We start from the raw sequence: 68,935 nt of genomic DNA on the forward strand, positions 1-68,935 counted from the left end.
GGGACTGGGGGGCGGGCATGATTTTGGCTGAAAACCATTAGGGTTGTCCCAGATTAGCTGGGAATCAGCATAGTATGGGCTATTCGGAAAGGCAGGGCGGTTTGGGTGGTCAAACGAGCGAAAAGGCACAAAAGGGCTATTTTTCTGGCCAAATTTGTGTGCTATAGATCATGGTTTTTAAGGTAGGCCCGAGGGCCAGGCTTGATTTTTACAAAAAATTGATTGGGCTACCCCAGGTAGGTTGGAGAATAGCCTAGTATGGCCATTGGGGTTGGCTGGGCAGTTTGGGTGATCAAACATGTGAAACTGGAAGAACGGGCCATTTTTAGACTAAATCGATGTGCTATAGCCCACTATTTTTGGGGTGGCCCTAGTTTCCCGGCGTGATTTTAGTCAAAAATTGATCGAGCTGCCCCTGGCAGGCTGGTGAACGGTCTAGTTTAGGCCATTGGGTGGGTGGGGTGGTTTAGGTAGTCAAACGGGTGAAACAATATGAATGGGTCATTTTCGGGTCAAATCGGTGTGCTATAGCCCACGGTTTTTGGGGTGGGCTTGGGGGACGGGTGTTATTTTGGATGAAAAGTGATAGGGCTGCCCCAGGAAAGCTTATTAAAGGCCTAGTATAGGCCATTGGCATGGGCGGGGAGGTTTGACTGGTCAAACATGAGAAACGATGCTAATGGGGCATTTTTAGGCCAAATCGATGTTTTATAACCTATAGTTTTTAGGTTGGGCTTAGGGCCCGAGCGTGATTTTGGCCAAAAATTGATTGGGATGCCCCAGGAAGGCTGGAGAGAAGCCCAGTATAGGCCATTGGGTATGGCGGGGAGGTTAGGGTGGTCAAACGGGCGAAACCATGTTAATAGTCCATTTTCGGGCCAAATTGGTGTGCTATAACTTGCGGTTTTTGGGGTGGGCCAAGGGGCAGAACATGATTTTGGCTGAAAATCAACCAAGCTGCCCCAGGATAGCTAGAGATCAGCCTAATATAGGCCATTAGGGTGGGCGGGGTAGTTTGGGTGGTCAAACAAGTAAAACAGCACGAACGGGCCATTTTTTGGCTAAAGCGATGTCCTATAGCCCACAGTTTTTGGGGTGGGCCTGGGGGCCATGCGTGATTTTGTCCAAAAATCATCTGTGCTGCCCCGGACATACTGGGGAGAGGCCTAGTGTTGGCCATTATGGTGGACGGGACGATTTGATTGGTCACGGGCGAAACGACACGAACTAGCCATTTTTGAGCCAAATTTGTGTGCTATAACCCATGGTTTTTCGAATGGGCCAGGGTCCGAGCTTATTTTTGATCAAAAATTGATTGGGCTGCCCCTGGCAAGCTAGGGATTGGCCTAGTATAGGCCTTAATGGTATTAGAGGTAATTTGGGTGGCCAAATAGGCGAAATGGCATAAACGAGCCATTTTTGGGCCAAATCAGTGTGCTATAGCCCATGTTTATTGGTTGGGCTTGGGGGACAGGTGTGACCTTATCTAAAAATTGACCAGGCTATCCCAAGCAGGCTGGGGAGCAGCCTAGTGTGGACCTTTATGGTTTTCGGGCCAAATGAATGTGCTATAGCCTACGGTTTTTGGGGCGAGCCTAGGGTTCAGGTATAATTTTGGTTAAAAATCGACTGGGATTCCCCAAGGAGGCTGGGGAGTGGCCTAATATAGGCCTTTATGGTATTCGGGGCAGTTTGGATGGCCAAATAGGCGAAATGGCACGAAAGGGCCATTTTTTAGTCAAATTAGTGTGCTATAGCCCACAGTTTTTAGGGTGGGCCTGGGGGCTGGGCGTGATTTTGGTAGAAAATCAACCGGCATGACCCAAGCAGGTTGGGGAACGGCCTAGTGTATGCCATTGTGGTTTTTGGGGCGGTTTGGGTGGTCAAATGGGAGAAACAATGAGAACAAATTATTTTCAGGACAAATCTGCATGCTATAGCCTCCAATATTTTGGGTAGTCACGGGGGCCGAGCTTTATTTATGCAAAAAATAAATCAGGCTGCCCTCTGACAGGTAAGAGAGCAGCCTAGTATGGGCTGTTGTGGTTTTTGGGGCAGTTTGGGTAGTCAAACGATCTTAACGACATGTATGGTCCATTTTCAGGCAAAATCAGTGTGTTATTACCCACAATTTTGTGGGTGGGCCCGAGGGCCGAGCGTGATTTTTATATAAAATTAACTTAGCTGCCCCTGGCAGACTGGAGAGCGACCTAGTGTAGGAAATTAGGGTGGGCGGGATAGTTTGGGTGGTAAAACGGGTGAAACAGTGCGAACAATCCATTTTCGGGCTAAATCAGTGTGCTATATAACCTACAGTTTTCGTGGTGTGCTAGGGGACCATGCGTAATTATAGTCAAAAATTGACCGAGTTGCCCCAAGACGGTTGAAAAGCAGCCTAATATAGGCCATAGGGGTGGGTGGGGCTGTTGGGTGGTCAAATGGGAGAAACGGCGTGAATGGCTCATTTTCGATCCAAATTAGTTTGTTATAGCCCACGGATTTTGGGGTGGGCGGGCGCGATTATTTCCCAAAATAGACAGAAAAGCCCAAGGTAGGCTGGAGAGCAACCTAGTATGAGCCATTGGGGTGGGCGGGGAAGTTTTGATGGTCAAACTAGCAAAACAATGTGAACAGGCCATTTTCAGGCTAAATTGGCGTGCTAGACCTACGGTTTTCAAGATGGGCCAAGGGGCTTGGCGTTATTTTTGCTAAAAATTGACTAGGCTTCCCCAGGCAGGTTGGGGAGTGGTCTAGTATGGGTCATTGTGGTGGGCAGGGTAATTTTTGTGGTCAAAAGGGTGGAACAGCGTGAATGGGCCATTTTCGGGCTAAATCGGTGTGCTATAGCCCATGGTTTTTGTGGTGGGCCCAAAGTTCGGGCATAATTCTAATCTAAAATCATCTGCGCTGCCACAGGCAGGCTTAGAAGTAGCCTAGTATGGGCCATTATGGTGGGTTGGGCAGTTTGGATGGTCAAACAAGCGAAACGGTGCGAACGATCCATTTTTTGGCTAAATTGGTGTGCTGTTGCCCACAATTTTTATGGTGGTCCTAGGGGCTTTTGTTATTTTGGCTGAAAATCATTCGGGCTGCACTAGGCAGGCTGGGAGCGGCCTAGTGCTGGCCATTAGGGTTGGCGGGGCAGTTTGGGTAGTCAAACGGGAAAAACAGCATGAACGGTCCATTTTTAGGCCAAATCTATGTGCTATAGCCTACGATTTTAAGGGTGGGTTAGGGGTCAGGCGTGATTTTGACAAAAAATCAATCGGGCTACCCCAGGCAGGCTGGGGAGTAACCTAGTGTGTGCTATTGTGGTGGATGGGGTTGTTTAGGTAGATAAACGAGCGAAACGGTGTGAATGGCCATTTTTGTGATAAATTGGTGTGCTATAGCCCACGGTTTTTGGGGTGGGGCCAGGGGCAGGGCGTGATTTTGGCCAAAAATCAACTGGGTTACCCCAGGCAGGTTGGGGAGCAGCCTAGTGTGGGCCATTATGGTAGGCGAGGCAGTTCAGGTGGTCAAACGGGAGAAATGGTGGAAACGTATCATTTTTGAGCTAAATCAGTGTGCTATAGTTCACGATTTTTGGGGTAGGCCCTAGGGCCGAGCATGATTTTGGCCAAAATAGATTGAGCTACCCCAGGTAGGATGGGGTACGTCCTAGTGTAGGCTATTATTATGGGAGGGGGCGGTTTGGGTGGTCAACAAGCGCAATGGCGCGAATAGGCCATTTTAGGGCCAAATCAGTGCGCTATAGCCCACAAAATTAAGGGTGGGCTTGGGGTTCGGGCGTGATTTAGCTGTAAATAAATCGATATTCCCTATGCAGGCTGGAGAGCAGCCTCGTATGGGTCGTTGGAGAGGGCAGGGCAGTTTGGGTGGTCAAACGGGCAAACCGGCACGAATAAGCTATTTTTGGGCCAAATCTGTGTGCTATAGATCAGGGTATTCAGGGTGGGCCTGGGGTTCATGCTTAATTTTTGCCCAAAATTGACCAAGCTGCCCTAGGCAAGCTAGAGAGTGGCCTAGTATGGACCATTAGGATGGGCGAGGCGGTTTGGGTCGTCAAATGAGCGAAATGGTGCAAATGGGCATTTTTTAGCCAAATTGATATACTATAGCCCATAATTTTTGGGGTGGGCCCAAGGTTCGGGCGTAATTTTAGCCAAAAATTAACTGGGTTATCCAAGACAGGCTTGGGAGCAGCCTAGTAGGGGCCATTGGGGTGGGCGGGGCAGTTTGGGTGGTCAAACAGCGTGAACGGACTATTTTTAAGCCAAATCGGTGTGCCATAATCAACAGCTTTTGGGGTGGGCCTGGGGGCCGGTGTGATTTTGGCGAAAAATCAACCAGACTGCCCCACGTAGGCTGAAGAGTGGCCTAGTGTGGGTCATTAGGGTGGGCGGGACAGTTTGTGTGGTTAAATGGGTGAAACGATGTGAACAGGCCATTTTTAAGCCAAATCAGTATACTATAGCCCACGATTTTTGGGGTGGGCTCAGGGACCGAGTGTGATTTTGGCCAAAGAATAGGCTATACCAGGCAGGTTAAGAAGCATTCTAGTGTGTGTTATTAGGCTGGGCGAGGCGGTTTGGGTTATCAAACGGGCAAAATGGCATGAATGGGCCGATTTAGGTAAAATTAGTGTGCAATAGCCCACGGTTTTGGGGGTGGGCCCAGAGGTCGGGCATGATTTTAGCCAAAAATTGATCGAGCTACCTAAGGTAGGCTAAGGAGTGGTCTAGTATGTGCTATTGGGCTGGATGAGGTGGTTTAGGTGGTCAAACGGGCGAAACGACACAAATAAGCCATTTTCGGGCCAAATCAATATGTTATAGCCCACAGTTTTTGGAGTTGGCCCTAGGGTCGGGCGTGATTTTTGCATAAAATTGATCGGTATACCCCAGGCAGTCTAGTAAGCGGCATAGTATGGGATATTAGAGTGGGCAGGGCAGTTTGGGTGGTCAAACGGGCAAAATGGCATGAACGGCCCATTTTTTGGCTAAATCGATTTGCTATAGCTCATGGTTTTTGTGATGGGCCTGGGAATCAGGCGTAATTTTTGCTGAAATTTGGCTGGGCTGCCCAGGTAGGCAGGGGAGCAGCCAAATGTAAGCTATTGGGGTAGGTGGGGTAGTTTTGCTGGTCAAATGGGCAAAACGGCGCAAACGGTCTATTTTCTGGCAAAATCAATTTGCAATAGACCATGATTTTTGGGGTGGGCCAATGGGCCTGGCGCAATTTTGGCCAAAAATTGATCGGGCTTCCCCAGGCAGGCTAGGGAGAGTCCTAGTATGGGCCATTAGGGTGGGTGAGGTGGTTTGGGTGGTCAAACAGGCAGAACGGTGGGAACGAGCTATTTTTGGGCTAAATCGATGTGCTATAGCCTAAGATTTTTGGGGTAGGCCCAGCGGCCAAACATGATTTTAGTCTAAAATCGATCGGGCTTTCCCAAGCATACCGGGGACCAGCCTAATATGGGCCATTGGGGTGGGCGGGGCATTTTCGTTAGTCAAACGGGCAAAACTGCATGAACAAACCATTTTCAGGCTAAATCAGTGTGCTGTAGACCATGGTTTTTAGGGTAGGCTGGAAGGACCGATTATGATTTTGGCCGAAAATTGATTGGGCTGCCCTAGGCAGGTTGGGAATTAGCCTAGTGTAGGCCATTGGGGTGGGTAGAATGGTTTGGGTGGTCAAAAGTACAAAACGACGTAAATGGGATATTTTTATTTCAAATTGGTGTGCTATAGCCCACCGTTTTTGGGGTACGCTAGGGGGACGGGCGTGATTTTTTCACAAAAATCATCGAGCTGCCCCAGATAGGCTAGGGAGTGGCCTAGTATGGGCCATTAGAGTGGGCGACGCAGCTTAGATTGTCAAACGGACAAACCAGTTTGAACGGCCATTTTTGAGCTAAATTGATATGCTATAGCCCACGGTTATTAGGGTTGGCGTGGTGTAGGGCATGATTTTTGCTGAAAATTGATCGGTATGCCCAAGCCAGTCTAGTGAGCGGCCTAGTATGCGCCATTAGGGTAGGCAGGGTTGTTTGGGAGGTCAAAAGGGCAAAATGGTGAGAATGGGTCATTTTCAAGCCAAATCGGTGTGCTATGCCCATGATTTTTATGGTGGGCCCGAGGGTCGAGGGTGATTTTGATCAAAAATCAATCGGTCTATCACATGCAGGGTGGAGAGAGGCCTAGTGTAGGCCATTAGGGTGAGAGGGGTGGTTTGGGTTGTCAAACAGGTAAAACGGCGCGAGCAGGCCCCTTTCGAGCCAAATTGATGTGCTATAGCCTACAGTTTTTGGGGTGGGCTCGGGGGATAAGCCTGATTTTGGTCAAAAATTGACCGCTATGCTTCAGGTAGGCATGGGAGTAGCCAAGTAAGGTCCATTAGGATAGGCAGGGCAATTAAGGTGGTCAAACGGGAGAAATGATGTGAGGGCCATTGGACCAAAATTGGTGTGGTACAGCCCACAGTTTTTGGGGTGAGCCAGGGGCCGAATGTGATTTTAACTGAAAATCGATCGAGCTACTCCAGGCAAGATGAAGAGAGGCCTGGTGTGGGCCATTGGGGTGGGTGGGGTAGTTTGGGTTGTCAAACGGGCGAAACAGTGTGAACTGGTCATTTTTTGGGCCAAATCGATGTGCTATACCCATGATTTTTGGGGTGGGCCCAGGGCCGAGTATGATTTTGGCCGAAAATCAATTGGTATGCCCCAAAGAAGCTGGGGAGCGTCCTAGTGTGGTCCATTGGTGTTGGCGGGGTAGTTTAGGTTGTCAAACGAGCAAAACGGCAGAAACAGGCTATTTTCGAGCCAAATCGGTGTGCTATAGCCCACGATTTTCAGGGTGATCTCGAGGGTCGGGCATGATTTTAGCCAAAAATTGATCGAGATGCCCCAAGAATGCTTGGGAGCAACCTAGTGTGGATTATTGGGGTGGGCGAGGTAGTTTGGGAGGTCGAATGGGCGACACTGCCCGAACGGGACATTTTTTAGCAAAATCAGTGTGCTATAGCCTACGATTTTTGGGGTGGGCCTGGGGGCCGAGTGTGATTTTTGCCAAAAATTTATCGAGCTGCCCCAATCAAGCTAAGGAATGGCCTAGTCTAGGCCATTAGGGTTGGCGGGGCGATTTGGGTGGTCAAACGGGCGAAACAACATGAACAGGCCATTTTCAGGCAAGTTTTATAGCCCATGGTTTTTGGGATGGGCTCGTGGGCTGAGCGTTATTATGCCTAAAAATTGACCGAGCTACTCCAGGCAAGCTTAAAAGTAGCCTAGTATGGGCCATTAAGGTGGGAGGGGTGGTTTGGGTGGTCAAATAAGAGAAACAGCATGAACGGGCCATTTTCGGGCTAAATTATTCTGCTATAGCCCATGGTTTTTAAGGTGGGTCTGGGGTTCGAGCGTGATTTTGGCTAAAAATTGATCGTGTTGCCCTAGGCAGGCTGGGGAGTGGCCTAGTGGAGCCATTATGGTGGGCAGAGAGGTTTAGTTTTTCAAACTGGTGAAACGACGTGAACAAGCTATTTTTAGGTTAAATCAGTGTGCTATAGCCCACGATTTTTGGGGTGTCCCTAGGTGCCGAGTGTGATTTTGGCTGAAAATTGATCGAGATACCCCATCCAAGATGAGGAGAAGCTAGTGTGGGCCATCGGGGTGGGCAACGCGATTTGGGTGGTCAAACATGCAAAATGGCGTAAACAAGCCATTTTTTAGCCAAATAGGTGTGCTATAGCCCACGATTTTTGGGGTGATCCTGGGGGCCGGGCGTGATTTTGGACAAAAATCAATCGGGATGCACCAGGTTGGCTGGGAAGTGGTCTAGTGTAGGCAAATGTGAATGGCCATTTTTGAGACAAATCAGTGTGCTATAGCCCACGATATTTGGGGTAGGGTTGGGGGCCGGGTGTGATTTTGGCCGAAAATTGAATAGGCTACTCCAGGCAGGATAGGGAATGGCCTAGTGTAGGCTATTGGGGTGGGAAGGGTTGTTTGGGTGGTCAAGAGGGAGAAATGATGCAAACAGGCCATTTTTTAGACAAATCAGAATGGGGTGGGAAGGGTTGTTTGGGCCCGAGGGTCGCACATAATTTTGGCCAAAAATAGAATGGGCTAGCCCAGGCAGGCTGAAGAGCTGCCTAGTATGGGCTATTAGGGTGGGCGGGGCAGTTTGGGTGGTCAAACAGGTGAAAGAGCGAGAATGGGCCACTTTCGGGCCAAATCGGTGTGCTATAGCCCATTATTTTTGGGGTGGGCTCGAGTGTTGGGCTTGATTTTTGCTGAAAATTTATTCCTTGGGGTGTGCTAGGTGGTCAAAGTGGTCAAACGGGTAAAACAGCGCGAACGAGCCATTTTCTAGCTAAATTAGTGTGTTATATCCTATGATTTTTGGGGTGGGCCAACGGACCGAGCATGATTTTTGTCAAGAATTGATCGGGCTTCCCCAGGTAGACTTGGGAACGGCCTAGTGTAGGCCATTGGGGTAGGCGAGGTGGTTTGATTGGGCAAACGGGCAAAACGGTACGAATGGTCCATTTTTGGGTTATATCAGTGTGTTATAGTTCATAGTTTTTGGGGTGGGCACAAGGTCCGGACGTGATTTTGGCCAAAAATTGATTGATATGCCCCAAGTAGGCTGGGGAGAAGCCTAGTGTAGGCCATTGGGTTGGGTGAGGCGGTTTGGATGGTCAAACGGGCGAAATGGCGCGAACGATCCATTTTTGGGCTGAATTGGTGTACTATAGCCCATGGTTTTTAGGGTGGGCCCAGGGACCGAGCATAATTTTAGCCAAAAATCTATCAAGTAGCCCAAGGCAAGCTGAGAAGCGGCCTAGTGTGGGACATTCGGGTGGCCGAGAGGTTTGGGTGGTCAAACGGGCAAAACGGCACAAACGGTCCATTTTCGGGCCAAATTGATGAGCTATAAGCCCATGGATTTTGGGGTGGGATCAAGGGTAAGATGTGATTTTGGCTAAAAATCAACTGGGTTGCCCTAGGAAGATGGGGAGCTGACTAGTATGGGACATTGGGGTAGGCTAGACGGTGTCGGTGGTCAAACAGGTAAAACGAAGTAAACGGGCCTTTTTAGGAATAAATTGGTGTGCTATAGCCCACAGTTTTTAGGGTGGGCCAGGGAGTCGGGCATGATTTTAACCGATAATCGATTGGGATGCCCCAAAAGTCTAGAGAGTGGCCTAGTGTGGGTGATTAGGGTACGCAGGGCAGTTTGGGTGGTCAAACAGGGAAAATAGCGCGAACAGGCTATTTTAAGGCTAAATGGTTGTTCTATAGCCCATGTTCTTTTAGGTGGGCCTAGGGGTCGACCGCGATTTTGGTCGAAAATTGATCGGGCTACCTCAGGCAAGCTGGGGAGAGGCCTAGTGAAAGGCATTGAGGTGGACAGGGCAGTTTAGGTCATCAAACGGGTGAAACGACACGAACAGGCCATTTTTGGGGTAAATTAGTGTGCCATAGCCCACAGTTTTTGGGGTGGGCTCAGGGTCCGGGCATAATTTTGGTTGTAAATTGACTAAGATACCCCATCCAGGTTGGGGAACAACTAGTGTGGGCCATTGGGGTGAGCGAGGTAGTTTGGGTGGTCAAATGTATGAAACGGCGCAAATGAGCCATTTTGTAGTCAAATCAGTGTGTTATAGCCTGTGGTTTTTGGGGTGGGTCTGGGGTCCAGGCGTGATTTTGCACGAAAATTAATCGGGATGCACCAAGCAAATTGGTGAACAGCCTAATATGGGCATTTGAGGTTGGGTGGGGATGGTTTGGGTGGTCAAACAGGTGAAATGGCGCGAATAAGCCATTTTCAGGCCAAATTAGTGTACTATAGCCCATGGTTATTGGGGTGAGCCCGGGGTTCGGGTGTGATATTGGCGAAAAATCTATTGAGCTTCCCCAGGCAGGCTGGGGAGCGGCCTAGTATAGGCAATTGTGGTGGGCGGGACGGTTTGGGTAGAAAAATGAGAGAAATAATGCGAATGGCCATTTTTTAGACAAATCAGTATGCTATAGCCTATGGTATTTGGGGTAGGCCCGACAGCTGGGCGTGATGGGGAAAATTGATTGAACTGCTCCAGGCAGGATAAGGAATGGCCTAGTATGGGCCATAGGGGTGGGCAGGGCATTTTGGGTGGTCAAGAGGGCGAAATGACATGAACAGGTCATTTTTAGGATAAATCAGTGTGCTATAGCTAAGGTATTCAGGGTAGGCCCGAGGGCCGAGCGTGATTTTGCCCGAAAATAAATCAGGCTACCCCAGGCAGGCTAGGGAGCCTTCTATTGTAGGCCATTGAGGTGGGCGGCGCAGTTTGGGTGGTCAAACGGGTGAAATGGTGCGAACGAGCCATTTTTTAGCTAAATCAGTGTGCTATAGCTCACGGTTTTTGGGGTGGGCCCAGGGGCCAGCGTGATTTTTGCCAAAAATTGACCAAGTTATCCTAGGCAGGCTGGGGAGTAGCCTAGTTTGGGCGATTGGGGTGCGCGGGGCAGTTTGGGTGGTCAAACAAGTGAAACAGCACGAACAGGCAGTTTTTGGGCTAAATCAGTGTGTTATAGCCCACGGTTTTTAGTGTGGGCCCGGAGGTCGAGCGTGATTTTGGCCAAAAATCGACTGGGCTTCCCCAGGCAGGCTGGGGAGCGATCTAGTATAGGCCATTAGGTAGGCGGGGTAGTTTAGTATGTCAAATGGGCAAAACGGCATGAATGAGTCATTTTCGGGCCAAATCAATGTGCTATATAGCCTACGATTTTTGGGGTGGAATTAGGGGTCGGGCGTAATTTTGGTCAAAAATTGATTGAGATGCCCCAGGCAATCTTGGGAGCAGCCTAGTATGGGCCATTAGGGTGGGCGGAGCAATTTTAGTGGTCAAACAGGCAAAACGGCGCGAACGGGCCATTATCAGGCCAAATCGCTGTGCTATTGCCCACAGATTTTAGGGTGGGCCCGGGGGACGAGAGTGATTTTATCTAAAAATTGATCAGGCCATTTTAGGTAAGCTTGGGAGCAACCTATTATGGGCCATTGGGGTGGATGGGGCTGTTTGAGTGGTCAAACACGTGAAACGATGCAAACAGGCCATTTTAAGGTCAAATTGGTGTGCTATAGCCCATAGTTTTTAGGGTGGGCTCAGAGATCGGGCGTGATTTTGGTCAAAAATCGATCGAGCTACCCCAAGTAGGCTGGAGAGTGACTTAGTGTGGGTTATTAGGGTGGGCGGGGTGGTTTATGTGGTCAAAAAGAAGAAACAACATGAACGGTCCATTTTCAGGCAAAATTGGTGTGTTATAGCCCATAATTTTTAGGGTCGGCCTGGGGCTCAGGCATGACTTTGACCAAAAATAGATTGGACTACCCCAAATAGGCTAGAGAGAATCTTAGTGTAGGCTATTAGGGTAGGTGGGGCGGTTTGGGTAGTCAAACGGGTTAAATGGTGCGAATGAGCCATTGTCGGGCAAATCGGTGTGCTACAGCTATGGTTTTTGGGTGGGGCCCAGTACCGGGCATGATTATAGTTGAAAATTGAATGAGCTACCCCAATCAGGCTGAGGAACGGCCTAGTATGAGCCATTGGGGTAGGTGGGGTGGTTTTTATTGTCAAACAGGAGAAACGGAATAAACGGGCCATTTTAAGGCGAAATCGGTATGCTATTTCCCATAATTTTTGGGCTGGGCCCAGAGATCGGTAGATTTTGGCTGATAGGCAGAGGAGCGACCTAGTATGGGCCATTGGGGTAGGCGGGGCGATTTGGGTGACCAAACAGGCGAAACAACATAAATGGGGTATTTTTAGGCCAAATCGGTGTTCTATAGCCCACGGTTTTCAAGGTGGGTCCAGGGTCCAGGCATAATTTTAGTCAAAAATTGGTCGGGCTACCACAGGCAGGCTGGGGAGTTGCCTAGTGTGGGCCATTAGGGTGGGCTGGGCGGTTTGGGTGGTCAAACGGCTAAAACGGCGCAAATGGGTCATATTTAAGCCAAATTGGTGTGCTATAGCCCATAATTTTGGGTTGGGCCTAGGGGACATGGGTGATTTTTATCAAAAATTGATCGGGCTACCCCAAGCAGGCTGGGGAACGGCCTAATGTGGGCTATTGGGGTGGGCGAGGAGGTCTGATTGTTCAAATAGGCAAAGTGGCATGAATGGGCTATTTTCGAGCCAAATCGGTGTGTGCTATAGCCCACAGTTTTTGGTGTGGGTGTAATTTTAGCTGAAAATCAACTGGGATACCCCAAGCAGGCTGAGGAGCAGCCTAGTATGGGCCATTAGGTTGGGTAGGGCGGTTTGGGTAGTCAAATGGGCAAAATGGCATGAACGAGCCATTTTTGGGCCAAATAGGTGTGCTATAACCCACGATTTTTCGGGTGGGCCCAGGGGTTAAGCATGATTTTGGCCAAAATCTACCGGACAGCCCCATGCAATCTGGAGAGCGGCCTTGTGTGGGCCATTGGGATGGGTGGGCAATTTGGGTGGTCAAACGGGCGAAACAGTATGAACGGTTCATTTTTGAGTTAAATCGATTAGTTATAGCCCATGGTTTTTGGGGTTGGCTCGGGGGTCATTAGTGATTTTGTCAAAAATCGATTGGGTTGCCCTAGGGAGGCTGGGGAGCAGCCTAGTGTGGGCCATTGGGATTGGCCGGGCGGTTAAGGGGGTCAAACAGGTGAAACAGCGCGAATGTGCTATTTTGGGGCTAAATCGGTTTGTTATAACCCATGATATTTTGGGGTGGGCTCGGGGGTCGAGCATGATTTTGGCCGAAAATCAATCAGGATCCCCCAGGCAGGTAGGTGGGGCAGTTTGGATGGTCAAACGAGCGAAAAGACATGAAAGGGCTAATTTTGGGCTAAACCAATGTGCTTTAACCCATGGCTCTTGGGGTGGGCCCGTGGACCAAATGTAATTTTGGCTGAAAATTGACGACTTCCCCAGGCAGGCTAAAAAGTAGCCTAGCATAGGCCACTAGGGTGGGTGGGGTAGTTTGGGTGTCAAACGGGCAAAACAATGCAAACAATCCATTTTTGGACAAAATTGGAGTGTTATAGCCCACAATTTTTGGGGTGGGATCGAGGCCTGCGTGTGATTTTGGCAAAAATTTGACTGGGATGCCCCAGGCAGGCTGGTAAGTGGCCTAGTATAGGTCATTGGGGTGGGTGGGGTGGTTTGGGTGGTCAAACAGGCGAAACAGTATGAACGGGCCATTTTCAGGCTAAATCAATGAGCTATAGCCCAAGGTTTTTGGGGTAGGCCCGGGGGTCAGGCGTGATATTGGCCAAAAATCCATTGGGCTAGCCCAGGAAGGCTAGAGAACATCCTAGTATAGATATTGAGGTGGGCGGAGCAGTTTGTATGGTCAAACGGGTGAAATAGCGCGAACATGAAATTTTTAGGCCAAATCAGTGTGCTATAGCCTACAATTTTTAGGGTGGACCAGGGGGCGGGCGTGATTTTTGCAAAAAATTGATCGAGCTATCCTAGGCTGGCTGGGGAGTGGCCTAGTATAGGTGATTAGGGTGGGAAGGGCATTTTGGGTGGTCAAACAGGTAAAACGGTGCGAACGAGATATTTTCAGGTCAAATCGATATGCTATAGCCCACAATTTTGGGATTGGGCATAGGGGTTGGGTGTGATTTTTGTCGAAAATCGATCGGGCTGCCCCAGGTAAGCTTGGTACCAGTCTAGTGTGGTCCATTAGGGTAGATGGGGCAGTTTGTGGTGTTAAACGAGCGAAACAGTGCGAACGAGCCATTTTTACGCCAAATCAATTTGCTATAGCCCATGGTTTTAAGGGTGGTCTCGAGGACTGGGTATTATTTAGGCCAAAAATTGATCGGGATGCCCAAGGAAACTGGGGAGCATTCTAGTATGGGCCATTGTGGTGGGCGGAGCGGTTTGGGTGGTCAAACAAGTGAAACGGCGCGAACTGCCCATTGTCTGGCCAAATTTATGTCCTATAGCCTACGGTATTCAAGGTGGACCCGAGGGTCGAGCGTGATTTGGGCCAAAAATTTATTGGGATGCCATAGACAAACTGGGGAGCAGCCTAGTATGAGCCATTTGGGTGGGTGAGGCAGTTTGGGTGGTTAAACAGGCAAAACGGCATGAACGGGCTATTTTTTAGCCAAATTAGTGTGCTATAGCCCATGGTTTTTGGGGTGGGCTTGGGGGCCGGGCGTGATTTTGGTTGAAAATCGACCAGGCTACCCCAGGCAGACTGAAGAACGGCCTAGAATAGGCCATTAGGGTGGGCGGGGTGGTTTTGTGTGGTAAAACAGGAGAAACGCCATGAAAGGGCCATTTTTAGGCCAAATTGGTGTGCTATAGCCCACAATTTTTTGGGTGGGCCCAGGATCCGAGTGTGATTTTGGCCAAATATTGATTGGGATGCCCCAAGTAGGCTAGAAAGTGGCTTAGTGTAGGCCATTAGGTTGGGCGGGGCGGTTTAGGCGGCCAAATGGGTGAAACGGCGCGAATGGGCCATTTTCGGGATAAATTGGTGTGCTATATCCCATGGTTTTTAGGCTGAGTCCAGGGGATGGACGTGATTTTGGTTGAAAATCAATCGAATTGCTCCAGGTGGGCTGAGGAGCAGCCTAGTATGGGCCATTGGGGTGGGCGAGATGGTTTGTGTGATCAAACAAGAGAAACAGCATGAACGGGCTATATTCAGGTCAAATCAGTATGTTATAGCCCACGATTTTTGGGGTCGGGCCAGAGGCCGAGCTTGATTTTGGCTAAAAATCGATTACGCAATCTCAGGCAGGATAAGGAGCAGCCTAGTATGGTCCATTGGGGTGGGGGGAGGTTTGGGTGGTCAGATAGGCAAAACAACGTGAACGAGCCATTTTCAGGCCAAATCAGTGTGATATAGCCTACGGTTTTTGGGGTGGGCCCAAAAACTAGGTGTGATTTTGCACGAATATCGATCGAACGACCCAAGGCAGGCTTGGAAGCAACCTTGTATAGGCCATTGGGGTGGGAGGGGCAGTTTGAGTGGTCAAATGGGAAAAATGGCACAAACGGGCCATTTTCTGGCCAAATTAATATGCTATAGCCCGTAGTTTCTGGGGGTCGGGCATGATTTTATCCAAAAAATGATCGAGCTATCTTAGACAGGCTGGGGAGAAGCCTAGTGTGGGAGATTGAGGTGATATGGGCAGTTTGGGTGGTTAAACAGGCAAACCGAAGCGAACGGGCCATTTTCAGGCCAAATAGGTGTGTTATAGCTAACGATTTTTAGGGTAGGCCGGGGGGCCGAGTGTGATTTTGGCTGAAAACAGATCGAAATGCCCCAGGCAGGATGGGGAGCGGCCTAGTATGGACCATTGGGTGGGCGGGCGGATTGGGAAGTCAAACATGCAAAACGGTGCGAACGGGCCATTTTTAGGCTAATTCGGTGCGCTATAACCCACGACTTTTAGAGTGGGCTCGGGGTCCGGGCGTAATTTTTGCCAAAAATTGACCAGGATGCCCCAGGGATTCTTAGGAGCGGCCTAGTATGGGCCATTAGGTTGGGCGGGGCAGTTTGGGTTGTCAAACGGGTGAAATGGCGCGAACGGTCTATTTTTGGGCTAATTAGTGTGTTATAGCCCACGGTTTTTAGGATGGGCTTGAGATTCAGGTATGATTTTGGCCGAAAATTGATCTGGTTATCCCGACAGGCTGGGGAGCAGCCTACTATGGGTCATTTGGGTGGGCAAGGTGATTTAGGTGGTCGAATGCGTGAAATGGCTCATACGGGCCATTTTTGGGCTAAAAGAGTGTGCTATAACCCATGGTTTTTGGGGTTGGCCTGGGGTCGGGTGTGATTTTTGCCAAAAAGTGATCGGTATGCTTCAGGCAGGCTGGAGAGTGGCCTAGTATGGGCCATAGGCATGGGCAGGGCAATTTGGGTGGTCAAACAGGAGAAATAACCCGAACAGGCTATTTTCGAGCTAAATCAGTGTGTTATAGCCCACGGTTTTAAGGGTGGGCACAGGGGACGAGAGTGATTTTGGCCAAAAAATAACCAGGCTACCCTTGGCAAGCTAGGGAATGGCTTTATGTCGGACATTGGGATGTGCGGACGGTTTGTGTGGTCAAACAGGCAAAACAGCACAAATGGCCCATTTTTGAGCCAAATCGGTGTGCTAAAGCCCACAATTTTTGGGATAGGCTCGAGGGTCGGGCATGATTTTGGCTGTAAATTAACTGATATACCCTAGGCAGGCCAAGGAGTAGCCTAATATGGGTCGTTGTGGTGGGCGGGGCGGTTTGGGTGGTCAAACGGGCAAAACAGGGGGATAGGCAATTTTTAAGCCAAATCGGTGTGTTATAGCCCATGGTTTTTAGGGTGGGCCTAGGGTCGAGCGTTATTTAGGCTCAAAATCGACTGAACTTCCCCAGGTTAGCTGGGAAGAAGCATAGTGTAGGCCATTGGAGTGGGCGGGGCGGTTTGGGTGGTCAAATTGGTGAAACAGTGCAAATGAGCTATTTTGGTTCTTAATCGGTATGCTATAGCCCACGATATTTGGGGTGGACCCAGGGGTCGAGCTTGATTTTGGCCAAAAATTAATCGGGCTACCCCAGTCAAGTTAGCGAGCGGCCTAATCTAGGTCATTAGGGGGTGAGGCAATTTGGGTGGTCAAACAGGCGAAACAGCACGAACGGATATTTTTCTGGCCAAATCGTTGTGCTATAGCCTATGGTTTTTGGGGTGGTTCCGGTGTTTGGGCATGATTTAGGATGAAAACTAACTGGGCTGTCCTAGACAGGCTGGGGTAAAGCCTAGTGTAGGCCATTGGGGTAGGCAGGACAGTTTAAGTGGTCAAACGGGCAAAACGTCACGAACGGGCCATTTTAATGCCAAATCAGTGTGCTATAGCCCACAGTTTTTAGGGTGAGACCAGGGTTCAAGCGTGATTTTAGGAAAAAATAGATCGGGTTACCCCAGGCATGCTGGGGTGTGGCCTAGCATGGGCCATTGGGACGAACGCGGCAGTTTGGGTGGTCAATCGGGCAAAACGGCGCAAACGGACTATTATATGGCCAAATTAGTGTGCTATAGCCCACGATTTTTGGGGTGGGCCTTGGGGTCGGGCATGATTTTGGCCTAAAATTGATTAGGCTACCCAGGAAGACTAGGGAGTGGTCTAGTGTGGACCATTGAGGTGGGCGGGGCGATCTCGTTGGACAAACGGGAAAAACTGCGTGAACAGGCCATTTTTTGGCTAAATCGATGTGCCATAGCTTTCGATTTTTGATGTGGGCTAGGGGACCGGGGATGATTTTGGTCAAAAATTGATCGGGATTCCCCAGGAAAGTTAGGGAGTGGCCTAGTGTGGTCCATTGAGGTGGGTAGGTAATTTGGGTGGTCAAACGGGTGAAACATCAATGAGCCATGTTTAGGACAAATCGGTGTGCTATAGCGTATGATTTTTGGGGTGGGATCGAGGGTTGGGCATAATTATGGCCAAAAATCGACCGGGCTACCCAAGATAGGCTGAAGAGCGACCTAGTATGGGCCATTAGGATGGGCGGGGCGGCTTAGGTAGTTAAATGGGCAAAACAGCACAAATGGACCATTTTTGGGCCAAATTGGTGTGCTATCGCCTACGTTTTTTGAGGTGGTCCTGAGGGTCGGGTATGATTTTTGTTGAAAATCAATCGAGATGCCTCAGGAAGGCTGGGAAGCGGATTATTATGGGCCATTTGGGTAGGAGGGGAAGTTGGATGATCAAATGGGAGAAACAGCACGAATGGGTCATTTTCGATCAAAATTTATGTGTTATAGCCCATGGGTTTTTGGGTGGGCCCGAGTACCGGGCGTGATTTTATCCAAAAATAGATCGGGCTGCCCAAGGTAGGTTGGGGAGCTGCCTAGTATGGGGCATTGGGGTGGGCGGGGAAGTTTGAGTGGTCAAACGGGCGAAATAGCGCGAACGGGCCATTTTTGGGCCAAATCGGTGAGCTAGGCCCACTATTTTTTAGGTGGGCTCGGGGGCTCGGCATTATTTTGGCCAAAAATCAATCGGGTTGCCCCAGGCAGAATGGGGAGTGGCCTAGTATGGGCCATTAGGGTGGGACGGGCTAGGTTTGGTGGTCAAAAGGGCGAAACAGCGTGAATAAACCATTTTTGGGCCAAATCGATGTGCTATAGCCTATGGTTTTTTGAGTGGGCCCAAGGGTCGGGCATGATTTTGATCAAAAATCATCCAGTCTTCCTCAGGCAGGCTTGGGAGCAGCCTAATGTAGGCCATTAGGGTGGGCGGAGAAGTTTTGATGGTCAAACAAGTAAAATGGTACGAAAGAGCCATTTTTGGGCCAAATTGGTGTGCTATTGCCCACGATTTATATGCTGGTCCTGGGAGACCTTTGTGATTTTGGCCAAAAATCATTCTGGCTACCCTAGGCAGGCTGGAAAATGGCCTAGAGTTGGCCATTGGGATGGACGGGGCAGTTTGGATGGTCAAACGGGCGAAACGGCATGAACGGACTATTTTTGGGCCAAATCTGTGTACTATAGCCCACGATTTATGGGATGGGACAGGGGCCAGGCGTGATTTTGAATAAAAATTGATCGGGCTACCCCAGGCAGGCTGGGGGCCTAGTGTTCGCCATTGGAGTGGGCGGGGTAGTTTGTGTGGTCAAACAAGTAAAACGGAACGAACGGGCTATTTTTGGGTCAATTCAGTGTGCTATAGCCCACGATTTTTGGGGTGGGGCCAAGGCCGAGCGTCATTTTCTCCAAAAATCAACTGGGCTTCCCTAAGCAGGCTGCGGAGTAGCCTAGTGTAGGCCATTGGGGTGGGCGAGGCAGCTTGGGTGGTCAAACGGGCGTAACGGTGCGAATGGATCATTTTTGGGCCAAATCGGTATGCTATAGCCCACGGTTTTTGGGGTAGGCCCGAGGGCCGGGCATGATTTTGGCCAAAAATTGATCGAGCTTCCCTAGGCATGTTGGGGAGCCACCTAGTACAGGCCATTGTGGTGGGTGAGGCGGTTTGGGTGGTCAACGAGCGCAATGGTGCAAATGAGCCATTTTAGGGCTAAATCGGTGCTCTATAGCCCATAATTTTTGGGGTGAGATCCGGGTTCGGGCATGATTTTAGCCGTAAATCGATCAATATGCCCTAAGTAGGCTGGGGAGCGGCCAAGTGTGGGTCGTTGGGGTGGGCATGGCAAGCTGGGTGATCAAACGGGAAAAACGGCGTGAACAAGCCATTTTTGGGCCAAATCAGTGTGCTATAGTCCACGATATTTGGGGTGAGCCTAGGGTTTGGGCTTAATTTTGACCCAAAATTGACTAGGTTGCCCTAGGCAGGAAGGCTGAGGAGTGGTCTAGTGTGGTCCATTTAGGTGGGCGGGGTATTTTGGGGTGTTAAATGGGTGAAACGGTGCAAACGAGCTATTTTAGGGCCAAATCGATGGGCTATAGCCCATGGTTTTTGGGGTGGGATCAGGGGTCGAGCGTGATTTTTGTCGAAAATCAATCGAAATGCCCCAGGCAAGATGAAGAGCAACCTAGTGTAGGTCATTGGGGTAGGCGGGGAGGTTTGGGTGGTCAAATAGGCAAAACGGTGCCAACAGGCTATTGTTAGGCCAAAGCAGAGTGCTATAGCCCATGGTTTATAGGGTGGGCTCGGGGGTCGGGTGTGATTTTATCTGAAAATTGATCAGGCTTCCCAAGGTAAGCTGGAGAGCAGCCTAGTATGGACCATTAGGGTAGGCGGGGCTATTTGAGTGGTCAAACAGGTAAAACTACACGAATCGGCCATTTTCAGGTCAAATTGGTGTGCTATAGCCCACGGTTTTTAGGGTGGGCTCGGGGGACAGGCGTGATTTTGGTGAAAAATCAACCAGGCTACCCCAAGCAGGATGAGAAGTGGCTTAGTATGGGCCATTAGGGTAGGTGAGGTGGTTTGTGTGGTTTAAAATGAGAAACAGCATGAACGGGCCCTTTTTAGGCAAAATCGGTGTGCTATAGCCCATGGTTTTAGGGTGGGGCCCTAGAACAGGAGTAATTATGGCCAAAAATTGACCGAGCTACCCCAAGCAGGCTGGGGAGAGGCCTAGTATAGGCCATTGGGGTAGGCAAGGTGGTTTGTATGGTAAAACAAGGGAACGACATGAACAGGCCATTTTCAGGCCAAATCGGCGTGCTATTACCCATAAATTTAGGGTGGGCCTCGAGATTGCGCATGATTTTAGCCAAAATTGATCGGGCTACGCCAAGCAGGCTAGGAAATAGCCTAGTATGGGCCATTGGGTGTGGGCAGGGCGATTTGGGTGGTCAAACAGGCAAAACAGCATGAACGGGCTATTTTAGAGCAAAATCGGTGTGCTATAGCCCACGATTTTAGGGGGGCTAGGGGTCGGGCCCTAGTGTAGGTCATTGGTGTCGCAGGGCGGTTTGGGTAGTCAAAAGGGCAAAACGGCGCTAACGGGCCACTTTCGAGCCAAATCAGTGTGATGTAGCCCAAGGTTTTTGGGGTAAGCCCGAGGGAAGGGCGTGATTTTGACTAAAAATCAACTGGGTTGGCCCAGACAGGCTGGGGAGCAACTTAGTATGGGCCATTGGGGTGGGCGGGGCAGTTTAGGTAGCCAAACGAGCAAAACGGCATGAATGGGCTATTTTTAGGCTAAATCGATGTTCTATAGCCCATGGTTTTTGAGGGGGGTCCAGGGTCCGGGCGTGATTTTGGTCGAAAATTGGTTAGGTTGCCCCAGGCAGGATAGGGAGTGCCCTAGTGTAGGCCATTGGGGTAGGATAGGTGGTTCGGGTGGTCAAACGGGCGTAACAGCGCGAATGGGCCATTTTTAAGCCAAATTGGTGTGCCATAGCCCACGATTTTTAGGGTGGGCCCAGGGGCCAGAGGTGATTTTAGCCAAAAATCTATCGGGTAGCCCCAGGCAGGTGGGGGAGCGGCCTTGTATGGGCTATTGGGATGGGCAGGGCGGTTTGGATGGTTAAACGGGAAAAATGGCATGAACAGTTTATTTTAGGTCCAAATCGATTAGCTATAGCCCACAATTTTTGGGGTTTGCTCAGGGATCGTAAGTGATTTTGGCTAAAAACTGATCGGTCTGCCCTAAGCAAGCTAGAGAGCAGCCTAGTATGGGCCATTGAGGTGGGCGTGGCGGTTAGGGTGGTCAAACGGGCAAAAAGGCAAGAACGAACAATTTTCGGGCCAAACTAGTGTGCTGTAACCCATGGCTTTTGGGGTGGGCCCAGGGGCCAAACTTGATTTTGGCCAAAAATTGACCGGCTGCCCCAGGCAGGCTAGAGAGCAGCCTAGCATGGGCCATTGGGGTGGGTGAGGCAATTTGGTTGGTCAAATGGGAGAAATAGTGTGAACGATCCATTCTTAGGTAAAATCGATGTGCTATAGCCCACGGTTTTTGGGGTGGGCTCGGCGCCTGGATGTGATTTTGGCAGAAAATCGACCAGGCTTCCCCAGGCAGGCTGAGGCGCGGCCTAGTGTAGGCTATTGGGGTGGGAAGGGCCGTTTGGGTGGTCAAACGGGCGAAACAGTTCGAACGGTCCATTTTTGGGCTAAATTAATGAGCTATAGCCTACGAATTTTGGGGTGGGCTCGGGGATCGAGCGCGATTTTGGCTGAAAATCTATCGAGCTAGCCCAGGTAGGCTAGGGAATATCCTAGTATGGGTTATTGAGGTGGGCGGGGCAATTTGGGTGGTCAAACAGGTGAAATGGCACGAACAGGCCATTTTGGGCCAAATCGGTGTGCTATAGCCCATGATTTTTAGGGTGCGCCCAGGGCCGAGCATGATTTTTGCCATAAATTGACAAAGCTATCCTAGGCAGGCTGGAAAGCAGCCTAGTATGGGCAATTGGAGAGGTCAGGGCAATTTGGGTGGTCAAACAAGTGAAAAAGTGCGAACGGGCTATTCTTGGCCCAAATCGGTGTGCATAGCCCATGGTTTTTGGGGTGGGCACAGGGGTCGGGTGTGATTTTGGCTAAAAATCAATCGGGATACCCCAGGTAGGCTGGGGAGCGGTCTAGTGTTGGCCATTTGGTTGGACAGGGCAGTTTGGGGTGTTAAACGAGCGAAATAGCACGAACGAGCCATTTTCACGCCAAATCGGTTTGCTATATCCCATGGATTTTATGGTGGGATCAGGGGTTGGGCGTGATTTTAGCAAAAAATCGACCAGGATGCCCAAGGCAAGCTGGGGAGCAACTTAGTGTGGGCCATTGGGGTGGGCGAGGCGGTTTGGGTGGTCAAATAGGCGAAACGACATGAACTAGCCAATGTCTAGCCAAATCAGTGTCCTATAGCCCATGGTTTTCTGGGTGGACCTAGGTGCCAGGCGTGATTTTGGCCAAAAATTAAGTGGGCTGCCACAGGCAAGCTGGGGAGCGGCCTTGTATGAGCTATTTGGGTGGGCGAGGCAGTTTGGGTGGTCGAACAGGCAAAACGGCATGAACGAGCCATTTTCAGGCCAAATTGGTATGCTATAGCCCATGGCTTTTGCGGGGGGCTCGAGGGCCAGGAGTGATTTTTGCAAAAAATTGACCTGGCTACCCCAGGCAGGCTATGGAGTAGCCTAGAATAGGATATTGTAGTGGGCAGGATGGTTTGTGCGGTCAAACAAGATAAACGACATGAATGGATAATTTACAGGCCAAATCGGTCTGCAATAGCCCACGATTTTTGGGGTGGGCCCAGGACTCGGGAGTAATTTTGGATAAAAATTGATCGAGCTGCCCTAAGTAGGCTAAAAAGCGGCTTAGTATAGGCCATTAGGGTAGGCGAGGCAGTTTAGGTGGTCAAACGAGCAAAACGGCATGAACGGGCTATTTTCAGGCCAAATTGGTGTGCTATAGCCCACGATTTTTGGGCTGGGGCGAGGGGTCGAGTGTGATTTTAGCCAAAAATTAATTGAATTGCTCCAGGCGGGTTGGTAAGCAACCTAGTATAGGCTATTGGGGTGTGCGGGGTGGTTTCTGTGGTCAAAAAGGAGAAACGGCATGAACGGGCTATTTCCAGGCTAAAACAGTGTGTTATAGCCCATGGTTTTTAGGGTGGGGCCAGGAGACGAGCGTGATTTTGGTTAAAAATCAATAGGGCTACCCCAGACAGGATGGGGAGCGGTTTAGTGTGGGCCATTGGGGTGGGCAAGGCAATTTGGGTGGTCAAACGGTCAAAACGGCGCGAATGGGCCATTTTCAGGCCAAATCAGTGTGATATAGCCTACGGTTTTTGGGGTAAGCCCAAAGTTCGGGCGTGATTTTGGTTGAAAATCAACCGGCTGTCCAAGTCAGGCTGGGGAGTGACCTAGTATGGATCATTGGGGTGGGTGAGGCAGTTTGGTGGTCAAAACGGGCAAAACATGACGAACAAACCATGTTCTGGCCAAATCAGTATGTTATAGCCCATGGTTTTTAGGGTAGGCAGGGGGGTCGGGCGTGATTTTGGCCAAAAATTGAGCGAGCTGTCCTAGGCAGGTTGGAGAGCTGCCTAGTATGGACGATTGAGGTAAGATAGGCAGTGTGGGAGGTCAAACAGGCAAAACGGAGTGAACGGGCCATTTTCAAAGCAAATGTTATAGCCGACGGTTTTTAGGGTGGGCCAAGGGGGCAAGTATAATTTTGGCTGAAAATAGATCGGACTGCCCCAGGAAGGTTGGGAAGCAACTAATTATGGGCCATTAGGATGGACGGGTAGATTGGGTGGTCAAACGGTCAAAACAGCACGAACAGGCTATTTTTGGGCTAAATCTGTGTAGCATGGGGTTCGGGCGTGATTTTGGCCAAAAATCAACCAGGATGCCCCAGGAATGCTTGGGAGGGGCCTAGTGTAGGCCATTGGCTTGGGTGGGTGGTTTGCATGGTCAAACGGGCAAACTACCGTGAACGGTCCATTTTTTAGCCAAATCAGTGTGCTATAGACCATGGTTTTTGGGGTGGGCCCGAGATTCGGGTGTAAATTTGGCTGAAAATTGAGCTACCCTAGGAAGGCTAAGGTGCGGCTTACTATGGGTCATTTGGGTGGGCGGGATGATTTGGATGGTCAAACAGCGCGAATAGGCCATTTTTGAGCCAAATATGTGTGTTATAGCCCACGAGGCCATTTTTGAGCCAAATATGTGTGTTATAGCCCACGGTTTTCAAGGTGGGCACAGAGAACGAGCGTGATTTTTGCCAAAAAATGACTAGCCTGCCCTTGGCAGGCTGGGGGGTGGCCTTGGGTGGTCAAACGGGAGAAACGTAGCAAACGGGTCATTTTTAGGCCAATTCGGTGTGCTATAGCCCATGATTTTTGGGGTGAGCTCGGGGGCCGAGCGTGATTTTGGCTGTAAATCAATCAATATGCCCTATGTAAGATAAGGAGCAGCCTAATATGGGTCGTTGGGGTAGGCGGCAGGGTTTGGGTCATCAAATGGGCGAAACGGGGCAAACGGGCTATTTTCGAGCCAAATCGGTGTGCTATAGCCCCTGGTTTTTGGGGTGGGTCAAGGGTCGGGCATTATTTTGGCTCAAAATCGACCAGACTTCCCTAGGCCAGCTAGGGAGCAGCACAGTATGGGCCATAGTATAAGGGTGAGTGGGATGATTTGGGTGGTAAAACTGGCAAAATGATGTGAAAGAGCCATTTTCGAGCCAAATCAGTGTGCTATAGCCCACGATATTCGGGGTGGGCCCAGGGGTCGGGCTAGATTTTGGCCAAAATTTGATCGGTCTACCCCAGGAAGGTTGAGGAGCGGCCTAGTATGGGCCATTATAGAGGGTGGGGTGGCTTGGGTGATCAAACAGGCAAAACGACACGAATGGATATTTTTTAGCCAAATCGTTGTGCTATATCCCACTATTTTCGGGGTGGTCCCAGGGTTCGGGCATGATTTAGGCCAAAAATTGACTGGGTTGTCCTAGGCAGACTGGGGAGCAACCTAGTATGGGCCAATGGGGTGGGCAGGACAGTTTGGGTGGTCAAATAGGTGAAACATCGGGAACACACCATTTTTAAGCCAAATCGGTGTGCTATAGCCCACAGTTTTTGGGGTGGGCTCGGGGGTCCCGAGGTAATTTTAGGCAAAAATTGATCGGGTTACCCCATGCATGCTGGGGAGTGGCCTAGTACGGGCCATTAGGGTAGACAGGATTGTTTGGGTGGTCAAATCGGTGAAATAGCATGAACGGACAATTTTCAGGCTGAATAAGTGTGCTATATAGCCCACGCTTTTGGGGGTGGGCCTTGGGGTCGGGCGTGATTTTGGCCTAAAATCGACCGAACTACCTAGGCAGGCTGGGCAGTGGTTTAGTATGGGCCATTAAGGTGGGCGGGATGAGGGTGGACAAAAAGCCAAAACTGCACGCACAGGCCATTTTTGGGCCAAGTCGTTGTGCTATATCCTACGGTTTTTGGGGTAGGCCCGAGGGTCGGGCATGATTTTGGCCGAAAATCAATCAGGATACCCCAGGCAAGCTAGGGAGTGGCCTAGTGTGGGTCATTGGGGTGGGCGGGGCAATTTGGATGGTTAAACGGGCTGAACGGTGACAGGCCATTTTTGGGAAAAAATTAGTATGCTATAGCCCACGATTTTTAGGGTGGGATCGAGGGTCCGACGTAATTTCGGCCGAAAATTTATCGGGCTGCCTAGAAGGCTAGGGAGCGACCTAGTATTGGCCATTGAGGTGGGCAAGACGGTTTGGGTGGTCAAATGGGCAAAACAATGTGAACGGGTCATTTTTGGATCAAATTGGTGTGCTATAGCTCACGTTTTTTGGGGTAATCCCAAGGTTCATGTGTGATTTTGGTTGAAAATCGACTAGGCTGCCTCAGGAAAGCTGGAGAATGGCCTAGTGTGGGCCATTGGGGTGGGAGGGGTGATTTAGGTGGTCAAATTGGAGAAATGGTAAGCTCAGTCGTTGGGAGTGATTTTGGACTAAAATTAACCGGGCTGCCCCAAGAAGGCTGAGGAGCATCCTAGTATCGGCCATTAGGGCAGGGGGCGGTTTGGGTGGTTAAACAGGTAAATAGCGTGAACGGGCCATTTTCAGGCAAAATCAATGTGTTATAGCCCACGATTTTTAGGGTGGGCCTGGGGACGAGTGTGATTTTAGTTGAAAATCGGCTGGCCAGGTAGGCTGAGGAGTGGCTAAGTATGATTAATTTTGGTGGGTGGGTGGTCTGGGTGGCAAAATGGGCAAAATAGCGCGAATGGTTTATTTTTGGGCCAAATCGGTATGTTATAGCCAACAATTTTTTAGGTGGGCCCGGGGCCGGGCGTGATTATGGCCAAAAATTGATTGGGTTTTCCTAAAAAGGTCGGGGAGCGGCCTAGTATGGGCCATTGGGATGGGCGGTGCGGTTTGGGTGGTCAAATGGGCGAACCCATTTTGAACGGGTCATTTTTGGGCCAAATCGATGTGTTATTGCCCACGGTTTTTGGGGTGGGCCCTAGGGTCGAGTGTTATTTTGGCTAAAATTTGACTGGGCTGCCTAGGCAGGCTGAGGACTGGCCTAGTGTGGTCCATTAGGGTTAGCAAAGTAGTTTGGGTGGTCAAATGGGTGAAACGGCACGAACGAGCCATTATTAGGCCAAATTGGAGTGATATAGCCCACGGTCTTCAAGGTGGGCTTGCGGGCGGAGCTTAATTTTGGCGTCTAATCGACCGGGCTACCTCATGAAGGTTGGGAAATGACCTAGTACAGGCCATTGGGTTGGGTGGGGTGGTTTGGGTGGTCAAACAGGCGAAACGGCTCGAACGATCTATTTTTAGGCTAAATCGGTGTGCTATAGCCCACGATTTTTAGGGTACGCTCGGGGGACGGGAGTGATTTTTCCCAAAAATCAATCGGGCTTTCCCAGGAAGGCTAGGGAGTATCCTAGTGTGGGCCATTAGGGTGGGGGAGGCTATTTAGGTAGTCAAACGGACCATTTCCAGGTCAAATCAATGTGCTATAGTCCAAGGTTTTCAGGGTGGGGGCGGGGGCTGGGCGGGATTTTGGTCAGAAATCAAATGGCTACCCCAGGTAGGCTGAGAAGCAGTCAATTATGGGCCATTGGGGTGGGCGAGGTGGTTTTAGTTGTCAAACAGGCGAAACAATGCGAATGAGACATTTTTGGAATAAATCGGTGTGCTATAGCCCACGGTTTTCAGGGTGGGCCCGAAGGCCAAGTGTTCTTTTGGCATAAAATCAATTGGTATGCCCCAGGAAGGCAGGGGAGTGGCCTAGCATGGGTCTTTGGGGTGGGCGGGGCTGTTTTAGTGGTCATACAGGCGATATGGCGTGAATGGGCTATTTTTTGCCAAATCAGTGATCTATAGCCTACGATTTTTGGGGTGGTGCCCAGGGAACCGGCGTTATTTTGATAGAAAATCAATCGGGCTTCCCCAGGCAGGCTGAGAAGCGGTCTAGTATGTGCCATTTGGGTGAGCGGGGTAGTTTGGGTGGTCAAATGAGCAAAACGGCACAAACAGACCACTTTTGGGCAAGTCCACAGTTTTGGGGGTTAGCCCTAGGGTCGAACGTAATTTTTGTAGAAAATTAATAAATATGCCCCAAGCATCTAGTGAGTAGCCTACTATGAGCCATTGGGGTAGGCAGGGCAGTTAGTGTGATCAAACAGGAGAAACGGCGCGAAAGGGCCATTTTTTGGCCAAATTGGTGTTTTATAGCCCATGGTTATCGGGGTAGGCCCGGGAGTCGGGCGTTATTTTGGATGAAATTTGAACGGGCTGCCCCAGGCAGGTAGGGATGTAGCCTAGTGTAAGCCATTAGGGTGGGCAGAGTGGTATAGGTGGTCAAACGGGCGAAACGGCACGAACGGGCCATTTTCTGATAAAATTAGTATGCTATAGACCAAAATTTTGGGGTGGACCTGTAGGCCAAGCGTGATTTTGATCAAAAATCGGTTGGGCTACCTCAGGCAGGCAGGGGAGCAGCCTAGTGTGGGCCATTAGGGTGGATAGGACAGTTTGGGTGGTCAAATGGGCGAAATGGCACGAACGGGCCAATTTCAGGCCAAATCGGTGTGTTATAATCCATGATTTTTTAGGTTGGCCAGGGGGGCGAGCATGGTTTTTCCCTAAAATCAAACAGGATTCTCCAAGCAAGTTAAAGAACGGCCTAGATGGGCCATAGGGGTGGGCGGGGCAGTTTGGGTGGTCAAATGGGCAAAACGGCAGGACCGGGCCATTTTTAAGCCAAATTGATGTGCTATAGCCCACAGTTTTTAAGGTGGGATCGAGGGCCGAGCATGATTTTGGTTGAAAATCAGCGACCTTCCCCAGATAGGTTGGGGACCGACCTAGTGTGGTCCATTGGGGAAGGCAGGGCGGTTTGGTTGGTCAAACAGGAAAAACATCACGAAAGGGCCATTTTTGGGTCAAATCAATATGCTATAGCCCACAGTTTTTGGGGTGAACCCGAGTGTCGGTCGTGATTTTGGCAGAAAATTGATTGGGCTACCCCAGGCAGGTTGAGGACCGGCCTAGTGTGGGCCATTGGGGTGGGCGGGGCTCTTTGGGTGGTTAAATGCGTAAAACGGTGCAAATGGGTTGTATTCGAGCCAAATCGGTGTGCTATAGCTCACGGTTTTTAGGGTACGCTTAGGGGACGGGCGTGATTTTTGCCAAAAATTAATCGGGGTTCCTCAAACAGGCTAAAGAGTGGCTTATTGTGGGCAATTAGGGTGGGAGAGGCTGTTTAGGTGGTCAAACGGGCGAAACAGCGCGAACAGGCCATTTTCAAGCCAAATCTGTGTGCTAGCCCACGGTTTTCAGGGTGCGCCCTGGGGTCAGGACTAATTTTAGTCAAAAATTGGCCGAGCTGCCCAGGCAGGCTGGGGAGCAGCCTAGTATGGGCTATTGGGGTGAGCAAGGATATTTAGGTGGTTAAACGGGCAAAACGACGTGAACGAGCCATTGCTAGGTCAAATCGGTCTGCTATAGCCCATGGTTTTTGGGGTGGATTAAGGTTCGATTGTGATTTTTTTTAAAATTGACCGGACTACCCTAGGTAGGCTGGGGAGCAGTCTAGTATGGGTAATTGGGTAGGCGGGGCATTTTAGGTGGTCAAACGGGCAAAAACCGACTAGAACAAACAATTTTTGGGCCCAAATCAGTGTGTTATAGCCTACGAATTTTGGGATAGGCTCGCGGGTCAAGCGTGATTTTGGCCAAAAATCGACCGGGTTGCCCTAGGCAGGCTAGGGACCGACCTAGTGTGGGCCATTGGGGTGGGCGGTTTCAGTGGTCGAACGGGCGAAATGGTGCAAACAGGATATTTTCAGGCTAAATCGATATGCTATAGCTCATGATTTTTTAGGTGGGCTCGGAGGTCGGGCGTGATTTTTCCCAAAAATAGATCGAGCAGCCCCATGAATGCTGGGGAGCGACCTAGTATGGTCCATTGGGGTTGGCGGCGCGATTTGGGTGGTCAAATGGATGAAATCGTGCGGACAGACCATTTTTTAACCAAATCAGTGTGCTTTATCCTACAATTTTTGGGGTGGGCTCGGGGGTCGGGCTAGATTTGGGTCAAAAATCGACCGGACTACCTCAGACAGACCCGGGAGCGGCCTAGTGTAGGCCATTAGGGTGGGCAGGGTGCTTTGGGTGGTCAAACTGGCAAAACGGTGGGAATGGGCCATCTTTTAGCGAAATTAGTATGCTTAAACCCACAATTTTTGGGGCAGGCTTAGGGGACGAATATGATTTTTACCAAAAATCAACTAGGTTGCCCTAGGTAGGCTGGGGAGCGGCCTAGTATGGGCCATTAGAGTGCGCGGTACGGTTTGGGTGGTCATATAGGCAAAACAGCACGAACGAGCTATTTTTTTGGCCAAATCGGTGTGCTACACCTCATGATTTATGGGATGGGCTCGAGGGCCGGGTGTGATTTTAGCCGAAAATCGATCGGGCTGCCCCAGGCAAGTTAGGGAGTAATCTAGTATAGTCCATTGGGATGGGCGGGGTGGTTTCTGGTCTAACGGGCGAAATGGCATAAACGAGCCATTTTTGGGCTAAATCGATGTGCTATAGCCCACAGTTTTTGAGGTGGGCTCGGGGGTCGAGCTTGATTTTGGCTAAAAATTGACCCGGCTGCCCCAGGCAGGCTGGGTAGTAGCCTAGTGTGGGCCATTAGGATGGACGGGGCAGTTTGGGTGGTTAAACGGGCAAAACAGTGCGAATGGACCATTTTCATGCCAAATCGATATGCCATAGCCCAAGATTTTTGGGGTGGGCCCAAGGGCCGAGAGTAATTTTGACTGAAAATCAACCGGGCTGCCCCAGGCAAGCTGGGAGCAGCCTAGTATGGGCCATTAGGGTGGGCGGGACAGTTTGGGTGGTCAAACGGTCGAAACGACGCGAAAGGGCCATTTTTGGGCCAAATAGTTGTGCTATAGCCCGAGGTTTTTGGGGTTGGCCCAGGAGACGGACGTGACTTTGGAAAAAAATTGACAGGGCTGCCCCAGGTTGGCTGGGGAGCAGCGTAGTGAGGGCCATTGGGGTAGGCGGGGCGGTTTGGGTGGTTAAATGGGCTAAACGGCGCGAATGGGCTAATTTTTAGCCAAATTGGTGTGCTATAGCCCACGGTTTTTGGGGTGGACCCGAGGGCCGAGCGTGATTTTGATCAAAACTCAATCGGGCTGAGCCTAGTGTAGGCCATTGTGGTGGACGGAGCGATTTATATGGTCAAATGGGAAAAACGTAAGGGAGTCAAGTGGGCTGGGTCGTAACTAACTCGGCCCGATTTGACCCAGCCCGGTAAGCCCTAGGGATTTAGGGTTCTGGGTCCCGGGCCGATTATTTTTTTAAAATGGGCCAGGCTAACCCGGCCCGGACCAAGCCCAGTCCAGGCCAGCCGGTTAACCAGCCCGAATACCTTTTTAAAAAAAAATTAGGATTTTGGGCCAAACTAGCCGTTGGTCCAACGGTTATATAGCCGTTTTTGGGTCCAAACGGCTAGTTTGGGCCCATTTATTAAAAAAAAAATTAACTTTAAAAAATATTTTTTAATCCCAAAAAAAATTCTATAAATACCCTACAACTTCAAATCATTTTTCACACAATTTTTCACTCTCTCAAATCTCAATTCTCAATTCTCAATTCTCAAATATTCAATATATTTAATTTCTTAAAGTGTTCACTTTAATTTTTTAATTTTTCGTTTACAAAGTACGAGCGGAAGTTTCTAAAGTCGCAACCTTCGGATACTTTCAAAATTTGGTATTGTCGTTCCATCTGTTACGTTTAATTTTTATTTATTGTATTAATTGTTTAATATTTAATTTTATTATATTTGTGTATTTTGAATATTTTTAGTTTAATTTAACTTATATTATGGATAAATTAAAAAATCTCGCTACTAAAGGTGTTAAAAATTTTTGTCCCGGAAGCGGTAGTGGTAGTAAAAAGCGAATTACTAGTGGTAGAGGTAGTTCAAGTAGTAGATATACTCGTGTGCCTTCGCCTCCGGTACTGCTTGTTACACCTTTTGAGGAAGAAATAGGTGTAGGTGCTCACGATATGGATTATGTAGAAACTCAGGAAAATTACAGTACGGAAGAAGAAAATGAAGTAGATGCAGTTAATTTAGACGAAGATAATGAAAATATTGCTGAGACACCCGCAGTAGGAGATGCTAACGTTATATCTGAATTGGTTAATCTCCCACCCCGTCCTCCCAGTGCCCCAAGACCTCGTAAAAGAACTAGTGTTTCATGGCAATTTTTTGAACGTATATCAGATATTAAGGTGCAATGCAATATTTGTCAACAAATATATAAGCATATAAGTGGAGGCAAGCAAGAGGGTACGTTAATGAGACATATAGCTGAAGATCACAAAAGAGAGTTAAATATTGCATAAGGTGGTAGGGATGTTGGTGGGCCAACGCAAACTAGAATGGACCCAGCAACGGGTCACGTAGCGAAGAAGTATAATAAATTGAGGGACCGGGAAGAAATAGCTAAAATGATAGTTGTGGGTTGTTTGCCTTTTAGTTTTCCTTCTTCTGATGCCTTTATTCGTTATATACAAGCAATTTATAATCCTATGTTTAACGGTATTCCTAGAACTACTTGTCGGTCTGATATTTTTAGACTCCATTCACAATATTATGTTTATTTATCAACATTGTTAGAAAATATTCAATGTAGATTGTCTCTAACTTCTGATCTTGGTCGTGCTGTAAATAAAAATGATTATTTAACCGTTACTTGTCATTGGATGGATAGTAATTTCGTGATGCAAAAACGTATTCTTGATTTTTTATATGATGAAGATCGTAAACATACTGGACAATTTATTGCTGATTCTATTGTTAAAATTGCCGGATATATGGTATCGAAAATAAAACTTTATGTATTGCTTTTGATAATGCTTCTAACAACAAGACTGCTATAAAAAATAAAATCTACGCTATCTCCGCCCTTGCCTGAAATTTTTCATATTAAGTGTGCATCATATATATAATTTAATTATAAAAGATAGTCTTGAGTTTTTTGAGCTTTATATTGAAAAAATTCGTCTTGCCGTTGGTTTTATTCAAGAAAATAATCGTAGATATTAAATTAGAGAATTTAAAGTTAAATGTCAAGAAAATGGACTTACACCTATTTTGATGCCTGAGGAAATTGATACTAGATGGAATTCTACGTATGAATTTTTAAAAACTTGTTATAAATATAGAATTCCTATTACACTAGCTTTTAATCAACATTGCGGTTCATTTGCTGATTCTGCTGATTGAATGCTACATAATTCTAATTGGGTTGTAATTAATGATCATGTTAAGTTTTTAGAAAAATTTTATGTAGCTACGGTTGAATTTTTCGGTGCTTATTATCCTACTGTTTGTAATATTTTGGCATATATAGCCGATATTTCTGGTTTGCTCAAACAATATAAAAATAAAGAAGGTTGTAAAGAAGCTATTGGTGCCATATTTACGAAATTTAAAAAATATTTTTTTCTGATTTCCCCTATTTACTTGGTTGGTTCTATGCTAAATCCGTCCGTGACATATAATAATATGTGCCACATTAGTACTCGTATTTATACTAACTTAGAAATAAATACTAACCATGATTCTAAACGAGTACAACCTGATTTGTGGACGGCTACGGCTGATGCAAAGGATTACATAGAAAAATTATATAATCACTATGCTGATTTATTTGATTCAGTCGTACCTACAAATATCACTCCAACTGTCGCTCCTCGTCCTCTCGAGGAGCCATCATCTTCTAAAAGGACGGCACATAGTGGTTTTTCTTTTATGATTTAAATTGTTGGAACAGTGTTGATGAGAGAACTTACAAATCAACTCATCGGGAAGAGCTGAAATATTATCTTTGGACGGCACCAGAGGATCGCAGACGATGGATCAACATGTTGGATTGGTGGAGGAGTAATGAAACACAATATCCTGTTCTTTCAAGATTAGCTAGAGATATCTTGAATGTTCCAATGTCAACCGTTGCATCAGAGAACGCCTTTAGTCAGGGACGACAGCAGTTTGGAGACAACCTACACTAATTGGGAAGCAATGCAATGAATGTTCTAGTTTGCCTCAGAGATTGGATTAGAGCGGAAAGAAGAAATCAAGGAATGGAACCGGAGCCGAGCGACGAGCTGAAACTTGAAGAAATTATGACTTCACGGGAGAATTCAGCAAAATCAAGTCCAATGCATGGTTTTGCCCCCGTTGACTTCGACTATCCTATGCAAGTTCCCGTTAATATTAACATAAATGAGTTAAAAAAAATGATGCATAATTTGTAGATTTTTCATTCATGTAAATTATAAATTTTGGATCATTTTGCAATCAATAAAATTTCCCAAATTCATTCACTCCTTAGTCCTTTCTTTTTATATTTTTTCATTTAACGATTTAAAATTTTAAATTGAATTTCTAGTTTTCTACTTTAAATTAAAAACTTACTTCTAATATATTATTAATTTACTACCAAATATTATTAATTTATTATATTAAGTAGCATATGTTTTGTATATTTGTGCATATATCTTCTATAGAAGTGTATATTTAACGTATACATGTGTATATGTTCTATAAATTAATATATAAATATATCTATATATATTGTAATGTATATATAATGTAGTATATTTTATAATTAGTAGTATATATACATTGAATGGTGTGTATACACGTGTATATATCTTCTATAGAAGTATATATTTAACGTATACATGTATTTATGTTTTATAAATTGGATATCTTTTATAGAAGTATATATTTAACGTATACATGTGTATATATTTTATAAATTAGTAAATAAGTATATCTATATATATTTTAATGTATACATAATGTAGTATATTTTATAAGTAGTAGTATATATACATTGAATGGTGTGTATACACGTGTATATATCTTCTATAGAAGTGTATATTTAATGTATACATGTATTTATGTTTTATAAATTAGTATATAAATATATCTATATATATTTTAATGTATATATATTGTAGTATATTTTATAAGTAGTAGTATATATACATTGAATAGTGCATATACACATGTATATATCTTCTATAGAAGTGTATATTTAATGTATACATGTGTATATGTTTTATAAATTAGTATATAACTATATCTATATATATTGTAATGTATATATATTGTAGTATATTTTATAAGTAGTAGTATATATACATTGTATGGTGCATATACACGTGTATATATCTTGTATATTTAACGTATACATGTGTATATGTTTTATGAATTAGAATATAAGTATATCTATATATATTGTAATGTATATATATTGTAGTATATTTTATAAGTAGTAGTATATATACATTGAATGGTGCGTATATATGAGTAATTGACTAATTGTGTATATGTGTATATATTTTTTAAATTCTAATGTAGTACATACTATATATATAGTGTATATATATTATTTAACGTATTTATAATGTATATAGGTGGGTATATGTAATGTGTATTGAAAGAAACTTTTTTCTTTTAAATTTTTGACCGGGTTAGACCGATTTTTTAATCGGATTTGACTGGGTTTTGGTGGGTTTGACCGGATTGGGTTAAGTGGGCCGGGTTAGGGTGGGTTTTAATTTTTTTACTGTTTGGCCTGGCCCAGCCCGGCCCGTCTAGCGCCAAAACCGGCCCTTAACCGGCCCTCAACCCGGTTAAAATAGAAGGGCCGATTTTGGGTTGGCCCAACCCGGCCCGTTTGACACCTATAGAAAAACGGCGTGAACGGACCATTTTTTGGCCAAATTAGTGTGTTTTAACCCGTAGTTTTTTGAGGTGGGCCCAGGTTCAAGCGTGATTTTGGACAAAAATCTACCAGGTTGCCCCAGGTAGGCTGGAGAGCGGCCTAGGCTGGAACACTAGGGTAGGCGGGGTGGTTTGGGTGGTCAAACAGGCAAAACGGCATGAACGAGCCATTTTCGGGACCAATTGATGTGCTATAGCCCACATTTTTTGGGATGGGCTCAGGGGCTATTTTCGAGCTAAATTGATGTGTTATATCCCACGATTTTTGGGGTAGGCCCGAGGGTTGGGCATGATTTATACCAAAAATTGACCAGGTTGTCCCAGCCAGGCTGGGCAACGGTCTAGTGTGAACCATTGTGGTGGGTGGGGTAATTTGGGTGGTCAAACGAGAGAAACAGCACAAACAGGCCAATTTTGGGCTAAATCGGTGTGCAATAGCCCATGTTTTTAAGGGTTGGGCCGACGACCAGGCGTGATTTTGGCCGAAATTTTATCGAGTTGCCTCAGGGAGGCTGGAGAGCGACATAGGCTGGGCTATTGGGGTGGGCAGGGAGTTTTGGGTGGTCAAACGGGTGAAACGATGCAAACGAACCATTTTTGGGCCAAATTGGTGTGCTAGCCCCATGGTTTTTTGGGTGTGCCAGGGGGCGGGGCATGATTTTGGCCAAAAATTGATTGGGCTGCCCCAGGCAAGCTGATGAGCGGCCTAGTGTGGGCCATTAGGGTGGGCGGGGCAGTTTGGGTGGTCAAATTGGTGTAACGGCGTGAATGGACCATTTTTGGGCCAAATCGGTGTGCTATAGCCCATAGTTTTTGGGGTGGGCATGGGGACCAGGTGTATTTTTGCTAAAAACTAATCGGGCTGCCCTAGGCAGGTTGGGGAGCGGCCTAGTATGGGCTATTGGGGTGGGCGAGGCTGTTTGGGTGGTCAAACAGGCAAAACGGTAGAAATGGGCCATTTTTGGGCCAAATCGGTGTGCTATAGCCCACGATTTTCATGGTGGGCCAGGGTCCTACATGATTTTGGTCAAAAATCAATAGGGTTGCCTCAGGTAAGCTGGGAGCGGCCTATTATGGGCCATTGCGATAGGTGGGGCGATTTAGGTAGTCAAACGGGCAAAACAACGTGAATGGGCTGATTTTAGGCCAAATCAGTGTGTTATAGCCCATGGTTTTTTAGGTGGGCCCGATGGTCGGGCGTGATTTTGGCTAAAAATCGATAGAGCTGCCTCAGGCAGGCTGAGAAGCGGCCTAGTGTGGACCATTGGGGGTGTTCAAGGTGATTTGAGTGGACAAATGTGCAAAATAGCATGAACGGGCCATTTTAGGGCCAAATCGATGTGCTATAGCCATGATTTTTGGGTTCGGCCTAGGGTCGGGTGTGATTTTGGTTGAAAATTTATCGGTCTACCCCAGGCAAGCTGGTTAGTGGCTTAGTGTGTGCCATTTGTGTGGGCAAGGCAGTTTGGATGGTCAGACGGGCAAAATGGCGCGAACGCGTCGTTTTTAGTCCAAATCGATGTGCTATTACACATAATTTTCAGAGTGGGCTCGAAGACCAGGCGTGATTATGGCTGAAAATCAATCGGGCTGCCACAGGCAGTCTTGGGAGCGGCCTATTGTGGACCATTGAGGTAGGTGAGGCGGTTTAGGTTAGGGCTGCTTATCGGATGGACCATTACACTTAACGATTTGGCTAATTAGTTATTGGTTTTAAAATATATAAATCCACTAGCCAACCAATAAGATATCGGTTGGTTCAGTAACGAATAAACAATTAACGGGCGGTGTATTGGACCTCCACAATTTGAATACAAAATAGACAAATAGTAGTACTATATCGTGATAAAGAAAAAGTTCTAACTTTATATGCAACTTGGTTGTGCAGGGAAGAGCCTACTGAGCTATTCTACTATTTGTAGTTGGAACCTCAAGGAGAAAAGCACAGTAGAGCTTTGGTTTTGTTAATTTCTAAACATGTATCAAGAAGAACGATTACTCATACGAATACATGATGAATATCTCTTCACTATCGCCAAGACAGATACAGAGGGAACTCCATAAATCACCAATATATTCTAAGATATGGTTTTCTTTCTAAAAGAAATGAAGATGGCGTACCGGCAGAAGAACCAAAGTTGAAAACACTAGTAGTCAATTGGAGGCTTTGCTTTGCAAAGATCTGAAAGTCCAAAGGCCGAATATATTATGTTACTTTTACTCCTAATAATTTCTCTTTAGTTTTTATTATGGTTAATTAGTAATGGGCTTTAGGTTATTACACTAGAATTCAGATATATTAGGTTTAGAGTTTATATTTTAAAATAATATAATATGTATTTTAATTTTTATATATCTAGGTGGGAAAGTATAAGTATATTAGGTAATTCTTTATGGTTTAAAGGTTTATCCGATAAGGAAATTAAGTAATCCACTCCCACACCGATAAGTGGTTAATATAAAATTTGTATCCGTCCACCAACCTTTATTCGATATGCCAACACCAATAAGCCAATAATCCAATTTTTCGATTGGTTTATTGGATAGGTTCGATTTTAAACAACCCTAGTTTAGGTGGTCAAACGGGCGAAACGGTGCGAACGGGCCATTTCGAGCCAAATCAGTGTGTTATAGCCCATAGTTTTTGGTGGGCCCAAAGATCAAGCGTGATTTTGATTAAAAATTGATCGGGCTTTCCCAAGCAAGCTGAGGAGCGGCTTAGTGTGAGGCATTGGGGTGGGCGGGGTGGTTTGGGTGGTTAAATGGGCGAAACGACGCAAATGGGCCATTTTCAGGCTGCCCCAGGTAGGCTAGGGAGTGGCCTAGTATGGGTCATTGGGGTGGGCGGGGCGATTTGGGTGGTCACACAGGTGAAACTGCATGAACGGGTTAGTTTTGGGCCAAATCGATTTACTATATCCTACGATTTTTAGGGTGGGCTTGAGGGCCTTACGTGATTTTGTCCAAAAATCGATTGGATTGCCCCAGGCAGGCTGGGAAGCAGCCTAGTATGGGCCATTGGGGTGGGCGGGGTGGCTTGGATGGTCAGAAGGACAAAACAGCGCAAGCGGGCAGTTTTCGAGCTAAGTTGGTGTGCTATAGCCCACTATTTTTGGAGTGGGCCCGACAGTCGGGTGTAATTTTAGCCAAAAATTGGTCGGGCTGCCCCAGGAAAGCTTGGGAGCGGCCTAGTGGGGTCCATTGGTGTGGGCGGGGCAGTACAATATGAACGGGCCATTTTTAGGCTAAATCGGTGTGCTATAGCCCATGATTTTTGGGGTGCGCTCGGGGGCCGCATGTTATTTTGGCTGAAAATTGATTGGGCTGCCCCAGGAAGGTTGAGGAGCAGCCTAGTATGGGCCATTGGGGTGGGTGGGGTGGTTTGTGTGGTCAAACAGGAGAAACGATCATTTTTAGGCCAAATCGGTGTGCTATAGCCCACGAGTTTTAGGGTGGGCCCAGGTGTCGGGCGTGATTTTAGTTGAAAATTGATCGAGATGCCCGAGGCAGGCTGGGGAACAACATAGTATGGGTCATTGGGGTGGAACGAGCGGTTTGGGTAGTCAAACGGGTGAAATAGTGCGAATGGGTTATTTTCAAACCAAATCGGTGCTATAGCCCATGATTTATAGGGTGGGCCTGGGGGACGATCATGTTTTGGGTCGAAAATCTATTGGGTTGCCCCGGCAGGATGGGGAGAAGCCTAGTGTGGGCCTTTAGGGTGGGCAGAGTGGTTTGGGATATCAAACTGCATTAATGGGCCATTTTCGGGCCAAATTTGTGTGCTTAGCCTACGATTTCTTGGTTGAGTCTAGGTACCGAGTGTGTTTTGGGTGAAAAATTGACTGGGATGCCCCAAGCAGGCTGGAGAGTATCCTAGTGTGGTCCTTTAGAGTGGGTGGGGCGATTAGGGTCGTCAAACAGTCAAAACTGCATGAACGAGCCATTTTTGGGCTAAATCAGTGTGCTATAGCCCACGGTTTCTAGGGTGGGCCCGAGGGACTTGCATTTTTTTGGTCAAAAATTAATTGGGTTACCCCAGGCAGGCTGGGGAGCGGCCTAGTGTGGTTCTTTGGGGAGGACGGGGAGGTTTAGGTGGTCAAGTCGGTGAAACGGCACAAATGGGCCATTTTAAGGCCAAATCGGTATGCATAGCCCACGGTTTCTGGGGTGGGCCTGGTGGTAGGGCATATTTTGGGCAAAAATTTTATCGAGCTGACCCAAGTAGGCTGGGGATCGACCTAGTATGGGCTTTTGGGTAGGCGGGTGGTTCCGGTGGTCAGACAGGTGAAACACCACGAACGGTTCATTTTCGAGACAAATCGGTGAGCTATAGCCTACAATTTCTGGGGTAGGCCAGGGGGCGGAATATGTTTTGTGTTGAAAATCGATCAGGCTTCCCCATACAGGCTGAAAAATGGCCTATTCTGGGCCTTTGGGATTAGAGAAGCGGTTTGGGTGGTCAAACGGGTGAAATGGGACAAATGGGCTATTTTCGAACAAAATCAATGAGTTATAGCCTCCGATTTCTGACGTGGACCCCGGGGTCGGGTGTGTTTTGGGTCGAAAATTGATCGAGCTTCCCCTAGCAGGCAAGGGAGAGTCCAAGTATGGGCTTTTAGGGTGTGCGAGGCGGTTTGGGTGGTCAAACGGGAGAAATAGCACAAACGGGATGTTTTGGCGCCAAATCAGTGTGCTATAGCCCACGATTTTTAGGGTGGGCCGGGGGTCAAGCATATTTTTCAGCCAAAAATTAACCAGGCTACCCCAAGCTGGCTGGGGAGAAGCCTAGTGTGGGTCATTGGGGTAGGCGAGGCGATTTGGGTGGTTAAACAGGCAAAACATTATAAACAGCCCATTTTTGGGCTAAATCAGTGTGCTATAGCCCACGATTTTTAGGGTAGGCCCGAGGGTTATGCATGTTTTGGGCCAAAAATTAACCAAGCTGAGGAGCGACCTAGTGTCGGCCTTTGGAGTGGCCGGGACTGCTTGTCTGGTCAAACAGGTGAAACAATGCGAACGAGCCATTTGCGGGCCAAGTCGGTGTGTTATAGCCTACGATTTTTGAGGTGGACCCAGGGACCAGGCATATTTTTGGCTGAAAATCTACCGAGCTTCCCTAGGCAGGCTGAAGAGCGGCATAGTATGGGCAGAGGGGTTTAGGTGGTTAAACGGGTTAAACGACAAGGACGGATAATTTTTTAGCCAAATTGGTGCGCTATAGCACACGGTTTTTGTGGTGAGACCAGGGTCCGAGCGTGTTTTGGGCCAAAAATTGACTGGGCTATCCCAGGTAGGCTGGGGAGCGGTTTGGGTGGTCAAACGGGTAAAACGATGTGAATGGGCCATTCTCGGGCCAAATCAGTGTGCTATAGCTCACGATTTCTGGGGTGGGCCTGGGGTCGGGTATGTTTTGGGCCCAAAATCGATCGACCTGTCCCAAGCAGGATGGGGAGCGGCCTAGCATGGGCCTTTGGGGTGGGTGAGGCGGTTTGGGTGGTAAAACAGGCAAAACGGCGCGGATGGGCCATTTTTATGCCAAATCAGTGTGTTATGGCCCACGATTTCTAGGGCGAGCCCTAGGGTCGGGTATGTTTTAAGTCAAAAATTGATCAAGCTAACCCAGGCAGATTGAGGAGCTGCCTAGTATGGGCCTTTGGGGTGGGCAGGGCGGTTAGGGTGTTCAAACGGGCGAACAAACTATGTTCGGGCCAAATCGATGTGCTATAGACCACAGTTTCTGGGGTGGGCTCCGGGGCTGGGCGTGTTTTGGGCTAAAAATCGATTGAGCTTCCACAGGCAATCTGGGGAGTAGCCTAGTGTGGGCCTTTAAGGTGGGTGGGGTGGTATGTGTGGTCAAACGCGCTAAACAGTTGTTTTTGAGTCAAATTAGTGTGCTAAAGCCCACGGTTTTCGGGTTCGAGTCGGGGGTCAAACATATTTTGGTTTGAATTTCGATCGGCTGCCCCAGGTAGGCTGAGGAACGGCTAATGTAGGCCTTTAGGGTGGGTTAGGCGATTTGGGTGGTCAGGCAGGCAAAATAGTGCGAACGGGTAATTTTCGGGCAAAATCGATGTGCTATTGCCCATGGTTTCTGGGGAAGGCCCAGAGCCCAGGCGTGTTTTGGGCCAAAAATTAATCGGGCTCTCCCAGACAAGCTAGAAGTGAGGGATTGGGGCTGGCGAGGTTGGCAAAGCAGTTAGGGTGGCCAAACGGGCAAAACAACACAAACAGGTCATTTTTGGGCCAAATTAATGTGCTATAACCCACGGTTCCCGGAGTGGGCTTGGGGCTAGAGCGTGTTTTTGGTCGATAATGATCGGAGGCTCCCTAGTAGGCTGAAGAGTGGGGGAAGGTTCCGACGTGGTCAGCGAGGCCATTTAGGTGGTCAAATGAGAAAAATGACACGAACAGGTCATTTTGGGCCAAATCAATGTGTTATAGCCTACTATTTCGGGGGAGGGCCGGGGCCTCAGGCGTATTTTGCGCTAAAAATTGAGAGTGTTTGGGGCCAAAAATCGATCGGGGGCTCCAAGGCATGTTAAGAAACGGGGAAGTATAGGTCGGTGGGTCGGCGGGTCGGCGAGTCGGTGGGTCGGTGGGGCTATTTCGGTGGTCAAACGGGTGAAATAATGCAAACGAGCTATTTTTTGGGCCATATCAGTATGTTATAGCCCGTGGGTCCTAGGGGCCCAAGGACCGAGCATATTTTAAGTTAAAAAATGACCGGGGGCACCCAAGCAGGCTGAAAAGTGGGGAAACGATTGAAACGGCATGAACAGGCTATTTTCGGGCAAAATCAATGTGTTATAGCCTACGTTTCCAGGGGTGGGCTTGTTGCCCAGGTGTATTTCAGGTTGAAAATCAATCGGGGACTCCCAGGCAGGCTGAGGAGCGAAAGAGTGTGGGTCGGGGGGTCGACGGGGCCGTTTAGGTGGTCAAACAGGCAAAAAGGCGCGAACGGGCAATCTTTGGGCCAAATCGGTGTGTTATAGCCCATGATTCTAAGGGTGGGACTGGGCCCATGCATGTTTTAGGCCAAAAATTGATCAGGGGATCCCATGCAGGCTAAGAAGCGGAAGAGTGAGGGTCGTGGGGTCGTTTAGGTGGTCAAACGGGCAAAACGGCACGAACCGGCCTTTTTCAGCCAAATCAGTGTTGTATAGCCCACGGTTCCTAGGATGGGCCTGGGGCCCAACGTGTTTTGAGCAGAAAATCGATCGAGGGCACCTAGGCAAGCTGAGGATCAAAGAAGTGTGGATCGGCAGGGTCAGCGAGGCCTTTAAGGTGTTCAAACATGCGAAACAGAATGAAAGGGCATTTTTTAGGCCAAATCGGTGTGTTATAGCCCACAGTTCCAGGGGTAGGCCTGGGGCCTGGGCGTGTTTTAGTTGAAAAATCAACCAAGGGCACCCAGGCAGGCCAAGGAGCGAGTGAGTGTGGGTCGGTGGGGCCGTTTGGGTGATTAAACGGGTGAAACAGCGCGAATGAGCCATTTTCGGGGCAAATTAGTGTGGTATAGCCCACGGTTCCAGGGGTGGGCCCAGGTATCGAGCGTGTTTTGGGAAAAAAATTGATCGAGGGATCTCAGGCAGGATGAGGAGCGGGGTACTGAAGTCCGTGGGGTCGGCAGGGCTAATTGGGTGGTCAAATGGGCAAAATGATGCGAACGGACCATTTTCGATCCAAATCAGTGTGCTATAGCCCACAATTTCATGAGTGAGATCGGGGCCCAGGCATGTTTTGGCCTAAAAATTGATTGGGGGCTCCCAAGCAGGCTGAGGAAAGTGAGAGTGTGGGTCGGCGGGGTCAGCGGGGCCATTTAGGTGGTCAAATGGGCAAAACAACGCGAACGGACCATTTTGGGGTTAAATCGGTGTGCTATAACCTACGATTTCGGGGATGGACCTGGGAATAGGGAAAAAATGGTGACACAATTAGACCTCCTAATCTTCCCATACCTCAATAAATATTATTATATCAGAAAATTGTAAAGAAAACAATAGAGCATGGCTTTGAACTCACACTACGTTAAAGTACTATAAATAAAGGTAAAAGTGGATCCTATTCCATTAAAAAAGGTAAATTTTGTGGATGGGATCCTAATGATGAAATAGACTAAAAAAGAGGTACACACGATGAACATGCTCGGGCCTGAGCGTGTTTTGGGCCAAAAATCGACTGGAAATTCCAGGCACGCTAAAGAGCGGGAAGTCTTGGTCGGTGGGGTTGGCATGGTCGTTTGGTTGATCAAACGGGCGAAACGATGTAAACAGGCTATTTTTGGTCCAAATGAATGTGCTATAGCCTACGATTTTGGGGATGGGCTCGAGCATGTTTTGGGCTAAAAATTGATCGAGGCTCCCAAGAAGGCTGAGGAGCGAGAGAGTGTAGGCTGGCAGGGTCAACGGGGTCATTTGAGTGGTCAAACGAGCAAAATGGCATAAATAGATCATTTTTGGGACAAATCGGTATATTGTAGCCCACGATTTTGGGGGTAGGCCCCCGGAAGATGTTTTGGGTCAAAAATCAACAGGGGCTCCTAAGCAGGTTGAGGAGCGGGAGAGTGTGGTCCGGCGGGGTCAGAGTGGTCATTTGGATGGTCAAACGGGTGAAACGGCGTAAACGAACCATTTTTGGGCTAAATTGGTGTTCTATAGCCCACGATTGTTAAGGTGGGGCTAGGGCTCGGGCCGGATTGGGCTAAAAATTAGCCAGTGGTTGTAGAGTATCTCAAGGTGGCTCGGTGGGGTCGGTGGGTTCATTGGGTGGTCAAATGGGTGAAACAGAGCGAACGGGTCATTTTTGGGCCAAATCGGTGGGTGTTAAACCATGGTTGTCAGGGTGGACTTAGGTCTCAGGTGTAGTTTGGGCCACAAATTAATTGGAGGCCCCCAGGCGGGATGTGGAGCGGCTCAGGGTGGCTCGAAAGGGTCGATAGGGGCCATTTGGGAGGTCAAACGGGCTAAACGGTGTGAACGAGCCATTTTTTAGCCAAATCGATGGGTATTTGCCCACAGTTATCGAGGTGGGCATAGGGCCCAGGCGCGGTTTGGGCCATAAATTGATCGACGGCCCCTAACGAAGTATGAAGCAGCTCGGGGTGTCCTATCGAGGTCGATGGGGCCATTTCAGTGGTCAAACGGGTGAAACGGCACGAATGGACCATTTTTGGGTTAAATTAGTGGATGTTAGGCTACGATTGTTAGTCTGGGCTTGTGCGATTTGAGTTAAAAATTAACCAACGATCCCCAGGCGGGATGTGGAGCGGTTCAGAATGGCCCTACGGGGTCGATGTGGCCATTTGGGTGGTCAAACGGGCGAAACGGCATGAACGAGTCATTTTTCGAGGCAAATTGATGGGTGTTAGCCAGGTTCTCGGGATGGTCCAGGAGCCCGAGTGTGATTTGGGTCAAAAATCTATTAGCGGTCCCCAGTCATGGTGCGGAGCAGCTCAGGATAGTCTGATGGGGTCGGTGGTGCCATTTGGGTGGTCAAACGGGTGATACAATGAGAATGGGCCATTTTTGGGTCAAATTAGTGGGTGTTAGCCCGCGATTATCCCGGTGAGCCCCTAGCTCAAGCGTTGTTTGGGCCGAATATCGACCAACGGCCCCTCGATAAGGTATAGAGCGGCTCAGGGTGGCCCATCGAGGTCGGTGGGGCCATTTGGGTGGTCAAATGGGTGAAACAGCGCGAATAGGTCATTTTTGGGCTAAATTAGTGGGTATTAGCCCACGGTTATCGAGGTGAGCCCAAGGGCCGGGTGCGATTTGGGCTGAAAACCAATCGATGGCCCTTAGGCGGGGTGTGGAGTTGCTCAGGGTGGCTCGACTGGGTCTGTAGGGTCATTTGGGTGGTCAAACGTGTGAAATAATGCGAACAGACCGTTTTGGGGCCAAATCGATGGGTGTTAACCCACGGTTGTCGGGGTGGGCCCGGGGATCGAGCGTGATTTAGGCCGAAAATCAATCGGCAGCCCCTACACGGGGTGTAGAGCGGCTCAGGGTAGCCCAAAAGGGTCGATGGGGCCATTTGAATGGTTAAACAGGCGAAACGGCGCGAACGAGCCATTTTTAAACTAAAATTGGTGGGTGTATATATATTTATAAATATAAAGTAGCCCACTACTAAATTAAAATTTTTGTTAATGCGCAGAGTGTTGAAAAGATTGGACCATAAAACTCAATTGTACACATGCCACCAAAATATATGCTGCAATAATAACCACTTTATTCTAAATTATAAGTTTCTAAACGGTGATATGAAATCGTTTCTAATAGAAAATGTTTTATGTCATAAAATGAGACTTATCAATGCAAATTATATTCAGCCAGGCTTCAAAATGTATATTAAACATCAGGTAAAAAATAACAACAAAAATACTTAAGAGATACTATTAAAGATTATGGTGTGGTGGTTCTTCTTAATAAGAGATCTCGAATTCTATATCCGGAGTAGCTTTTGAGAGGAATGATTTAACGTCTAAATCGAGATATTTCATTGCAAATTCAAATTAGTTGAATTTCTAAGCAGATATCAGATATTCAAAGAGGAAAAATTAAGTGTCTAAGAAATATCAGTAATATAGTAGTAATAAATACTTCTTTATTCTTAATCAAAAAATATGAATTTAAATATTGAACATGAAATCGCTTTCGATAGAAAACATTTTATCTTCTAAAATCAAACTTTTAAATGCGAATTTAAATTTTTTTTTTGTGTCCCGTTCGGCGTTCGGTACCCGCATTGGAGCCCGACTAATCCGGATTCGCACCGGGTAGGGCTCCATTCGGAGGTAGCGCTCCCAACAGAGTTTTTTCCACCCTCAACTTCTGGTTAAGAGTGAAGCAACCCCATCCGTTACACCACAACCCATGTTGGTAATACCAATTTAAATTAATCAAACGTTAATGCAAGTACACATGAAACAAAGAAATGTTAAAAGAGATTATATAAGGTTTGACTATTTATTTTATTTACTCCATTTTAGCAGTCTTCAAATGAGGATAACATCTCTCTTGGGACTTGTGCATATGGGTAAGTGGGATATGATATTGATTCTTAGGTAACTTCATAATTCATATTCATATGAAGAATTATACTCCCTTCGTTTCATTTTAGTTCGCATTTATTGATTTATCACACCCCTTAAAAAAATATTTAATAAAAGCTTATTTTACTAAAAATACCTTTGTTAATTATACATTGAAAATATGAATTTGAGTAAATACACTTTGTTTAATTATTTAATATTGAGGATAATATTGAAAGAACATAATAAAATCCTCTTGATTTCATCAAAGGTACAACTAAATTGAAACAAATATTTTTTAAAAAAAGGACCAACTAAAACGAAACGGAGAAAGTATCTTATACATAATTTTTGAATATCGAAATTATTATAGCACTATAACTTAAGATAAGAATGATATATCGACTAAACATGATAGAGATATTGAGCATACAAATAGTCGAGCATTATACCCTAATCATGCGTTCAAAACCGTATAAGCGGTGTATGTGACACCCTTGAGATGTATTAAAGTTCATGTTTTTGCGTGAGAAGAGTGTCTTGGATCAACTTTTGTGCACCTCGATTAATACACTCTAAAGATGTATTAAAGTTCATGCTTGTACTTCAGAATAATATTCGGACCAGCTTTTGTGCACCTCGATTAATGCGCCCTAGAGATGTATTAAAGTTCATGGTTTTGCTTCAGAATGGTGTCTGGGTCAGCTTTTTGTGCACCTCGACTAAATGTATCAGGTAACTCTGCTCAATTCATTTCATTAACCACTGAGTTTATGCATGGTAGACTTCAATTATTTATTCATTTTGTTTTTCAGTGAAAACTTAATCACAAGATGGCTTCTAGGCTTCTAGCATGCCGAGCCCTATGCATTCATTCCCTCTGAGACTCGCCTAGGTCTTTTTCATCTCGTAAAGCAACATTTCTCTCTTTAATCATCTCTTCAAGGACATAGAGAGCTTCGATTCACCTTCTTCCAAATGGAAGGACCCTCACTCTAGGGTTTTCGAGAAAGAAGAAACAAGAATTGCTTTTACCTTTCTATTTGTGTTCTTCTACGTTAAAGGTCCTTTCTACACAACGATCAACACGTATCATTTAACTCTATCCACCATAACATAACTTTACGCAGATGAAAAACAAAAACAATGAACTAGCATTTTGTCTCTCCGAGAATTCCTTGGAAGGTTCTAACCCCATCAGTAACGTAATATCCCTTCCCCGTTTCCCCTCCTCGAATATAATTTTACAAAAAGAACTCCGATCGTACCTACTTCATTGATCACATGCAAGAGTGCTTTACTACATGAAACAATGGAAGATGACATAAGTAGAATTTAGCATTTATACAAACCAAGATGGTCTCTTAACAAGTTTGTTCATTTGGATTACAACAACAAAAAATATGGGATACAACAATTGTACATTCAAAGTACACACCTTAAACAGGAGATGATATGTCTCTTAAGTTGCGCGGACTCTTCATTTTTTAGGCAGCACCCGTGTCGGATTCTTCAAAAATACACTACTTCTGGCGAACCCGACACGCGCCTGTTGACGTTTTTGAAGAGTCCGACCAACATAGGTATGTCTCAGATAAGCGGCAAAAGTACAAATTTCAAATAAATGCTCTGCTTAAATACTCACAACCGCAGACCTCGTTCAGGAATCAAGATTCAAACAGGCTAATGCTCTACGATTCTCTCCTTCAAGTACGTCAAAACGCCTTTTGTTCCTCGATCCAAAATGGCCCTTCGGATGCTGAGGAATTTAAACAGAAGAACAAAAAAGAAATATAGTTCAACCAAATGTGCTTTCTTAACAAGATTTTTACTGGAAGATACAGTTAGAGGTCGTTTAGTTCAAACCCAGATTATCCTGGAATTACAACCACGATTATCTCACCTTCTATATGAGATAGAGAATATCACGATTATGGTAGTTCATACCCGAACTATCATGTGTGCGAGTTTCCTGCCTAAACTATCACCAACAATTTATCAAAAGGCACATGAACTATTAATACCTAAATTTCAAGGTACGAAAAGTGAACGATTAATAGTTCAGGTGTGCTTTCATAAATAGTTAGCGATAGTTCAGGTAGGAAACTGGCACACCTGATAGTTTTGGTATGAAACTCGGAATACTTCAGATGTGTTTTTCACCCTTTATTCAAAAATTTATCCTGATTTAGATAATGCCACTCAACCAAACACGGGATGAATTTAAACTTTTAGATTTTATACCGGGATAACCTTACTTAATCCCTCCAACTAAACAGCCCCTCAAGGAACCTTGTCATACTTTGCAAAAAGAATTGGTGCAAGGAGTTGGTGATTAGGTGCTACAAGCAGAAAGTGGAAGCAATTTGCCATCTTATTAGCACTGAGTAACTTTGTCCACCAAAACTTTAGGCGGACGGGAAGAAATCTCTGCAGAACCGAGTATTTCTGATTGCTAGCTTTCTTGTTTCTGTATCAAGCCGACTTTTATGTTCATGTTTTCCGTGAGGTGTTTTCTATTATTTGTTTCATCCTTTTGCACCAATTCCATTTGTTTAAGCGAACAACATAATACAGAAGAAAGATAATAAGAATACTAAAGGAAGGAATTAAATTCACCTTCGCAGTGGGTTGCCGTCCAGTTTTAACACCTGCAGACTGGGTTCAAGCAAACCCTACAAAACCAATTTTTTTCAAAAAAAAGTCGGTATATATAAAATCATCTAATAAAAAAACTGCAGATAAGATGTTTAGATTGGCACATGAGTACTCTTGTAATCAAGATTTTATCAGTAACAGCACCATTGTTTCTTCACTAGTTACCTACAACAGTAGCATTCAGACTAACAACATATTCACTTGTTGAAAAAAAAAAAATCAGAACTATTATTGTGCTAGGATTTGCACCCGGTCTCCCATCGTTCATTTTCAGCTTCATTGTCCGTTAGGCAACACCTATATCTCAGTATGCATATAGCAAGATACTTCAAAAAGCCTCATGTTGTCTATCGACTCAAATTATGACTTCCAGAGATTTAAGTTTTATCTCTGAAGGTTTATGTTGTTTTTTGACTCAAATTATAACTTCTTGAGATCTAAATGCTTAGAACTTAGACTTACCAATTCTGGTGGAAGAGAAGAAATATTATTGTCTGATACGTCGAGTTCAGCGAGAGACGTCAAGTTTACGATACCCTATAGACAAATGATGGCATATTAAAAAAGTGTTTCTGTCGGATACAAAACTCTATTTGCTCATAAGAATAGTACTTTACCTGTGGAATTGATTGAAGGGAGTTTTGGCTCAAATCAAGAATTCGCAACTGCTTTAAGTTAAGTATATCACTTGGGAAAATAGATATTTGCATCCTTCTGTTCAACCAAGTACCAAACATAAGTCACGTCTAAGATTTGGAAAGTGTTATACAGTATGCGTTTTATTAACAGACCTCAGATAAAGCTCCTGCAACTCCGGTAGGCAAGAAAATGCTGGATGCTCTGGTAAGGAACATTTATTGCCACTCAGATCCAAAACCTGAAGCTTGGAAACAGCTTGAAAGGCAGATGATGGTATCTATGCTTCGGGAAAGAGTAGGTTTAGAAACAAATTGTCTTAGAAAACATGAAACAAGAATTAAAAAAAGCAAAAACACTAGAACTATCTTCATATACTGAGGTGCTGACAAGTTTCATGGTGTTTTCTCCACTGGTCATCTAAGTGACTCATTTGTTAGTCTTCCTAGATAACTAACACGGGGAACATGCAACAAATCTAGTGTTAGTAGCGCAGGACTGACCTAAAGTCATTTACCTGTCTGAGGAGATTATTGTCGAGCTTCAAACATGTAAGCGCAGGAAGAGATGGTAAGACTGAACCAGGCCAATCTTTTATCTTGTTTTTGGATAAAATGAGAGCCTACGTTTAAAAAAAGATTTAAGTGATTAGCAACAGACAAGTCAAGACCAACCAATTCTTCATTCACAATTACCATGATATTATGACAAACTAAATGAACAATCCTAGAAAGTGAGAGCTCCCAAAAGTTTGATTAATTTATATTTTCATGGACCAAAGGACTATAACCTGCCGAAAACAAGAAGAAATGGTGTTGAAATCCCGAAGATATGTGATTAAAGAGGGATGACAAGACTCAAATGTCCAATAAGTGTAAGGTGACCGCGTGCAGAGGCAACTGGTGTTACAATTTATCCACAGCAAAATGACAACTATCACTCTACTAAAATCAAAGATATATGAAAAGATCCTGCTATCAGCAATATCTTCCATAACGATAATGATTGCCCTTTCTTTTTTTCTTTACCAATCCTGATCACCTTTCAGATGCAAACGTAGAGAAAGGAATATACATTGTTATACCTCCAAGGTGATACAAGAGCAAAGTTCAAGAGGAAGTTCTTCAATTGAGTTCCTTGAAAGATCGCATTTTGAGATGTCACTCGAATTCCAGACATCTGAAGGGACAGCAGTCAAACCAAGTCCTGCTAATGAAAGCTCCTGCAAATACAACTACTCATGATGATACGGCCACCAGAAAAGGAGAAGAAATAAATGGACTTTCCTATCTAATGTAGCATTACGTGCAAAGTCACTTAGCATTCATTGCAGTTACCAAATTAAGATATATTTAGATTATAGAGAAATACTGAACATCTTCAACTATCAAGTTCTAGCTTCAGGGTACAACACATGCGTTTTGCACACATTTGTTTATAGCAGCTCTCCGAAAACAAGCTTCATGTCAATTGTCCCTTGAATTAACTAGAGGGCATAATATTGTATTACCGAAAATATAAGCTCGACAAATTGGAAATGCCCCTCTGCACAAATATTTTGAAGCTTCAAATGAAGAGAAGATTGTGATATTAGCTTAACTGCTTTTACTCTCATTGTCATGCCTATATCGCACTACCACTGCCTCCAGCCTATTGAAAAGTAATAGATATTAATGGACTAACTTTTACAAGATCTGTATTTTCAGACTCGTCAAATTGGATATGTAGACTACAAGTCACCAATTGATGACATTTTGGAAGCTAATTTCATAGTAAGATTTAACTTTATTCATCTCCAGTGGTCGCCTAACATCCAGCTGAACAAATATATTCTTCTGACATGATCTAGGGGATTTTAGAACTATAGAGTTAGAGAATAACCTTTGAAGACAGGGAAAGCCTAGCTGCCATGGCAACAACATCCTCCTTTCCAGGCGTAGAAGTCGCAGACTCTACATTTAGAGTAGTTGCATCAAGAAAACGAAAAAGAGAAAGAATCCCCTTATTGAGCAACTAACACCATCTTACCTTCATCAGTTGGAAGTCTACTTCGAAGAAATCTTAATAGAGCAGGTGTAGGTCCGTTTACCAAAGAGCTGGAGACAGTTTGAATAAGTTAAAAGTACAGAACAAACAACTTAAAACAACAATAAAAGCGCCAAGATCTAATTTCAACCTCCGAAGCGTTCTAATTGGGTTGCCAACAAGCACAAGCTTCCGCAAAGTTGTCATTAAGCCTAAGTTATGAAGTTGTAACCAAGATTAGCTCATATAAACACAATATAATATCAAAAACATTATATGCTCTTGCACTCCTAAGAAAAAAACACCAAGAAAGAAAGAACAGAACACAAAAATTCCTTTATGCTGGTACTATAATAAAAGTTACACTTACCTATAAAAAGAAAGGACATCAAAAATGACGTGAGAACTAAAATACACAATGTCAAACAACATAGCTACACCAAATACACCATTATTATTGAATTTACATAAAAAAAACAGGAAGTGAGCTTCTAATACACCCTACCAATCTCTGGAGGCAATCCAGACAACGAATTGTTAGATAAGTCCAGCATTGAAAGTTGCAGTTTACATGCCGCTGCCGGGTACTCCTTTAACTGCAGACGAGAATAAACAACTTATTCCAACCACAGAGCCAGTTGAAAAAATTATTTCACCAACAGGAAACAGGTTACACTATAGACCAAGTTACAACATCTGGTTTTCAGGACACTGCTAATATCTTCAGACGATATTTTTAAAATGGCCCCAGACCCCACTTTGCGGGAATACACTGGGTATATTGTTGTTGTTGTTGTTGTTGTTGATATTTTTTACATGGAACACTTCCGCAAATTATAAGAATCTCCTAGTGATTTTTTTTTTTGATAACCATAAATCTTCGAGGCCAATGGCGGCACGGGACAAGGTTTGAAACTCAATAGTTAATGGACCCTCTCCTTTACCCTTCTCCATTTGAATACCAAGAAAATCCTAGTAAATTGAAGATGAAGAATAAGTAATCACCTGGTTTGAGTGGAGATCAAATATCCCCAACCTATTAAGTGTGCCTATCTCCACAGGTAATGAAACGAGTGCATTATTCCTGTCAAAGTGGATAAAAACAAAGAATGTGGCGGTGGAAAGGGCAAAGGTGAATGTAACGAAATAGAATAATCTTATTCCTCTCAAAACCAATAGAAACACAAGCATCAATGCCATAAATACCCGATATAGAACTCCAAAAGAGATGAGCAATCCTTTATTGAGGATGGGATCGATGAAATTCCTACAAAGTTCAAATGAAGAGAGCAAACCAGGTCACGTTAACTAACAAAGGAAGCATTATTTAAAGTACTGCCACAACCGCGAAAGAAGCTTGATGTACTCACTATTTTGATTGAGATCAAGGCGAATCAAACGTGAAAGGCTTCCTATATTTTCTGGAATGCTATTGAGCAAGTTTTTTGCTGTAGAAGTTAGATGCGAGATAAATCCAATTCCTTATTAAGAGTAAATTTCGCAGTACAGAGATAATAGAATCAGAGTTTTACATGCATTGAGTTCAGTAAGCATTCTGCATGATGCCATCAAACTCTCAGGCAGTGAAGTTAACTCATTTCCCTAGCATGAAGATAACAAAATGTGAATTGTCAAGCAGGACTTTCGGAGTCCAAGACTATAAGAATTCATCAAGCAGTAGTAAGTCAATCAGGTTTTCGTACCTCGACATCCAGCTTTGTCAATTTTGAACACTTCGCTAGATCTGCTGGCAAGCTGGAAATGCTATTGTTTGATGCCTGATTGAAGGAACAGCCAGAAGAAAAAAAAACTGGTGAACAAAGGGAGAGGAATGGAGAATGTTAGATAGTTTATGTATTGATCAACAGTAAAAGATTGATTCTTCCAGTCTTTGGAGTTATTCACGCTAATAAGACTTTTAAATGTACTTAACTCCCTTAAATGAATCATCCTCACTAACGAGAATAATTGATATACTTTAGATTTCACCTAAGTGAGCTTCATAAAGCATAGTCAGTTTCAAGTTCAAAACAATTAAAAATAAAAAAAAGGGAAGACAGTTGCAATAGGATAACAGCTTGTGCAAAATTAGCCTAAATATGAGCATTCCTAGAACATAACAAACGTTTGGAGCTTGAACAAAGTGGATATGAAGAGAAGAGGCCATCGAAACTCTTTCTTTTATATTTCATGGAATGGAAGAAATAAGAAAGATTTGATGAACAGAAAGAAATCACAAACGTTTTGATGGAATTCAACTCCAAGACACTTCCTAGAAGCTTATGTTTACTTATTCAGTTAAGCTGGTCCAATCTAAAAAAAGGGCAGCCCAGTGCACTAAAGCTCCCGCTATGCGCAGGGTCTGGGGAAGGGCCCCACCATTTCACCCCCGTAAAATAACTCTGACCATTTTCTGTATTTTGCAAGCTCCTTAGTTCTAGTTTAATCTCTTTTGTATTATGGCTCACCCAATCTTTTCTTTGCACTCTTTTGTAATATCTACATCTGCTTGATGCCATCAATGAAATCTACTAACTTCATCAAAAAGGGAAATAGGAGAGCTTTTGAAGAGAGAAACATCCACGGTTGAGGGTCAACAGTTCTCTTCTACCTCTTTGTATGTATAGTGTAAGTGGAAATGCTAACATGTGTAGAGAGTTAATTCGATTTCTCGAGGGCTTAATCTTTATTGCAACACATTTGCATTTACACGCTATCTTACTTAAGTATAAATGAACTCTTTTGATTTATACAAAAAGGAAAGTTCAAACTTCAAACCAAACTTAAATGCAATATTTAACACCTTTCGAACAGACAACGACCAACAAACAATGTCTAACACAGTTTTCAGGTAAAACACCTTGAGCACCAATCAGCTTGGACTGAATAAATTCAGATTTAATTTCCTAGTTTTGCCTCCTAGACAACGGCATACCGTTTTTTTTAATTTCAAGTTGAAAAGTAAGCAATTTTTTCCTCATAAACTTGAAGCATTTTGGAAAAGTATAACCAGGGAGGAGAAAGTATATATAAAACAGCGACAGTATCATGAAATAGAGCCGTGTCTTTTTATCACGGAGATATCAGTTTTGGCTTTCATTTAGTTCAGATTAAAGCACTGATATTTGTCACTGATGTGTTATTGCCATTTATTGTGCAGGCTTATCAGGCGCAACTGCTGTGAAAACTACGCAAACTAAAATCAATTATCTTAGATAAATGTTTGTTTAACAAAAAATTAAGCTTGGGCATGGTTGTTTTCCCGCTAGCTCTTATATGAATGACACAGAAGGAGCATAATAGGAAAGCATTTCCTGTCTCTAGTTTATTTTTGGTGCATCCATGAGGCTATCGTTTGTATAGATGTTGGCTCTAAGTTCTCTACCATGTGATATATTACTTGAATATGGGGATTTTCCTAGCATTAGTAAAATTATCTACCTTATTAGTTAACAAAATCAAGACAAACAGTTAAACATTTTAATCAGAACCATCTTTTCTTAACATAGAAACACACACATATCGTCAGAAAAATTAGGTGCTACCTTGAGGTTTGCCAACTCGACACATCTTCCAAGGGAGTTAGGGAGATCATTTAGTTGGTTGTTTGAGCAATCAAACCTGGAGTCAGTGTAGATATTTAATAAGACGGTAGTACTTCAAATTTTATTTGATACAGTGGTGAAATGATCAAACCTACTTGACTAGAGAAGCTGCTGTTCCGATCTCTTCCGGAATGTTCACTATCAAGTTAAATGATACATCTAAGGACTTCAGCATATGAAGCCTAGCAGAATAAAAGAAAAACCGTTAACATCTCTGATCAGCTTTCAAGTAAAATGCTAAAAAGAACCAGTCGTATTTCAAGATTGAAATGGTTAAGAAAAAACATACTCTCCAATGGCAGCTGGAAGATGCGTTAGCTTGTTGTGACTAACATTTAGCACCGACAGTAGAGGTAAATTTCGAAGGTCCTCCTGCAATGTTTCTATGTTGTTGTGAGCCAAAATCAGCTTCTGTAGTTCCACGGCCTAAACATAGTAAAAGGCATAAATTTGCATTAGCAATTCTCACCGAAATAAACAATATGCCTAATGAACTAAAAAGTATAATGAACAAGAAATCCATATACCTCCCACCACTTCACATCCTCACTAGTTGCATCCAAACTTTTGTATATATCAGTGGGCACCTCACTGCATACGAAGAAGAAAATCATTTTTCATGCCTTCTACCTTTTCTTATTGATACAAATCGACCATTTATTATGTCTGTTCCTAACAAACTTTAAGATATTAAATCTTGAAATTATTATCTAAAAGACAGGTATAGTAGTCGTTCAATCACCTTAGACTCCTAAATATAAATGGAGAAAAGAAATATGAAATGTCTTGGCATAACATAACTATCAAATACCAACACTTAACCTGTCAGATGTATAAGATACTGCTCCCTTTGTCCCATGTTTTATTTTGCCACATTGACTTATTAGTCATTCCAAAACATTATCCAAATCAATAATGAACATAAAAGGGCAGCCCGGTGCATTAAAGCTCCCGCTATGAGCAGGGCCCGGAGAAGGGCCCCACCACAAGGGTGTATTGTACACAGCCTTACTTTGCATTTCTGCCAGAGGTTGTTTACAAGGCTTTGTTTATAAGGCTTGAACCCGTGACCTCCTGGTCACATGGCAGCAATTTTACCAGTTACTCCAAGGCTCCCCTTCAGATCAATAATGAACATATTCTAACTTATTAAACCTTCCAATGTTACCCTAGACATAAAACGCCATGGCACAAGTGTTTTGCGCTTCTTTTTTTTTGTGCATCACATCTCGTTAGACAGCCACTACGTTTATATTGTTTCTCATAGAAGGGAGTATAAAACTACTTACTCTTTGAGAAGTAACAAGAATTAATTAAACAGCGGTTAAATTGAAAATTGATGATCTTTAATTTTCTGACATACATCAGTCATTGCTCCCTTTTCTTGAATTTCAAAGATGGATAAAAATACAGATTTTGCAGCTATACAGTGTTGCATATTCCCCGTTTCACGCACAATGCTAATAGAAAATTGAACCTTCAGTGATGTAAAAGGAAATATATAATCAACTCAATTAAAAAAATTGTGCGAGAAAAATAGGAGAATTAGGGACTATCCTGTGAGAGCGGTTTGATAGGTTGAGAGAACCGAAAGTTCGGGCTATAATTTCCATAAGAACAAAGTTAAATATCATTCGTGTGTAACTCTAAATCTATATTGAATTCATAAAATCTTTTCATAAGTTCTGAGAAAATCATTCATCAAAGTAAAACTAACTCCAGGACCGTCAATGATGATCATATCATAGATACACATCAATCCATTCCTCAGTCCTCGCACAGCATTATAACAATTAAAAAAAACGATTTTGCAGCTTTAGAATGTTCTAAAATCACCGTTTAAAGAACATGCAAACAGCAAAATTGAAAAGTGTGATAATCAAAGTACAACTAATTCCAGAATCGCCAAGAATCTTCATATCCTAGATACACATCCATCCTCGGTCCTCACACAACATTATTACAGGAAAAGATCGATTTTGCAGCTTTAGAATGTTCTAAATTCGCCAATTTAGGCACAATTCTAACAGAAACTGATCCTCGTGAATCAACTCGATAAGAATAAAAGAAGGGTGTTAAGAGTCTCACATCGAAAAAGGGATGGGTAATTGGTTTCTTATATGGTCTTGGGCTATGTTGCTCGGACTCTTCAAAAATGTCAACGGGTGCATGTCGGATTCTCCAAAATTAGTGTATTTTTGGAGTATCGTGCAACATCGAAAGTGAAGAGTCCGCGCAACTTAGGTCTTGGGCAATCCTTCTCTCATGAGCTAGGTTTTGGGGTTAAGTTACTAAGATTCATTTATTAACAAAGTGCGCTAATCAAAGTACAACTAACTCCAGAATCGCCAGCGATCTCAATCTCGGTCCTCACTCAACATTATAACCAAAAAAAACGATTTTTGCAGCTTTAATTTCCCCGAGAAGATAGTTCAATATCAATTATAACTCCATATTCAAAATATCTTTTTCATTAATTCTGCTAAAATTACTCATAGAAGTACAACTAACTTGAAAATTATCAACAATCTTCAATCCTCAACCCTCACTCAACATTTTTTTTAAATAACTTGGGTTCCTGGACCAGCTTGCATGCATCTCCAACATTATTAAATTCTTCACATTTCACCGTTTAAAGCACAATTCTAACAATGAATTGAATTTTTCAGAAATGAAAATGAATAGATCAACTCACTAAACCAAAAAAAAAAAAAAAATGTTCAAATTTCTCTGTTTGAAGCACAATTCTAACAATAAACTGAATATTCAGAAATGAAAATGAATAGATCAACTCAATAAAAAACAAAAAAATATTCAAATTTCAACGTTTAAAGTACAATTCCAACAATAAACTGAATTTTCATAAATAAATATGAACAGATCAACTCAATAAAAAACAAAACAAAAATTAAATAAATGTTCAGATTTCACCATTTAAAGCACAATTCTAACAATAAACTGAATTTTCAGAAATGAATATGAACAGATCAACTCGATAAAAACCAAAACAAAAATTAAATAAATGTTCAAATTTCACCATTTAAATAAATTGAATTTACAGAAATGAAAAATGAATAGATCAACTCAATTAAAAAAAAAAAAAAACGTAATTTCACTGTTTTATGCACAATGCTAACAATAAATTGAATTCTCAGAATGAAACCAATAGATCAGTTAAATTTTTAAAAAAATGCTAGGAAAAAAAAAGGAAAAATAGGTAGATTTACCTGAGAGAACGATTAGATAAATTGAGAGAACCAGAAGTTCTCGCAGCTTTCAGAACTCGATCCATAATTTTTTTTCAGATTTGTGATCAATTTCTCATGATTTTGAACTAGCGAAACCATGTAATTTGTTTTTGTATAGTTGAACTTAGTTACATTTACATGTTTGTTGTTTGAGTAATTGGTAAAGACTGTGATAGGGAGTTTACGGGTTAAATTAGACTGCAGCAGAAATACAATATAACGCTGCTTATAATATATCCATACAAGATAGCTGCTTATAATATATCCTTGTGGTGCATAGTGTTGATAACTTTATGCATCGGGCTGCCTTTTTGTTTTTTTTGATGTTATTAGGAAGGTCAAGAGTTCGAGCGACTAAAAGAAGTTTGTGTCATAAATATAAATGCAAGGTAAAAGTGGTAGTTTGATTGTACTTATGATTATAAATAAAAAATTGTTTAATTTTCTTATTAGGACGAAAAAAATATTCAAAGCTTAAAGATGGAGTATGATGATTTCGTTATATAAGAATAAAGGGGACATATAGAGTTGCAAATGATCGAGGTATCAAATGATTTGAGTCATATTATGAAAGTTTGGAAAAGGTGGTAGAATTGAGGCCGGAAAGATCATGATAATTTCTGAGAATCAGTTTAATTTTATGCTAGGTCGCTCGACTATCGAGGTTATTCATCCTGTGAGGAGACTCATGGAGTAGTGTAGAGAGGTGAAGAAGGACTTGCATGGGGTGTTCAGCGATTTTGAGATGGCCTAGATGAAGCACCTAGAGAGGTTCTGTAGAGGTGCTCAAAGGCTAGAGGTATGCCCGTGGAGTATACTAGATCAATTCAAGACACGTATGACGGAGCGAAGATGCATGTAAGGATGATAGGAGGAGATTTAAAGCACTTTTGTATTTTAATAAGGTTGCACCAGGGTCGATTCTTAGTCCGTTTTTTATTTGTAACGGTGATGAATGTATTTACGCAATGCATTTAAGTGAAGGTACCGTGGTGTATGTTATTTGTTGATGATGTAGTGCTAATTGACGAGATTAGGGAAGGAGTTAATAATAAATTGGAGGTTTGGAGACAAGTCCTTGAGTCTAAAGGGTTTAGATTGAACAGGACCAAGATAGAGTACTTGAATTGTATGTTCAATGATTTGATGCATGAGGTGAACGTGGTAGAGAAGCTGGATTCTCCGGTCCTTTGAAAAAGAGATGGTTTCAAATATCTTGGGTCCATGATTTAGGGGAATGGGGAGATAGACGAGGATGTCAAGCGTCGTATTTGTGCAAGATGGTTGAAATGAAGGCTCGCTTTGGGAGTTGTGTGATAAGAAGGTGCCTCCTAAACTTAAAGGTAAATTCTACAGAATGTCAGTCCGACCAATCATATTACATGAGTAGAGTGTTGATCGGTTAAGAACTCCCACATCTAAAGGTTGCAGGTGGTGGAGATGAGGATATTGCGATGGGTGTGTGGACTTACTAAGAGAGATAGGGTTAGAAATGAGATTATTCAAGTGAAAATGAGAGTGGCTTTGATGGAAGATAAGATGCGGAAATGAGGTTGATATGGTTCGAACATGTGATGAGGAGGTGCTCGGATGCCCCAGTATGGAGGTGTGAGAGGCTGGCTATGAATGATTTCTTGCAGGGTAGAGGTAGGCGAAGAAATATTGGAGGGAAGTGATTATGTATGACAAGAAATACGTTTTTTGTTTGTTATATTGGTGTTTGTCCTAAGTCGGGGTCTATCAAAAACAATATATCTACTTCATCTGAGGTTGTGCTATGGACTGAGTGCACTTTACCCTCTTCAGACCTCACTTTGTGGGAATACACCGAGCATGTTGTTGTTGTTTGTTTTTCTTTTGTAATTCAATAATTTTTAGTAGCGTTTATCTCGAATGTAGAATAATTTGAACTTTTTTCGAGATGTATTTGATCGTTGGGGACATTGAACATCACTTTGATATTTTTGGATTGATCTCGAGAAAAAATGATTTTTACTTGATTATTTCGATTTTAAAGAAAAACATGCCTTGATCTCTTTCTGAACATACAGAATTTATGAATATTTGAAATACGTTGTACTGATATCTTTATAAATACCCAAAAATTTTATTAAATATTTATGAGATATATAGCAAAAGCTTTAGCGCATCATATCTTTTTCCTTTGGATTAGTCAAAGTTCAACATATACAACTAAAATAATAAATGAACTGAATTAAGAGTACTATGGCAATGAAGCCCCATTCAACTTTGTTTCCATTTTCCATGGGCTTGGGCCCTTTCCCATGGGCTTGGGCTGATCCATTATGGTATTAGGCAGATGATGATCAAGAAATTACTCAAATTCCGACAATTTGGAGTTTAATTACAGAAAATTTTGAAATTTTGTATAATTACTAAAAATTCTAATTTTGGCATGTCGAGTGATAAATCCAAAGACAAAAAATATTTTTCTCCTTGTAAAGATACATAATTAGCTACTGATATATATTTTTTCGATTTTGAGTCTGTTAAGATACATAATATATACAACGAAGATACATTTTTCCCTTGCTAAAGATATGTAATTAGATTCTGATATATTTTTTTCCAATTTTGAATTTTTCGGATATATAATTAGCTCTCGATACATCCAACAAAGATACATAATTAGTTGAGATTTTTGTAATTACTTTGTAAGGATGGGATTTGTGTAAATATAGTAAGTTATGGTGTATATTTATGTTATTTCCTAATCTCTCTCAAAGTGGTCGGTCTTGAATTTTTGTCCCTCGAATATCTGATTTTGAACTTTTGCCTCCTAATGTGTGTGGTCTTGAGTTTTTATCCTCGTAAACGTTTGCTTATAAGATAGAACTTATGGTCAACTGTGTAGGTTGAGAACCAACGGGTCTTTTTTGGTTGAGAATCAAGTTATCTCGGAATTAATTATTTCGTCCTCGAGAAGGGATAAAAATAATAGTATAATCTCAGTATAAGTTATCTCATGAATGTTATCCCAATCAAACACGGAATAAGTTCATCTTAAAATTAATCCTAAAATTAATTATTACTTATCCTCCAACCAAATGACTCCTAAGGATAGTATAAAGAAAAAAATAATAAAACTCTCTTAAGTTGATAAAATGGATAAATAAAACAAAGCATCTATTTTGATATATGAATAAAGTAAAATGATACAACTTTGATATCTCCTATCATCATATATGACTTAATTAACATTATATTATAGATCACCAATGAATAAATATTAAATAGGGTCAACTAAAATTACCATTTAAATGACATAATTTTGTAAATATTTCTTATACTATCATGTTATTCATGTGATATTATAGATGAGCCCTTTTAAAATTTACGATTTGAAATCTTTAAAATAATAATCAGCTGCAATAAAATACTAGTAAGTAAGTAATATGACTCGTGGCATATCCAAAAAAAAAAAAATTATATTATTTTTGTATATGGTATGGTTGTGGTATGCAAATTTAGTGTTACTATTATATTAAAGGTATAGAATCAACATATATAGATGACATAAAGCAAAAACTCATGATGAAAATTAAAATATTGAAAATTCCAAATTTTGAAAATTAAAATTTATGTAATTTTCTACTCTGATTTAATAGTCAATTGTATTAAAAAAAATATATATATTATATTTTATATATGGTATGGCTGTTGGATGCTTGGTGTGGCATATTATATAATGTTAATTAGACACTTGATTATTTTTTCTTTTATTAAGCACGTAATAATATGTTTTAATCTACGTTGACTTTTTTTTTAATTCTAAAATATTTCAATATGTGTGGACACACTTGTTTTTTTTAAAAAAAAAAAAAATACTTTTATAATATGAATTTAAATATATTAAACTATTTACATTTTAACTTTTTGTGGCGGCGGTTAGTATAATACAAACATGTAAGGATTTGTTCTAGAAGGAGGACAACATATAATACTATGTAAGTCGATAAGTTGTTGTTTCCTTTTATTAGCTCCAATTTTATATTACATGTCTTATTTGTCCCGTGAGAAAGGGAGCCTTAGAGTAACTAGTAAAAGTTGCTGTCTTGTGACTAGGAGGTCACGAGTTCAAGTCTTGAAAACAGTCTCTGGCAGAAATGCAAGGTAAGACTGCGTACGATACACTCTTGTGGTGGGGCCCTTCCCCGAACACCGCGCATAGCGGTAGCTTTAGTGCATCGGAATGCCCTTTTTATTTGTCACATAAGGTGACAACGAGAGGTGATAAGTATTTTTTTATTCTAAATCAAATATCATATGTTCGAACATTGAAAACAGAATCACCTTTTATAAAGAGGATTTTTCGATTCAAATTAATTGAGTTACGAAATATTGTTGGATATTTTGATGAGGATGACGACTAGGTAACATGCTTAGGGATCATGTTCGTTATATGCAATAGCTGAAGGATATTGTACACTATCGCACTATGCACAGTGTTATGATTCGGATAGAATAAGCAAACCACAAGTAAAAGAAAAACAAGAACAACACATAAATTTACGTGAAAATCCTTGCGGGAAAAACCACGAGCAGAGGTAGAGGAAGAGGAAGAGGAAGAGGAATTTCACTATGAAATGAGAGGAGTACAATGTGGAGAATGACGTAATTTCTGAATTAGAATTCATGTCAAGGTGGTTCGCCCCCGCGGTATGGACCTTTATGTTTTTGGGCCTAGGATTTATTTGTACGCACATACTATATAAATGCAATTAGTGGGTCGATTTGGACATTCAGAAATTACGCCATTCTCCACATTATACTCCTCTCCTTTCATAGTGAAATTCCTCTGCCTTTGCTCGTGGTTTTTTCCGCAAAGATTTTCACGTAAATCTGTGTGTTATTCTTATTTTTCTTTTACTTGTGATTTGCTTATTCTGTCGGAATCCTGTAACATAATTATTGTGCAGATGTATAATGTACAATATTGGGACTCATAGTCCATTCAATATAAGCAAAGGGAATCGACTTTGAGAAATAATTTTGCAATCCGATTTTATCAAAAGGCAGCAAAAACCTTCTGGCTCAAGATCTAGAAATTCTCTTGTTCTTCAATTAGCATTGTCTTGAGTCTTGCTCTAAAACTGATTAACTCCAGTGTTTGTCATGAGTGAACTTATCGTTTGTTTTCAGTTGTCTTGCTTAGGTAGAGTTATCTGAAAATCGTTGACTAGAGTTAGTCAATTGAGAGAAGGTCGAGACAGAGTTATCTTTGGGTAGTTTGTAATAGAGCTATTACTTTAAGATTTAGAGTTAAATTTCGTTGGAGTCTGTAATCAGAATTGATTGATTAAAGTGGAGCTTGAAAAATCCTGTGATGACAGATCGTGATTTAAAAATCTCTTATGTTAATTTGTTTTGTGCACTTTACTTTATGTTTCTGTTTTGTTATAAATAGTGGTGAACCCTTACGATTTAACACAAAGTGAATATCGGAGATTAAAATTAAAAGAGAAAAAAAAAAGTTGTTTACCAAAAACAGGTTCTTATAATTGAATTAATTATTTTAGTTGAATAAAATAAATTTCAACTTCAAATGAAAAGGACTTTATTTGATATGATTGGACAGATTCAATTATTTTTTAAATTGAAAAAGAATTTAAAAAAGAAGCATGGAAAGAAACTTTTGACCAATTGCCCAATTGTCCAACTCTATATTTTTTTATTTTCAATCAGGTGTTCGAGATTCGCATTATAATTTGCTTAAATTTATATTTTTATTAAAAAATCTTATTTTAAAAAATAAAATGTTTTATAACAAAGACGATCATATTCGTAGAAAAAAAAACTAGTACTTAAAATTGCTTCCTTTGACCAAAATTAGACTCTTCAATTATTTTTATTTTATAATAATATAAATGACATATTGCCTATTTGATATGTTTTGATTATATTTAATGACAAGCTCTAATAAAATGAAATGTTATATGATTTTGACAAATATTTTAAGATATATCTTTCTATCGTATTGATATTAGAAGAATCATAAGTAGTACTTTTTGTATAATTTCTCAAATATCTAAAATTTGATTCTAAAATATTGAATTCACTTAACCAAATTTAGCTCAAAAAAGAAGAAGATCGATCTCAAAAAATGAAATATGACAAATATTTAGGACGAAAGGAGTCGACAACAAGTTTTGAATGTCCTCATTTTATTCTTAAATTTCATTTCAGCTAAACATATCTACATAAATTGAAACAAAGAAAGTAAATGACAATGTTTTGGATTGTCCCTCGAATTTAAATGTATTTAATTATATTAAGTTTTGTCATATATAACAAAATTTTTAAAAATTTATGATGTAGTCTAGTGGTCAATAAAGTGAATTGAGAACTTAAGATTTTATATTCAAATCCCAGCAAAAACAGGAAACACTAGGTCAATAAAATTATCTATTTTGTTGTTGGTAGGAGGTGACAGGTGTCATATGAATTTAGTCGATGTACGTGAAAATCGACTCGAAGACCATAATAATTTTTTTTCTTTTTTAAAGGAAAAAGTAAAAGAGTATGGAAGTGAATGGAAAAGAATTCTTTAGCCAATGGAAGCTAACTTTAATGGACCAATAAACACTTCCAATCATATTGCACAACTAGTTACTCCCTTCGTTTCAAAATAAGTGAATTGTTGAGAAATTTATTGATGTTTCAAAATAAGTGAATCATTAATTTTTTTTTTCAAATTTACCCTTATGATTTGACAACACATTAACTTTTGTATCTTCGTTAGATATATCAGGAGCTAATTATATATATCGAGAGACCTCAAAACGGGTTTTCCAGTAATTATGAAAAGTGTTGAAATTTTCTGTAATCAAGTTTCAAACTGTCGCACCTTCGGGTGTGGTTGAGTTGGTTTGAGGGGTGACTTCCAAAGGGAGGCCACGGTATCAATCCCCCCTAATGCCTCCTCAATCTAGCTCGTCGCACAAGGTTTACCTAGTGCGGTTTACATCTCCTGTGTGGTTTACGAGTGATTGCACAATGAGGGTTTTACCCAGTGCGCACAAAGTGCTCACCCGAAGGGTAGAGACTATGGCAGAGGTTGTAGCGGCAGCAGATTTTCCTGGAGTTTTCAAAATAAAAAGTTACAAACTGTCGGGATTTATATTATTGGCATTAATGAATCACCATGATATTCTTTACTTCTTTTTCTCATTTTATATGATGGTGAATGTGAATTATAAAATGCATTTTGATGGCATATATGAATAAAATAAAATGTTAAGTACAGATTGAAAAGTAATCACAATAAATTAATCACTGCATAAAGTGTAGACTTTTGAATAATTTACAAATTAAGTCAATTAATATATTAATGTGATTGAGACATCTATTCCTAACCATGATGAATTAATCAATACTTAGTCAAGATTAATAAATATTGATGAGTTAATCAATATTTTGTCAAGATAAAATAGGCATCTTAACAACCAAAAATGAAATAAATTGACTTTATTTATCCAATTTTTTCCAATTATATTAAGAGCTTTCTAATTAATTAATCAACAAGTTAGGTCTATATTTATTCTTTTCGAAAAAAGAAAAACAGAAAGTCTTGTGTACTCAAATTTTGACTTTTAAAATCAAACAAATTAATATCAACGTTCAAATCCAATCTTAACTGATAAGTAAGTATTTTAATTTTGAAAATACAAATCAGATATCTCGAGCTTTTATAGCTACCGATAAGGAATGAGCGATAACTAACTATACGAGAACAAGAAATTAGCAACGGACAAAATTTTATAGCTAAACGGCCAAAATCTCATGCTAATTTTAGTTAGCTACGAATTATAAGAAAATTCAACTAGCTAAGAGCTATTTAGCAGCGAATTTAACTAAAAATTATTGATAAATTTCATATTTTCTACTAAATGTACATTTCAATTTTTTTTTTTTTTTTTTTACAAATGATGGACCAATATAAAATTATATTGCACAACTAGTTATTAAAGTAATTGAATGGAAGACTAATTAAAATATTGTCTTATTTTTTATTTTATTCTATTTAGTATTGAATATCCACTTTAAAGTTTCATCAATTTTAGATTCACATTGAAGATAATTATACTGTCACTAAAAATGAAAAACTTTAGAATATTATCGTAGAATTTTAAATGTCTAAGAGTTTCACATATAAAATTTAAAATTTACTAACAATAATTATCTTCAATTACATGGTTGAAAAATTTAATAACAATAATAAATAAGTAAAATATTAAGTATAGAGATTGAAAAATTAATCACAATAAACAAAACATAGGATAAAATATAGACTTAGAATGTTTATGGATAAAGCTAATTAATAATAATGATATATTATTAATCATAATCATGGTGAGTCAATATCTTTATTACTTTTTTAGTTTTTTTATCTTAAAAAAGCAGCATAAGAATTGCTTTAAGTATAAAACAACAATATACTATATAAAAGCTAAATTTCCAATTTAATAAATTTTGATGTGCTAAAATGAAGTCCATTTGACTACTTTATTTACTAATTGAATCAAGATAACTTAATTTTGACCAAAAATTAATTAAAGTAAACAATGTATTAAATAATTCATGTTATAATATTCTAGAAGTAAGGTGATTAAAGATGTTTTCATAAGAACAACAAATGGAATAAATTGTATTTAAAAATTCTCAATTTTTTAATTATATCAATAGTTTTGTAATAAGTCAATAAGTCATGGCTTATTATTCTATTTTTTGAATAAAAAGGGAGGTCATGTCTAGTTGTCTACTTACTAAAAGACTTTTAAAAATTAAACAAAGAATAGTTATTAACTTATCAGTTATCACACTATTGTTTGAACAAGAAAATGAGATGTTAATTACCTTTTTTATAAAAAAAAAAATTAAAATCAACTTTAATCTAGAGCACGTGTTTGAAGTATTTGAATACAATCGCTAAAAGATATATAATAATGAAATTTGTCCATAAAATTTATTTATATGACAATTGACTTATTAATTTTGAGACATATTTTGATAAATAATTAGCCACATCTCAAATAAAAAATTCATAAAAAAATAGTTGAATTAGAAAACTCACAAAAAAAAAAATTGATAGTTCAAATCATTCTTGATCAGTTATCTTTTGACTATAGATTTTTCTTTTTTTTTTACTTACCACTTGTATTATTGTCTGATTAATTTATATTCGTGTTGAAAAATTTCATTATGATAAATAAAACATAGGACTTTCATACCAATAACAATTTCATACCTAGAGCTCAAAGTTAAATCTCTGATGAAAAATAGAGGAGTATTTACCTCTTTGCTACAATTTTTTTTTCGATTTCTTTTTTGAAGGGTTTTCAATCAATGTCCGATACTTATGTTGAAACTCGACTAACTCGAATTCACGCTGAAAAATTCTACTTATTTCCTCCATCTTTACTTGCAGACTATGCTAAAAATAGATGTTCAATAATACTTATTGAATTTTAAAAAGCAATAGATAATTTACAATTATTTATCTATTTTGTCATTGTTCTTAAATACTATTATTTATTATCTAATCTACTTTTCAACATAAAATTTACTATATTCAAAGAATGAAATGATATAATAAAATTATTATTATTATTTATTATTTCTCAACGTGTGTGCTAAGTCAATAACAAATAATTAAAAATGAACCGAGATAACACTATAGAAGATAAAGTACGGAAGTACTCCGTACCAAAAATAACTTCATATTCAATACTCAAATTTGAAACCTCAACTTAAAAATGTAAATATACATACCGCTCGGCAATAACTTCTATTAATAAAAAGGAAATAACGTATAAGTACCTTACTAAACTATACTAAAGTTATTATGACAAATTTAAACTTTACAGAGATTCTATTATCTACGAATTTATATTTTTTGTATTTTTAATGGTCATTTTTATTAGCATAGTTATTAAATAGCAGAATATTTTTATGCTAAATTAGCAATCATATCATTTATATAAAAATGGCTTTAGAAATAATAGAACCTCATAAAATTAGTGTGTCATATCAACTTCCAACATATTTAAAAAGAAAAAAAGAAAAAAGATGCAATTGGAGAATTCTAATACTATCTTTTAAGTCTTCAATAGTCTGCTTGACTCTAAAACCTCATATTTGCCCATAATTATCAATCTATAAAAGGTACAATCACTTGCTCAATCTCTTCCCTACCTAAATACTTTTCCACTTTTTCTTGTATTGCCAATTTTTTTGCTATATTTTCTCATCAAGAATCATTGAACTTTGTGTTTATAGTATAAAAGAAGCAATTTTTAAGAACCCCATTTCATGAATTCCTAAAAAAAATTGCATCTTTTTGCTATTTTTGGCTATTTTTTGTCATCAAGAACCATGGAACTTTGAGTTTATAGTAGAAAAGAAGCAATTTTTAACAACCCCATTTCTTGAATTCCTAAAAAAATTGCATCTTTTTGCTATTT

General features: G+C 42.8%; 1 protein-coding gene across 2 annotated transcripts; it reads right to left on the bottom strand.

The window, feature by feature from the left end:
• Positions 1 to 47,599: 47,599 nt before the first annotated feature.
• Positions 47,600 to 58,679, bottom strand: LOC107845476 (plant intracellular Ras-group-related LRR protein 6). 2 transcript variants are annotated; one of them, XM_016689829.2, is made up of 21 exons: positions 58,431 to 58,679; positions 55,731 to 55,794; positions 55,493 to 55,629; positions 55,299 to 55,385; positions 55,144 to 55,219; positions 53,302 to 53,376; positions 53,131 to 53,200; positions 52,969 to 53,046; positions 52,805 to 52,865; positions 52,604 to 52,682; positions 52,104 to 52,194; positions 51,750 to 51,810; positions 51,602 to 51,669; positions 51,455 to 51,525; positions 50,658 to 50,795; positions 50,091 to 50,195; positions 49,729 to 49,853; positions 49,555 to 49,651; positions 49,400 to 49,474; positions 48,899 to 48,954; positions 47,600 to 48,038 (listed from the first exon to the last, which is right to left on the bottom strand). In XM_016689829.2, the coding sequence occupies exons 1-21, from the start codon at positions 58,493 to 58,495 to the stop codon at positions 47,963 to 47,965; spliced, it is 1,755 nt and encodes a 584-aa protein (XP_016545315.1). In that variant the 5' UTR covers positions 58,496 to 58,679; the 3' UTR covers positions 47,600 to 47,962. The 2 variants fall into 2 exon arrangements, with proteins under 2 accessions (XP_016545315.1, XP_047254342.1); XM_047398386.1 differs by lacking the exon at positions 50,091 to 50,195 and having other exon boundaries at positions 58,431 to 58,669.
• Positions 58,680 to 68,935: the final 10,256 nt, after the last annotated feature.

The sequence above is a fragment of the Capsicum annuum genome, chromosome 10 (assembly GCF_002878395.1).
Source record: "Capsicum annuum cultivar UCD-10X-F1 chromosome 10, UCD10Xv1.1, whole genome shotgun sequence".
Taxonomy (NCBI): domain Eukaryota; kingdom Viridiplantae; phylum Streptophyta; class Magnoliopsida; order Solanales; family Solanaceae; genus Capsicum; species Capsicum annuum.

What these genes read in the sequence shown, in the direction of transcription:
- LOC107845476 (XM_016689829.2), bottom strand. Translation starts at nt 58,495, where the DNA reads ATGGATCGAGTTCTGAAAGCTGCGAGAACTTCTGGTTCTCTCAATTTA. An exon ending in TTGATCTCCACTCAAACCAG is followed by an intron (nt 52,195 to 52,603) that starts GTGATTACTTAT and finishes TCTCGTCTGCAG; the next exon opens with TTAAAGGAGTACCCGGCAGC. An exon ending in CTTCTCTTCCACCAGAATTG is followed by an intron (nt 48,955 to 49,399) that starts GTAAGTCTAAGT and finishes TTGGTTTTGTAG; the next exon opens with GGTTTGCTTGAACCCAGTCT.